The 67,418-nt window shown below is 35.2% G+C and overlaps 4 protein-coding genes and 2 pseudogenes across 4 annotated transcripts in view; 2 read left to right on the top strand and 4 right to left on the bottom strand.

Annotated features, from left to right (window-relative positions):
* The first annotated feature begins 7,414 nt into the window (after positions 1–7,414).
* LOC143567098 (transcription factor MYB41-like) lies at positions 7,415–8,929 on the top strand. Its single transcript, XM_077053603.1, has 3 exons — positions 7,415–7,670; positions 7,756–7,885; positions 8,225–8,929. Exons 1-3 carry the CDS (start codon positions 7,538–7,540, stop codon positions 8,877–8,879), a joined length of 918 nt encoding a protein of 305 aa, XP_076909718.1. The 5' UTR covers positions 7,415–7,537; the 3' UTR covers positions 8,880–8,929.
* A 1,261-nt stretch (positions 8,930–10,190) lies between these two features.
* LOC143567090 (G-type lectin S-receptor-like serine/threonine-protein kinase At2g19130 pseudogene) lies at positions 10,191–12,527 on the bottom strand (annotated as a pseudogene).
* Positions 12,528–14,124: 1,597 nt separating this feature from the next.
* LOC143567089 (G-type lectin S-receptor-like serine/threonine-protein kinase At2g19130 pseudogene) lies at positions 14,125–16,356 on the bottom strand (annotated as a pseudogene).
* Positions 16,357–16,988: 632 nt separating this feature from the next.
* Positions 16,989–20,167, bottom strand: LOC143567097 (uncharacterized). The gene is made up of 4 exons (XM_077053602.1): positions 19,897–20,167; positions 18,074–18,282; positions 17,879–17,986; positions 16,989–17,781 (listed from the first exon to the last, which is right to left on the bottom strand). Exons 1-4 carry the CDS (start codon positions 20,165–20,167, stop codon positions 17,077–17,079), a joined length of 1,293 nt encoding a protein of 430 aa, XP_076909717.1. The 3' UTR covers positions 16,989–17,076.
* Positions 20,168–21,097: 930 nt separating this feature from the next.
* Positions 21,098–23,830, bottom strand: LOC143567099 (uncharacterized). Its single transcript, XM_077053605.1, has 4 exons — positions 23,686–23,830; positions 22,135–23,257; positions 21,899–22,045; positions 21,098–21,819 (listed from the first exon to the last, which is right to left on the bottom strand). Exons 1-4 carry the CDS (start codon positions 23,734–23,736, stop codon positions 21,257–21,259), a joined length of 1,884 nt encoding a protein of 627 aa, XP_076909720.1. The 5' UTR covers positions 23,737–23,830; the 3' UTR covers positions 21,098–21,256.
* Positions 23,831–65,687: 41,857 nt separating this feature from the next.
* Positions 65,688–67,418, top strand: part of LOC143567088 (frataxin, mitochondrial-like) — a 3,873-nt gene continuing 2,142 nt past the window's right edge. The window contains exons 1-2 of the mRNA XM_077053600.1: positions 65,688–65,899; positions 67,225–67,297. Of these exons, the coding sequence (XP_076909715.1) occupies positions 65,688–65,899; positions 67,225–67,297 (285 nt within the window). The remainder of the gene's footprint in view (positions 65,900–67,224; positions 67,298–67,418) is intronic.

The following is a 67,418-nucleotide window of genomic DNA, read 5'->3' as shown; positions in this document are numbered from 1 at the left end:
GATCCGAGACCAACAAGGTGACTTGTTGTGATTTCTGCTAGCATCAAGTTTGGTTGATCCAAGAATAGTTGTTAGATCCACCCACGGTTTGGGACCTACACAACATAGACACAAAATCTAATACTCATATATACTTCAATATTATCCTCACCCGTGACTTAGTGGTAAGAGGTTTGGGTTCTTCAGTGGAGACTCAAGTTTGAATCCCACTTGTGTCACTTTTAGTTAGACATTGGTAATGAAATATTGAGCTAGGCTTTGTGCAAAGGTTGTCAGTTTAAAACCCTTAGCCCACCCGGGTTTTTGTCCTACGTCAGAGAGTTCTACTGTTGTGATGGATTGTCAAGTGACAATCAGCGGTATGGTTTCACGGGGGAATGCCCAATCCGAACTCTAACGCCAGCATTGGCCAAGTTAAGACAATATAGTCTGGCTAGAATGGGACATCAAGGCTCTCCAAATTTGTACTTGTTGTGATTTCTGCTAGCATCAAGTTTGGTTGATCCAAGAATAGTTGTTAGATCCACCCACTGTTTGGGACCTACACAACATAGACACAAAATCTAATACTCATATATACTTCAATATTATCCTCACCCGACTTAGTGGTAGGAGGTTTGAGTTCTTCAGTGGAGACTCAAGTTTGAATCCCACTTGTGTCACTTTTAGGTAGATATTGGTAATGAAATATTTAGCTAGGCTTTGTGCAAAGGTTGTCTACTTTGTCAATTTCTGGAAATCTTATTTTTACCTGTGGTCTCACCCAGGAATGATTTATATAAAAATAAACCAATTATCCAACCATTCCCTTGACTTTCTGGGTTATCGTTCAAGTGTGCGGCTAAAGCCTTCAATGGTACGCGGTCAAATGCTAGAAAATACATTTTTAATCGATAATGCTATTAAGAAGTTTGATAGTATTGTTCCAATTATGCCTCTGGTTGGATCATTGGCTAAATCGAAATTTTGTAACGCATTGGGGCATCCTATTGGTAAGGCGATTTGGGCCGATTTCTCATATTCTGATATTATTGCGCGCTTTGGCCGTATATACAAAAATCAGTTTGAACCCTTAGCCCACCCGGGTTTTTGTCCTACGTCAGAGAGTTCTGCTGTTGTGATGGATTGTCAAGTGACAATCGGCGGTATGGTTTCACGGGGGAATGCCCAAGCCGAACTCTAACGCCAGCATTGGCCAAGTTAAGACAATATAGTCTGGCTAGAATGGGACATCAAGGCTTTCCAAATTTGAAGTGTGCGATAGCCTATACAAGAAAGTCGTCGTTCTAATATATATATATATATATATATATATATATATATATATAAAGGAGGGTTCAAATGAAAACCACTCCATAAGTTAAAAACTTTGAAAACTACTTTTAACCAATCAAATTTTTTTATGTAATATTTTTTATTTTTTATTTAAAAGGTTAATAAGGTAATTTTAACACCCTTGTTTGTTTAAGTATTTTATATTGTTTAAAACCCTGGTTTCTCTCCCCTAGCTTTTAACTGTTTGACTGATTATCTCATCATATCTGTCCTCTCATTCTCTCTCTATACCCACAACCATGGATAAACCAGCCACCTCCTTACCACTACCAGCCCAACGACTCGAACGGAATCAGCAACCATCGAAAACAGCTACCACCATCCCGTTTTTGCATCCTGCACCGTCAAACACCATAACCCCCCTTTCCGATTTCTTTCTATTCATACAAAGAACATCACTATCGGCAATATGTTCCGTTCACACACTTAAATCAATATTGCGTATGGTTCACGAATCCAAGTTTGTAGATGGTTCAATTGAAATGAGAAATCGATTTTCATTTATTTTAGTTCGGGTTTTGATCTATTCTTCGATGAATTTTGAATCTGGATCCAACCTAAAAATCGTTCAAGAAATCCAACCATCCGATTCAGAGTCGAAGATTAGTAGAACCACAATTGTTGGCATGATCATTCGACTTCACAATTGAAATCTTTGTTCATTATTTGTTTAGTATTGTTTGTAAGTATCAATTTTCTATAATTAATCCAGAGGTTTTATAGAGTTCGGAATTCGAGAATGGCGAAGGGCTAGGTAAAAAAAAGCAATTACCATTCCTTCTTTCAATTAATTTATTTTGATTAGTTTGCAATACTATTCAATCGGATGCACAAGTGACTAGTTTCATGTTCCATCAATATTGCATTTCTCATTTCTCTGTTTCTTGGTTTATGTAACATGACAGTTACATATATGTAAATGATACATATATATATATATGTAGCATCTACAAGCTACATATATGTAGCATGTAAAGTTACATATGTGTATCATGATTCATGATCAGTTGATAGTGTAAGACACATGAAACATAAGGCAAAGAAGGTTGTTGTCAAGAGCATGAAGAAGGAAGACAGTAAACAAGATAAGATAGCTTAGCCATCATAACATGTTTTCTTTCAAATATAGATATGCTTAAAGCTAAATATTTGACCCCAACATTATCTAGTTAATTTGTTTTGTACATATATGTAATTTTCAACAAGGCTGTCGTATATGTAGTTTTACAATTTACATAAACGTAAATTCACAATCTACATATATGTAAGTTAACGCGCCAATTGAATTTACATATATGTATCCTTACACTTAAACATATTTAACTAAGCAAAATACATATATGTAACTAAACATATAATAATACATATATGGAAAAGCAACTTCTTTAATTATAAGGCATAATACAATAACATTCAATTAGAAAATATAAAACCAAGGTATGGAAACTAGTGCATATCACATAAAACCAAACGTTTTACTCAAACTTAAATTAAACTAAAAAAAATCAAATGGCGTCTACGTTTGTTTCAAAGCTACGATACTTCCTCAATAAAGTTCTTTACCCCTAAACAATTAAAATAAAAAAATTTATGTAAAGCATATAAAACCAAAGTGTTGGATATGGTGTTTCTACATTGTAAAGAATTCTAAAGAAATAATTACCAAAAAAAGTAAGTTTACCTACCACCTCATTGCAATCATTTGAATTTTTAATGATGTTTTAGTAAAAAAAAATGTTCTTCATAAAAAAAATAAAATGACCAAATAACTAAACCAGAGTTCAAAACAATTAATACAGTCTATCAACTACATATATGCACCTTTCAAACCCCTAATTACAAATTTCTTTCATTAAAAATAAAAAACTCCATATGACAAAAAAAAATTGACCCAGAAGGCTAGAAACATCAATACATGTGTACAAAGAGTAATTAAATTAACTGATTAAATAATTAGTCGTTCAAGAAAAATGAGAGATGAAATTGTAGAATGGAGATATTATGGGGATTTTGTTAAATTGTGATGACCGGTTTCCAATAATGAATTAACATATTCTACCGTTAATACCCTTATAGATATAAAATTTACCCTTTCCTTGCACAAGAATTACCATAATGCCATTTACTAAATGAACCATTGATGAGGTTTAATCAATGGCCAGGATTAAACTAATTGGTTTTTAAGAAAATCATGGTTCTTATTTGAACCCTCCTCTGTATATATATAATTCCATATTACAACTTTACAAGGCATAAGAAATAAATGTTTTTCTGTCTATAAATCTATGCAAAAGTTTTTTTTTTGGTTGTTACCCAATAATCTCCCTTATTTATTAATAGAGAAACAAAAGTACAGGCCGGCCACTGATTCCTTTTAAATTTTAGATTACAAATGAAGCAAATAATAACAAAGTTGAAAATGCATCTACATGGAGTCTTTTATTTAGCATTGTGTACGTACGTGTACTTAATTAGTTATGATCATGCATATACTCCTCTCCCAAGCCATGTGTTGTTTGTACCTACCTACGCACGCATGCTAAATCTGCATCGTACAATAACGTATATATCCTTGTATGTATGAAACAAAATGCATGGTATTTGTATGAACACATAATATATATTATATATTGTCATCATTGGGTCCAAAGGGAACTTTAAACAAAACGTAATACGTGGTTCAAGACAGACGTAGCTTGGTGGTCTATCTTTCATATGTCACCGGTTTGTAACAAACTTAAATGTTATTTACTGTCATATATCACGTTCGGTGTCAACGTTAAAAAAAACAGCATGACATTACAGTTCGTTATCGTCGTAGTTTGGTGTTTTAATCAAGTCATCAAATTAAATTACCATGATTGAATGTATACTTGTATAGGTATGCTACACGTAGAGACGTGAATAGAGTAAGTTTCCCTAAAGCTTCATATAATATAATATATTATATGGTATAGGCCGGTGATTTGGAAGGAAAGGGGCCTCCAGAAGATACCAATTGATCATGCATGTAAATGGTAGAAAAAAGGCAGGTGGTGAATAATAGCCATTTTAATTATAACATTATCCGTAGAAATGTGTATATATTAATTACTAGGTCAAAAGTAATTGATTGTCAAATGCTTACGCATCGTATCTGGTCAGCCGCCGGGAAATCTCACGTCTCATGACGGGCCACGTGCTTCTATGACGTCTCATATCTCATTTCTCCGACAGATCATTTTCTATTCTATTATATTAATTAATTAAAAATAAGGTTTCACTAGAAGATAAATGAAAGTGTGAACGTGTAAAAGGAAAACTCTACCATATCAATATCAGGCAGGGGCGGACCCACATAATGTGGATCGGGGTCCCGGGACACCAATGTTTTTTAAAAATTTATTAGAAGCGGTATATTAAATTTTTTGAGGACCCCATAAGATTTAATACTTGGAACCCATACTATTAATGTTGATGTGGTCTGGTGGAAAGTCCCTTGTTTTATCTTTGAAAGGTCATGGGTTCAAGTCTTACAAGGCTCAGCTTTTGGTTTTTTGTGTTAATTTTTAGTGTTAATCAATCATTTGATTGCTAATGTTGCAATGATAACTTTGGAAACATTCAAACACCTCTAAAATACATATCATTGTTTTCAACTTTATGCATGGTTTTCTTTAGAAACATTCAAACACTTTAAAATATCAGTTTTATTTTTCACTAGTTTAAGTTAATGGTGTTTCAACACATGCTTATGAAAGGGTGGATCTAGGTTCTATCTCAAAAATGTTTAAGAAAGGGAAAACAAAGTGTTTATGTGTCAACCCGACCCATTTTGACCCGTTCAGGTAGTGATGATTGAAAAGAAAGTTTTATTATGATATTGTTTTTTATTATGTTCTTCGCCTCGACCCGACCTGAACAACGACCGACCCGAAAAATTTGAACACCGAAAATATGGGACCCCATTGGCAAAAAATCCTGGGTCCGCCACTGATATCAGGGGTACGTTTTGCATGGATTTTTAGAAGTTTTTAGAGGTTTCAAGCTTCAAGCTTTTAAGAAAAAGCTCTTACCTAACAAAAAGGCTTGTTTGGTTCAATGGACTTGAAGCTTTTATATTAGGAGAAAAAGTTTTTTTTCTAAACGCTACTACTACTAGTGTTCGAGAAAAAGCTACAAGCTTTTACAATTGAATTTACAATTTTGGTACTTGAACTTTCATCAACTTTTGTTAATTTATATAATAGTTACATATTTTACCCTTATTCAAAACTAACTACCCTCATGACTCTTTAAAAGTCCATAACTTTTTCACACGTTAATATTTTTTTAAACACATTACATTATAAAAAAAGAGCATTTTATTCTCTTTAATTTGAGTATGATATTGATATACTTCTTTACCGGTTATGATTGGCAACAAGTCGAGTCAGACGAGCTCGGGTCATGTGTAAGACCAAATTAGGGTCGGAACGAGTCGATAAAAAAGGGTTAATTTAGTTCGGTTCGTGTCGGTATAGTTTTGGGTCGAAAGGGGCCAGGTCAGAATATGTTTCAGATTAAAACGGTGTCGGGTCGGAAAGGGTTTCAAATCAAAAGAGGTTGGTTTAAAATATTATCTATTTGAAATTACTGCATATTTTAGCTTTGTTTCTTGATTTTCGCCACGATTACACGCTTGCTGTCTTTGCACGAAGTGCACGTCTGCATTCAGGTTATGCGTGCACTAATATCAAGTGAATCACGTACCGACACTGATTATGCGGTTGATCTCAGGTTGCGCGCGCCCTCCGCCGCACCGCGCTGGCACCCAATTAGTTTTATTAAAAGCTCAAACTACTATGCCAAATACCTAAATATATATCTAAAAAGCTCCAGCTACTCTGCCAAACACCTAAATATATCTAAAAAGCTACAGCTACCAGCTACCATCTTTCAGCTAACAGCCACCAGCTAGTTATGCCAAACATACCATATACATCGTATTTTAGATTTCCATCATGCATCTAATAAGTTTGGAATATTTACCTGTATTGAAGGCAAAAACTTATTTTACTTCATTACCTAAATTTAATTTAGACAAAAACTTATTTCACTTTATTATTACGCACAAAATAAAATAATTACGCAACTTATAAGTAATCACGCATAATAGTTACGCAACATGTAAAATAATTACAGAACAAAAGGTTACGCAAATTATAAATATTTACGTAATCTAAGTTAATAGTTTACACAGCATAAATGCTAATTCCCTCCTTTTTGTTGTTGGCTAAAGCTTAGCCACCCCGCTTGTACCTGTCGGTTAAGGCTTAGCCTCACTTTTGCCGTCGGCTAAGGGTCAGTGCCTCACTTTTCCCATCCGGCTAAGACTTTGTCGTCAACCATACCACACCCCCCCCCCCCCACGCACACACTTTACACGTGTATTATTTTGATTGGTTGTTTTCATGGACAATATTGTACTTTCGAGTTCTTTTGTGCCGGCTAACTTTTAGCCTTCTTAGACACCACTTCTTATTTGTGGCATCTTCTGGTTGGCCATTTTGAACATGTCTATTATAGTGGAGGTAGAAATCAACGTTTATTTTACTAATTTTGTCAATATTCCTGCTATTTTCTCTCTATGACGTCTTTCTATAACTAACGGACCAATGTATATCGATGAACTACGAAGGTAAACCGCCGATGTAACTTTCAAGGTCGCTCTACACTTAGAAAAGAACACATTTTGATCCTTAACCATGTCAAAATGAATTGGAAGAAGGAAGAAGAATTAAGGAGCAATGCATGGAAACATTTTCTTGCAACTGGTAGAGGATCTAACAACCCTACCCACCATATTTTTGCGTTTTTCACAAGGACAAACATAACAAAAAGTCAGTCCCTTTAATCATCCAACATGTGTCAAAACAATCCAATGGCCTTCAGCTTTACGTGGCTAAAAAAAATAGCAAGAAAACATATATAAATAGAGGCCTATTTTCAACTTTTCACTTATGTACAAGAAAAGAAGAGGAAGAGAGACAACAAGAAGGTTGCCAAACCGAGTTGACTTAACTATCACAAACGTGGTTTAACTCAATTATATATGTGGAAGTAGTGATCTTCTCTTTTGGGCCTACAACTCAACACTTTTTCTAGCAAAAATCACATCTCAATCTTTGTATTTCTCTGGTATTCTTTAGACATCTTGTTACCTACAGTCATCTAAAAAATTATGGGTAGATCACCATCTAGTGATAAAACTGGACTCAAGAAAGGGCCATGGATGCAAGAAGAGGATCTTAAACTCACACAATACATCAGAATACATGGACCTGGCAACTGGCGAACCCTTCCCAAAAATGCTGGTACGTACTTTTCCTTCCCAACAACATTGTATTGTTTTGATTGTTTTTAAATTTCACCTAGCTAGTAATGGTTCTATTGAAATAGGACTTCAAAGATGTGGAAAAAGTTGTCGGCTAAGATGGACGAACTACCTAAGGCCTGATATTAAGAGAGGAAGGTTCTCAATCGAAGAAGAAGAGACTATTATCCAACTACATAGTGTTCTTGGGAATAAGTATGTTTTAACTCTCAAATAAGATTACAAATTCTTATAATTTGAATTGCTATAACTATATTTATATAAGTTGTTTAAACCAATTCGAATCATCTATTAATATTGGATTGGAGCAAGTGTTGACTAGCTAGTTAGATAGTATATATAAAAGAAATGCTTAGTGGTTTTTTTTTTTTAATTCTTTTGCTTCACGATCCTTGATTATATCTCATTTAAATTTCCTTTACAGGTTTTGACATTATAATTACAAAAACAATTATATACTTTAGCATTTGGCATTTGCATATGGCATAGTAGATTGAATCATTTCATGATACTAATTTGGCTAATTAAACATAGGTGGTCGGCTATTGCTACTCGCTTGCCTGGAAGAACCGACAATGAAATCAAGAACTATTGGAACACTCACATCCGAAAAAAGTTACTCCAGAATGGAATTGATCCCGTGACTCATGCTCCACGTCTCGACCTCTTAGATCTTTCAAATATACTCAACTCGGCTCAATTTAATCTCTCAAACCTTATTAGCCTCCAAACACTTGTAAACCCGGATGTTTTAAGGCTTGTTAGCCTCTTAGCCTCACCATTATCTAATCAAGATAACCAAGAGATGTTATTGAATAATAGCCTCATAAACACCATGAACCAAATCCCTAATCAACAAACTCAAAATTGCAATTCAATGGATTTAAGTCCTCAAAGAAGTCAACTTTTGGATAAAGCAAACCTCAATCATGAAAATGATGGGCTCTACTTTTCCAAACACTTGACAAACTTTAGTGATCAAACTATTCAAGAAAATGTGGTACATCCATTCTCAATTGGTGATCACAGTCAGCAACTGAGAGAGCAAGCTTCAGACAACATGAGCTTTCTACCATCCAACTTGGAAGATAAAGTCCTTGCTAGCCAGAATTTCGACTTTTATTCTATTTTATCATCACCAATGTCAAGCACTTCACACGTGAATTCATCGTCAAAGTTCTATCAATAGAAGTAGCTCTGAAGATGAGCCAGAAAGCTTGGTGATATAATGTAGACATCATTGTAATTAAAGTAAACTATTATCTTGTTGTCTAGCTTCTAGCATAACCTATTTCGGGCTTTCAGTCTTATTGGAAACATTTAGCATGTATACAACATACATGTGTGCATAATGCAACTTTGTATTATATGTTAGGTATAAACATTACTAGTAGATTTTTACCATCCATTTTGATATATTCTTTTTCTTCTCATGTGTGGCCTTTGAAAAGTTACGGGTTCAAGTAAGAAGGATCCTTTTAGCAAATGGGCATCCAGAATTCGACAAAAAGGGGTACGAGTCAAAAGGGGCCGTTTTAGAATCCCATAGTAGGTTCCAACAATTTGAATAAATATTATCTAAGCTATAATAATATCAATAACAAATTAACAAATACATATATGGGAATGGGAAAACATATGGTTGTGGGTTTAGAAAGCATCAATGAGAAGAAACTAAAAGGCATTAGCTCCATTAATTCCAGTCCATGGGTCAGTAAAGCCGAACACATGACAGACTTTGTAACTCTCGTTTGACCGTACCAACTGTGAAATTCACAGTAACCAGCTTGGAGACTTACTATCCCAGAGAAAAGTCAAAGCCGTACGCTTGACTCTATTAAAGTCAAACCATGCTGCTCATATTAAAGAAGGAAAAGGAAGGAGAAGAGTTGAATCTTTGTGGCCCAATGGCAACCAAAGTTCAAAGATTTGTTGTTTGCAACACAGCTTTTTGATGAAATGCCACAAAGAATTTGGAAGTTGAATCTTCAAATTATGGATGTCAAAATAATATAAGAATTAAAACCAAATGCAATAATCTAGTGATTGTATCAAGCCTTAGTACTTATACATGGTCACTGCTTGAACTTGGAGTTAATTTGAATTTGAAGATGCAAATTTTTATTGAATAAGGGACTCGCGCTTAGTTCTTGAATTCAACATGCTTTTGTAACTTTGTATGTTTGTGCTCAATGCTTATAGTTAATTAGATTTGCTTAGTTATACTAACAAGAACCATTTACTCTTCATTCACACACATGGATAATAAAATGAAAATGTTAAATTACCTGAGCAATAGGACTACATGCACCACAAATACACCTTACAATTGGAAACCTCAAGAAACCGTTAACATGCTATAATCACTATTACTGCACTTTACAGTCCATGTTGTAACAATAAGAAAAAAGAAGAAAAAAGTAAAGCCAAATCCTTTCAAGAAGATGCATCTTTGACTAGGAATCACCACTTAAATTGCTATGTACTTGTGAACTCCTGACTAGGAAGACTCGTTGAAGATTGAGGAAGACATGTTGAAGAATGGAACATCCTCCGTGCCAGAAACAAAAAACTTTAAAGATTGCGGGAATGGAGGCATGCTCACATCCACAACCCCTTCAAGAATATGTTCCACCTCACTCATTGATGGCCTACTTTCTTCTTCATCTTGAATACACCAATATGCAACCTAGCAAATTTTTGTGACTTCTTCAATATTAGCTTCCCTATTTAACCTGCCGTCTAGCAGGCTAAGGATATCGCCTCCCTCCATAACAACATTTGCAGCCAAACTAGGGAAGAATGTAAAACTCGAACCTTCACAAGATTGTTCCAAATTTCTTTTACCATGTACTAGTTCAAAAAGCAGCATTCCATAGCTATAAACATCGGCTTTGGGAGTGATAGGCACCCCGGATAACCATTCTGGAGCTAGATACCCCCGGGTCCCTCTCATAGTTGTCAAAACCCTACTAAAGTCTCGGCCCACAAGCTTAGCTAGACCAAAATCAGCAACTTTTGGGCAGAAATCAGCATCCAAAAGAATGTTTTCTGGCTTAATGTCACAGTGGATTATACAATCTCTGCACTTCTCATGAAGATAAACCAACCCTCTTGCGGTTCCAACTGCAATCTGATACCTAGTTTTCCAGTCTAAAACGTTATCTTGTTTTTCGTGGAAAATATGGAAATCTAGAGAACCATTTGGCATGTAATCGTACACCAACAATTTATGGTTTCCACCTCCACAAAACCCACGAAGACGTACTAGATTAACATGTTGGATGGCCCCAATTGTGCTGACTTCGCTTCTGAATTGCTTCTCTCCTTGGCTAACACTTTCAAGTTTTTTCACTGCCACAATAGACGAATCACGCAGTACCCCCTTGAAAACCGAACCAAAACCACCGCCCCCTAGTTTCTCTGTGAAGTTTTTGGTGGCTATTTGTAAATCTCTGTACACAAACGCTGCCAACGGTCCCTCCACTATTGTTTTCCTAACTAGTTTACTCTTATTTCTATAGATTATAGATATTATTAGACCCAACACAAAAACCACGCCTGCAATGAGCCCGATAGTAACACCAACCTTATTCTTTTTATGAAGCCTAGGTGGAAGATCTTTAGCAGCAACTTTGATGTAGATTGTTTTCCCATTAACATCGCCTTCCGAAAGATTCAACAGCTCTGCGTCCCAAACTGAGCACTTATTGTCTGAAAAAGAGTAAGCATCACACTGACAACTGTTTAAACACGTGGTACAACATTCTTCACCACTCCCAACAGCCACAGATAAAGAATTTGGAGGGATATTAGCGACTTTAACCGTCAAAAAGGAGGTTTTCTTGTTATTCTCACATTCCAAATCTGTTTTTCGCATACACCCACTAGAGAAATCACTCTGATTCCAGTCGTTTTCTGACTTGGGTTTGAAACCAGTCAAGCAGTTACAGAATGGCAATCCAGTCTGTCGGCAAGAACCAAAAGGCCCACACAAAACATATACCGTGCACTTGCTTCTAGGTTGAGCCCAAAACAAATTCAATTCTGTCGTTAGTTGCTGAACTTGACCAGAAACATCGATTGCAAATCCAGGTATAACGGAAGAATTATACACCGAATAAGTGAAGTAAGTCTCGTTTTCGTTTGAAAACAAGCTGAAGTCATAAATGTAGTTTATGTTATTTAACCGCATTTCAGGTACTGAGCTAAACATTTGTCCATTCCATGGCCCACTTGTCCAGTATTGTTGGGTCCCATTCCACTTGCTTACATATTCTTTACTAGTAGGGATAAGCTCAAAAGAGAAGAGTCCTACACCGGGATCTTCATTGCTTCTCCATGAAGTAAGAAGTTGACTTTTCTTTGTTCTTTTATCATAACCTAGTTTAGCCCCGGGTAACCAGGTATGAACCGGGTGGTCAAAACTTTGCCAAACAGGTTCAACTCCGTCTCTCAAAACTAAGTTACCATCGTCAAGAAGAACGGCAGTTACAGGATTCAAACCGGTGGTGACATTTGTGGACCAAATAGGTACCTTGGACTCATTTAAGAGCACTAAGTTACCGTTTACAATTTTTAATTCTGATATGAATCTATCAGAGATGGGTGTTTCTCTATTTGCTACCCAAACTATGGTAGATGGATTGGAAGATGCCTTTTTATACGATATGCCTATGTAATAGTTAGAAGAATCACCTGCTCTGAAGAACCCCAGCTCAAAGTTTCCACCCGTGGATATGATTGTTTGGTTCCCAGATAAAGACCGGTCTGCGGATATTGTGTCAGCTCCAGATGAGGGACAAATGATGCACAAAAAGAGCAAAAGCCTCATCATAGTACCTAGCTCTTGCCTTGCTGATTATTTTAAGCTCTTACTTTTTGTGACTGATACAAATATTGTATTACCTGCAGCAATGTGTTATATAGAATTGACATTTGCGAAATCCTATTGGAACAATAATTAATAAAGAAGTCAAGCCATGTACAAATTTATTTTCAACATGACGTCAGACAAGTCACATCCTTCTAGCAAAATTGGCATCAAACACATTCCTTGGCCCACTTTGAATATTTGAGTCTATGTATTAATTTTCAAGCAACCTGCCCTTTATTTCAACTGTCACAATAGATGTTTTTAGACTTGAAATTTTGTTAAAAAGAAACATACAATTAAATTTCATGAGCTTTCGACTCAGGTTTATACATCTCAGCTCTACTACAAACTCGAATTCCGGCCACTGTAAGAAACATTAAACAAAGTATGATTGGGAAACCATAAAAAATTTGATATATGCAAGTAGTGTGTAAAATCAGTTTTCTTGTTAATGAATGTTAGTAGCTAACCTCGTACACTCTTACTTGCCCTATTATTTCAAACTAGAAAAGGTAAGGAAACTCTCTATTTTCAGTTACAACAACCAAGTTAAAAGTGCATATCTTGTTAGGTTTCAAGACACAATCTTCTCTTAAACTTGATACAAACCCATAAACCGCATTTACAAACCCATAAACCACATTAAAGAGAGAAGTCTTCTTCATGGGAAAGCAGAACAAAGCAGTCAGGAAAATACAACCTTACGACTATAATATATGGACTTAAGACACGAAAACTTTTGGTACGACATTTAATCTCCGATGCTTATTAGAATTTGATGTTTATCGTTTAGTATTTATAGTGAATGTAAAATATATAAACTACCGTCCCAAAACAGTTATGAAACATTAGTCTGAAGAAACAACCACCAAAATTATAAGAGACTATCTAGAAAACTATAGTGTTGACGATCTAAAATGCATAAAATAATAATCGTGTCTCTTTTTTTTTTCAATTCAGAGACATCAACGATGTGATGAAGAGTATAAGAGTGAAATACTGAAATGTTTACTCTAGCAGCAAAAACACATGATGCATAGTTTTCAAAATTTGGTCTTATTTATACTAATTTTTGCATAGAGATAATGTTAAACATATTTTTCTAAATTTTCCTTTTTGCTAAAGAAAATAGAAATGCGGCCATAAAAACTTTGTTTCCATCTTAAAAAGAAAATTTAAACATGAAACAGAAAAAAAAATGCATAATCCAATCACAATCTCCTTTTTTTCTAATATCATATAAATAACTCACAAAATATTATATATAAAACACATCCTATAATATGTCTGAAGGAAGATTAAAACACATGACAACATAAGATTAACTGATTAAGAAAAGAAAGCGTATTCAGAGCATATATTAAACAGATTATCATCTCATGTTATATAACAACCTAATACTCGAAAACCCCAAGAGAAATCAACAATTATAATATTTGAGCATAAGCTTTAGCACCAAATGCTCTAACATAATCCAAATTATTCCTAATTGGATCTCAAATATCAAACACAAGTTAAACACATATATTTTACCAACATGGTTAATGCAGCTTTTATTCTAGACAGATACCTTGGTCCTCGAAGAAGATGCATTCTTAGACTGTGAATCATGACTCGATGAGTTGCTCGGTGCTTGTGAACTCCCATTTGATGATGGCTCAGTGAAGAAGACAATAGGCTCCGTATTATCAAGAAATAACTTGACAGACCGTGGGACTGGTGACGTGTTGACATCCGCAACTCCTTCAAGAATTTGTTCCACCAAACTCATTGAAGGCCTACTATCTTCCTCGTCTTGAATACACCAACATGCAAGTTTACCAATTTTAGTGGCTTGTTCAACACTCGCTTCCCTGTTTAACTTACTGTCTAGTAGGCTAAGGATATCACCTCCTGCCGTTAATACATTAGCAACCAAACTAGGAAAGAATATACTCCTTGAGTCATCAGATTGCTCGGCATTTCTTTTACCATAAGCTAATTCAAAAAGCATCATTCCATAGCTAAAAACATCTGCTTTTGTTGTTACGGGCACCCCCGATAACCATTCGGGTGCTAGATATCCTTTTGTCCCTCTTAAAAGTAGTCAAAACCCGACTAAACTCTCAACCCACAAGCTTTGCCAGACCAAAATCTGCTAATTTTGGGCAGAAATCAGCGTCTAAAAGAATGTTTTCTGGCTTTATGTCACATTGGATTATACAGTCTCTACACTTCTCATGAAGATAAACCAACCCTATTGCAATACCAAGTGCAATATCATACCTTGTTTTCCAGTCTAGAACATTATCTTGTTTCTCATGGAAAAGATGGGAATCAAGAGAACCATTTAGCATGTAATCATACACCAACAGCTTATTGCTACCTTGTGCACAAAACCCACGAAGACAAACAAGATTAACATGTTGGATGGTCCCAATTGTGCGGACTTCAGTCCTGAACTGTTTATCTTCTTGACTAATACTTTCAAGTTTTTTCACCGCCACAACCGATGCATCACACGGTACCCCCTTGAAACTGAATCAAACCCACCATCTCCTAATTTCTATGTGAAATTTGTGGTGGCTATTTGTAAATCTCGGTAAACAAACGACACCAAAGATCCCTCCATTGCTGTCTTCCCAACCGACATCCTCTTTTTTCTGTAGATTATAAACAAAATTAGACCCAAAACAAGAACCATGCCTGCCACAACGGACCCGACAGCAGCACCATGATTACTTTTGTTTGTGTAACCGGGGTGGAAGATCTTTAGAAGCGATTTTGACATTGATTGTTTTCCCACTAACATTGTCTTCTGAAAGATTCAAAATCTCCACCTCCTTAACCGAGCATTGATTATCTGAAAAAGAGTAAGCATTACACCGACAACTGTCTAAACACGTGGCACGACATTCTCCACCACTCCCAACCGCCACAGACAATGAATTTAGAGGGATATTAGCCACTTTAACAGTTATAAAGGAGGTTTTCTTGTTATCCCCACATTACAAATCTGTTTTTCTCACACACCCACTAGAGAAAGCACTCTGGCGGCGACGATGGCGGTGGTAACGCTGGTTGTAAGGTGGTGACAATGGCGGCGGTGGTAGCGCTGGTGGTAAGTTGGTGGCGGCGGCGGTGTTGGTGGTGGCGCTTAGGTGGTGGTGGTGGCGATGGTAGTGGTGGTGGTTGTTAAGTGGTGGTAGTGATTGTTGTTGTTAAGTGGTGTTGTTGTTGAGAAAGTAGGGTGAAGGAGGAATGGAATGAAAAAAAAGAAGGGGGTGGGAAGGAATGGTTTTGATGGAATGGGATTCCATGTGTAATGGATGATTCCATTCCATTGAGCAACCAAACATCATTTTTTTCATTCCCACACAATGAAGCATTCCATTACCCCTGTCATTGCTGCATACCAAACGCTACCTAAGTTACCATCATCAAAAAGAACGGCAGTGAAAGAATTAAAACGGGTGGTGGTGACGTTTGTGGACCAAATTAGTACCTTGGACTCATTTAAGAGCACTAAGTTACCAATTACAATTTTTAATTCTGATATGAATCTATCAGAGATGGGTGTTTCTCGGTTTGCTACCCAGGCTACTGTAGGAGGATTGGAAGATACCTTCTTATACCATATGCCTATATAATAGTTGGAAGAATTACCTGCTTTGAAGAAGCCCAGCTCAAAGTTTCCACCTTTTGATTTGATTGTTTGGTTTCCAGATAAAGACTGATTTGCAGATATGGTATCAGCTCCATATGAGAAAGAAATGACGAGAGGCAAACACAAAAGAAGCAAAAACTCCATTAGAATTCTTTTGTTTTGAATTAGGCTATAACACACAAACAAACACTACGTTTATATTCCACACTACGTCAGACAAGCATGTCCCTTTTTACTCCAACGCTGAACATTGAATGAGTGTTGTGGCCCACTGTATTAACAATGGAATAGTTTAAAAAACATTTATATTCTACAAAATTGTCATACGATAAGATAGATCACAGTAGAATTCTTTTGTTTTGAATTAGGCGATAACACATAAACACTCGGTTTTCAGAGATAACCGGTCTCAACTCTCTTATTAATCCATAAACTCGATACATCCAAAAGGTTTTTAGAATGATCTACCATTTAAAATAAGCAAATACTTATCCTAATATAACTATTAAATAAACTAACAAATCATACTTGATAAACCTAATCTATTTAATTCACACTTTAAACTAGTCTCTTTGGTTTATCCTTACCTTCTTACCAGCTTCTTCTTTAGTATTAGTCTCTTCATTTGATGATGTATTTTCTACTGGATTATCAACACTATCCAAAATAGCAAGTCAAAACCGTGAACTTGACTCAGTTAAAGTCAAACCAATGCTTCTGCAGGTCCAAGAACAAAAAACCAGGATGAAGGGACTGTATGCTCGGATGATCATGTGAACTTGCTTGGCTGCGTGTTATTTGATTCAAAAAACATACAAGTGACACCATCTTTATAGAATTCAAAGAATTTCATGCTTCTCTCATTCAAACTGGGGGATCCTTTTTCTCTTTAACTTCATCAATGCAATCTTCACTTGTTAGCTTCGCACCACGGTTAAACCTTCTTAACAAACTAGCCCTAGTTTTATGAGCATGCACTCTATACTGTTTGATCTTTTTTCTCTTTAACTTCACCTCAGTAAAACTATTACAAGCAAGAGTAGACTTACATTCACCTTCAACCGGTGCACTTTCTTCCATGATCACATGTTTTTGGCATAAGCTCGATGTTCCATAAATGTTGCGAAGATGGTAGCACGGATCAACATAAGACAATGATGAAGACACGATACCTTTGATGTTGTCCGGGCATAGAAACTTAACAAACTCCACTATCTCTGAAAAACAGGAGTGATCAGAATATGGAACCGTGTAGATATACTGATGATGTTTTTCTATGTTATTTGTATATCTGTTTCGCATATTCATATCAAAATCGTTATCCATCTCTTTCTTCAATGAAGAAACACCACACGATTTATCCTTGCATCCGACTTTCTTTAGCATCCACGGAAGTCCAGATGGCATGATCCCAATGGTGGGACGCATAGTATTTAATCCTTCCAGTGTTTCAACAGAAAAACTATAACGAGGAACGGCTCGGACTCTTGTCAAAGTGGTTTTGGTAGTGAAATTGTCATGTAGTCCAAGAAGATGCATGATTTGTAAGCGCTCTGGCCATACCCAAATCTGAAATAAAATTATTAACAGAAGAACCAAAATGCCCATGAAATCACCTACAAACATTATTACTAAAGTTACAAAAAACCCGTTGGTAGTGAATTACCTTTACTTTGAGCATCTTTGAGATGTAGAGTAACAAATCCTCTTTTCCCAACGTGTCTATGCCAATGATGACGTCATGTTCAGGATGGGAATTGATAATATTAACTACCTGAAGGTGGTTTATTAAGTAACAAAATAAGAATTCCCCTATTTTACATGGTTACAAGTTACATAATAAAACCTAAATAAATTTAACCTGTTGAGCAGCAACTTCTCTCGAAGGAAATGAGTAGGATGGGTTGCAGTAAGTGTTGTCAATGTAAAGGGTGTTGATTCTATCATTCCTGAGAGCATTAAGAAGCATGTTTTTGCCCATTTGTGTAATTTCACTTTCTACTTCCCAGCGGAAATCCCCTGTGTAAAGGGTGATGCCAAACGCACCCCGGAATAGATACATAACAGCCCCTGCCACGTGGCACAGAAATGACAGAAATTAACTAATGAATCTTTACTCGAAAAGATAAACTTTTGATTTCGCCAAAAACCAACTGTTGAAATGGGAAATACACACTGCAATGTTAACTTGTATACTACAAATACGTACAAGCGAACGGATTGAATTTCTAGCCAAGTTACTTAAGAATAAACTAAAAAACCTCAGAACAAGTTCTGCGGAGACATATATCAGTACTGAATGGTGATTACAAAAAACTTAAGCAGGGTGCGAGAACGGTCATTAGCGTAGAAATATCCCTTGAAATCTGTAAAAAAACTTTTGTACATGCTTAAGAAAGCAAAAGGTGTTTGCCATCACATTGAATGCAACACAACATACCCATAAACAGCATCTTAACCCCTATTGCAGTATCACTAAACAGAACGTTGTGTAATCTGTCACAGAAGCTTTAAATTAGGACCGTAAAGTGTAAACGAACCAAACGTTCAGTGAACAGTTCAGCGGGAATAGGGGTGGCAAATGTGGCCCATTGGGTCGAATGAGTTGTAATAAAATGTATATAATGGGTCAGAATGAGTCAAACTAAAAAAAGAAAAGGATTGAAACGGGTCAAAAAGGGTTGACATTTCTTAATTATTTTTTTTGAATATTTTAGTGAGGGTTTCTTAGCCCTGCTTGTGGTGCGCACATATGATGTATATATGTGTGAACCCTCTGGTGGGCAAAAGTGAAATTGCACTAATTTTGACGTTATTTTACTAATCTCGTGAAAATAACGTTAAAAGTGACGGACGGTTAATCAGGCATCATGTAGTGGCGTTGATAGCCGAAAGACAAGGGTACATGCACCGATCAGCCGGTGTCCCGATGATTGAGTGCTATGTGCCTTATGTCCAAGGCTTGATGCAAAACTACTATCGAGCCGGGGGTCTCTCCGAAAGCAGCCTCTCTATCCTTATAGGGTAGAGGTAAGGCTGTCTGCATCTTACCCTCCTCAGACCCTACCATAGCTTTGCTATTGGTGGGATATACTGAGTACGATGATGATGATGATGATGATGATGATGATGATGATGATGATGATGATTTTAGTGAGGGTTTCTGAAATCTCAACCCAATTTGACCCATTTCAAAAACCCCTCATTAAAAAATTCAAAAATAATAATTAAAAAATCATAACTCGACATATAAATCAAAAACTAAAAAAAGTAAGAAAACTAAAAAGTTTTCTCCGTTTTTCTCGTTCCATAAAAAAAAGAAAAAAAAACTCTAGAAACGTCAACCCGTTTTAATCTTTTTCTTTTTTTAGTTTGACCCATTCTGAACCATTATATACATTTTATTACAACTCATTCAACCCATGGGACATTTGCCACCCCTAAGCGGGAAGTTCGATTATTTAATCAATGAACAAAAGAATTGTGTTAAACGAACAAACATAAACACATGTCATTAATTTAAGTTTGGTCGTTAATATATTCATTGAAATTATTTGGGTCCATAGCAGAGTTTATTAAATTGTTGGGTTAAAGTTAGATGAAGTCTCTGTTCGTTTACTTAAAATGTAAATGAGTCAGGGAATAAACAAACAAACTAGTGATGAGCAATTATTGAAAAGTTACCGGGGCAATGATTGGCTTCAATGGGCATAACATGAAGCTCCTTAGTAGTAGATAAGCGGTGCCACTGGCCGATTCGGAGGGTGCGAATCAAGGAGGTGTCGAAACCGGGGAACTTGTGGTGGAAGAGCCTGGCGGTGAGGTGAGAGCAGAAGAGAGGGCCTCTGTTCCAACGAGGGGATAAACCAACGGTGTGGTCAGCGTGAAGATGAGTCAACAAGTAGACCTCACTCCCTGAACCCCATCGATCCACTGATATCATCCCGACCTCCATCTTTCAAACTGAATCAAGATAAGATTTGGGCATTTTTCAAGGCGGGTGGCTTTTCACTTTCAAAATTCCAACCAAATATTCATATATCTATGCTCCTTACACTAGAATTCTTCCTTTAATTTTGTTCAATTACTTAAACAAGCCAACACAAATTAGAAAACCATATAATCATATTGTTTTTGCAATGTTCACGTCGATCTCAATCTCTAGGCTCTCCTAATTTAGTATGTTTGTGAACAAATTCATTTCCTTAATGAACGAACTCGAACATAAAATCTCGTTCGGTAAGTGCTCATGGACACATTATTTCCTTAACAAACAAACATGAACAAAGTCTTATTCGTGTTCATTCGGTTCATTTACAGCCCTGTATAATGCTCCTCCAAATATATGTTTAATGTTGTGTTTTTTAAGAATTACTATTTTCTTAAAGGCATTTAAGAATTACTATTACTCAATTAGTTCAGATATCCTTTCATACTGTAATGAGCTTTAATACAACTGGTATTGAAGAAGAAATGAAGATTTGTGCCGGTTCAAATATTATTTTATACTGCAATGAGCTTTAACACAACTGGTATTGAAGGAGAAGTAAAGATTTGTACCGAATATCGCAAGATCTCAAGCTCGAATCGGATCTCAACCAGGCTTTAGTGGGCATTCATGCGACAGGTTTCGCCATAATAGAAGATGGTAGGCTTAGGCTTAGGCTACCCTGAACTATGTGCAATGGCAAGCATATTTTTGACATCGGGTTACCTATTCGTTGGTCCTTAAAAATGAGAGGAATACAAGAATGGCTTGGCACAAATCAACGTACAAATCATTTTAATAGTTTTAAATGGAAACAGGTAATTGCACATTGGCACTGCAAGAGCTAATACCACAAATGGGCATTTTCATTTTTCAACACACAAAGTTTCTTCATGGCCCAAGGATAACCAGCCATCATTGTCTCTTAAAACACACAGAAAGCTTAAAATCCCAAACAAGACTACAATGTCTTCCCAAACAAACACCAACGAAAGTCATCAATTCATAGCAAACACACACAATCCCAAATCACAAATAGAGTTTTCTTTATTCTTTTCAAACAGCTTTCAACAATCCTTCACTGTGAGTTCTTCGCATACCAAGATCCGGCCTGAAGCTCACAAGTTTGCTACTCACATCTTCAAACTGATGCTTGTCACCCATCACCTTAACCCCACTTGGTGGCAGCCTCACGTGCCGCCCACGACCACCCGTTCCTTGACTTTTCCTGCCGTGTGTTGACTTTTTCGATTCTGACCTTACCCCGCGGTCAATTTGATGTGCAGAGATCCCAAGGCGGGCAGCTCGGTCAGCCGAGTCTTTCATGCCACCAGATTTGATTGACTGTCGGTTGTAGTAAGCAAGATGTGGAAGAAGACCAAGAAGAAACTTCTTCAGTTGTTCATCTCCTATGTTCTTCTGTGCAGGGTTTCCCTCTAGACTGATGGCTTGTAACGAGTTGTAATTGGCCGCAAGCTGTCCCAGGTTCTTTGTGGTGGACAGCTTATTGAAACGCAGATCCAACACGTTCAGTTTTAGGAGACGGTGCAGACCCTCCACCTCACTTATTTTGTTTCCTGCTAGATACAGTTCTTTCAATGATGAACACGATGCCAGACCTTCAAAAACACACATTTGATTTCACAATTTAATTTTAAATTTAAAAAAAAAACTAGAAATGAAATATAAATCGCATACCATGCCCAATTCTGAGAATCCGATTGTAGCTAAGATCAAGTACACGCAACCTCGTGAGCTCTCGAAGTCCTTCAATGACGGAAATACTGTTCTTTGATAGATTCAAAATGTGGAGCCCTCGAGGAAGAGCACCCGCGGTGATTCTCACTGATAAAACAAATAAGATTATCAATAAAGAAAAGTTAGCAATACGATATAAAATCAAGAAACGAACTGAAGATAAAAAGATTTCAAACCTATTGAATTTCCCGACAAATTAAGCGCCCTGAGGCTCGAGAACGCACTCAGAAACGGGATCACAACTAGCCCATGGTTTGCAAGTTGAGCTGTGGTGGCTGAAGCATTCAAAGAAGAAATGTATTTTTTAGCAGCATCCATGCCGAGAATACTCTTTGCATTATTTTTGGAAGCAGCCGAGGGATCCAAAATCGTGCTTTTGTCGTTTTGCCCTTGGTGATCAAGGTCGGGAAGCATGTTGGTTTCTTCAAGTGAAGAAGTATGCTTGAGATCCATAACCCATTTCTCGATACGCTTTATCTTGAAATCCTCGTTAGGCAATTCCTCCCACTGACATATCGAATCATCTTCGAGGACACTTTTACCCTTGTCAACTTCTTCCACCGCAGGGACAATCCAGTCTTTTGACAAACCCACATAATCATATCCATCATCGCCATCGCCATCGCCATCACCATCATCACAATCACCATCAACTTTGTCAACATGACCTGCACTGTCATTTTCTAATTCATGTTCAGGTGAAGCTTCATCATCATCATTTTCATCACCTGATTTATTGTTCCATCTTGAGTCTAAACCCTTCAAATCCTCAGAAGATCGAGACTGATGAACCGCATCACCATGAGCCAGATGCAAATATGGCAAAGAGTTTGACTTCATAATGGTGTGTAAAGTTCTAGGTGCAGAAAACCGAGTCTCAGAATTATCACCAACTTCTTTGTCAGACTGTTGGTTATCGGGCGATATATCGGATGCAAGGTTGACCATATTGGAACTTATTTGAGGAGACATAGAAGCTTGGGCTTTTTGATACTCGTCTCCGCTATGAATACCAGAAGACAAATCTTCACCAGATGTCATGTCCTGATAGGCTGCGAGACCACTTCCTAAAGACACACTCTTCCTCATTCCCCTGACTTCATGGCCGCGTTCACTGTCTGTGTCATTCATGCTTTTAAGCCCTTCAGATTTCCAATCTTGACCCGTTAAAGACGGAGACTTGTTAGCCTTCTTGCCTTCGTTAACTTCTCTCAACAATTCGGGATTTTTCCTAGGTTTATTTGTGGCGTAATCCTCCAATGCTTTTTGCATTGCTTCGGTTGGTAAGTGGACGGTTTTCTGCTTTTCAAAAACTAAAATCATCAATGACAAGAGGAGTTGATATGTAAGTCAGCAGGCCAAAAAGTTAAAAGAGAGCTAAAAAGAACAGATTAAACGGATAAAACAGGGTATCAATAAAAAGTTAGAGAAAGCTCTAAAAAATAAAAGCAGTTTATTTTCTTATGCATACATCCTCCTCTAATATCGATTTAATAAAAAGGCATAAATTTTCACCATCATGTTTAAGCACACAAACCTTTCTTAAAAATATAAGAATTTGGGACGTAAAAAGTTCCATGTCAAATCAAACCGACTCGGCCCATATCAAAAGAGTTGCCAGTTTTCACTTAAAATCCAATTTGACAGTTACACAAGCAGCCCGACCCATCCAATTTGCTACCTCTGGTTTAAACTATAGAACCGCAAAATGAAATGGCATCGCTCACCTTGGGTTTCTGGGTATGCGTAGGAGAATGGAAGCAGGAGAACCTAAACATCTTGGTCAAACGGTTGTGTTTTACAGACTTTGAAATGTAACAAGAACAAACTCACTGATCAACTACATCTAGAAGATTGAAAATTTGAAAATACTTGAAGCAAACGTCTATAATCGCGATAATAAAACTTGAAGAACGAACACGGTGACGTTAGCCGTAGTCAAGCGACAAGCCGACAGACACACGGCGCAGTCTCCATATATGTGATGATCTTGATCTTCTCAAAACACAAAGTAGAATCACTCCTTCATTATTATCACCCACCACCGGTTTAGTGGAGCGATAGCCGTTTAGATTTGTTGTATCTGCCAGACTGAAACAACTCTTTCCGGTTCTATTGGATCCCAGTTTTTGACATGCATAAGAGACAAATGCCTGAAAAAGATTTATTAAAAAAGAAATCAATCAGATTGAATTTTTATGGTTCAAAAAAGATCATTTTAACTTACATTCAACATCAAAAACAGAAAATTCTCGATCGAAATTAGAACGATGAATGAATAATCCAACAAAAGAAACTAAATCTCCGTATAAAAGCATATTCGTGTATATGAGCATAGAATTATTTAATCATCAGCATCAAAAACATACAAGTCTCTATCAGAATTAGAACAATAAATTAACAAAAGAAACTAAATCTCTATATAAGATCATATTCATGTAATCTTTTCACAATTCTAATCATTCATCAAACCACCAAATTAAGCACAAATCAAACATAATTCACAGAATTCAAATCAATTACAACAAAATAAACCAAATAAAAGTCACATGAAATACAACAAATACAATAACAATTAACAAATTAATCAAAGCACACAGTTCATAAACAATAAGGTAATAATCAATCTGCAACTAATCAATTACAACAAAACCAACCAAAAAAGTCAAATTAATACCATGCCAGATCATGAATTCACCAATTTATAAATGTTTTCACAATTCTAATAATCAGGAGACAAAATTAAGCAGTTAAAAACTAAAAACCCACATAAAACCTAACCCTAATAAACGTATAACCACATAATTCAAATCAATTACAACAAAATCAGTCGAATAATAAGGAAGATCTAACCTCTTTATAGCCAGATTTGATGTATAAAGTCTTGGTCAAAAAGTAGGCTGGTGTGATTATATAATATTGGATGGAAAAATTGATTTGAGTTTGAATAGAATATATGAAATTAGGGTGTGAATGTGGGGGAGGCGAAAGAAAAGATAGATAGATATATAGCTGCTGCTTCACCGGTGATGATGATGATGAATATATATATAAGATTGAGTTTTGATAACGGAAGGAAAAGAAGAAAATAGGGTTTTGAAATAAATAAATAAATAAATAAATGGTCGGCTGAGACTCGCACAACATGTGAAGGGAGTTTCTTTGTTTATATTATTATGCAGATTCGTCGGTATGTGATTTCATCTAACTCAAAATTGGTGCTGTTTGGCAAATACTGAACCATTAAGTGTTAAATGATTAAAAGGTCTGAATGATAAAGAGGATCTAAGCCACTAAGTGCAGAATGAATAAGTGTTGTTTGGTTGGATATCTGAATGACTGTGCAGAATGACTATTTTACCCCTCTTAACCATTTAGTGTTGAATGAAATATATCTCTTTAGTAATAGCTCTTAATAACTATATTGAATGACCAAACTTTCATTATAACCGACCAATATATATCTTAATACAAACTTTCATTATAATCAATACCAAAATACATCTTAAAACACTTTCAAGTTGCTTGATGATTATTCGAACAAATCATGTCCTACATTGAAGCCACTAAAGGATATTAAATCAAAACAACACAGCGACAATATGAACCAAAACTTTTTAAAAATAAATAATGAAGAGTATGAACTATGGAATAAGTGTGAATTCGTAAAGAAGATAAGAGTTGAACGGGAGCTACTCGTCTTCAAAAGTTATGTACTTCTGTTGGATGATCTGTCAGTAGCTAGGACCTTTCCACTATGTTGTTGACTTCATGAAGTAAATACCCATTATGATGTTCAACTAAATTTCATGCCTGTCGTTACCTCAGCTTCATATAATATGTGATTTATAAGTCCTCTTGCAGCACTACAATGCAAATACATACAAATGAATCATTTCATAATTTGTTGCGGCCAAAAAAACAACTTAATCCTGACAGTTTTATCATAAACTTCATAATCCATGCTATATTGCTACAACTCCACTCTAGATGCTTAAAACTAAGATGTGTTTAATCATACGAAAAGTTGTGTTAAAAGATGAATTATGTATTTTCGGACTGTCTCTTTATTTTAAGCTTATGTGTTTAATCATACTCACGTTTTGGTTCACGGTTTTACCTAAAACCCGTCAAGACTATCCGTGATCACCCCTAGATGATGATTTAACTCCTCGAAACTTGCTCAAAAATGAAACTGTCAATCGAAAGGAATCGCCTAAAACGAAGAACTTATAGGAAGAGGTCGTTAACTAGAAAGAACAACCACACAGCGGTGGAGATGAATTGCAAGATTTCAAAGCACACAACACACAATCACACATGCTACATGATTAGGTTAACACAAAGAATTAGGAATAGAGTTTCCTAGCATAAGAAATTAGTAATCTAATTTCCATTCATACTTGTTAACTAAAAGAGTAACTGGTATACGAAATTGAATTGGGTTTTGGAACTGCAAATCGATGACAGGGTTTACAATTAGCAGTAGGCTCACTTGTATTAACATATATATGCCTAAAAATAATGAAAATCGATGGCTAGGGTTATTAAAAATCGATGAGAAGAACAATTAGAAGAGGACAAACCTTCCAACGATGGAGGAGATCTTGTAACATCTTCGAAGGAGACCTTGTCGCTTCAAAATCAGCGATGGTGATGAATGAAGGAGTTTATCAGAGAAATGGATAAAATTGTCTTGTTTTCCATTCAGCGATGTTTTCAAACTGACCGATTCAGACCTTGATTCAGCCATTAAGATGTTTCACACTAATGAACCAAACACCTCAAACACTGACCGAATCAGACATGGGATCTGAATGGTCTCATTCAGAGCTAAATCAAACAGCCCCTAGGTTGATCATTTATGCGAATTTCTTGCAAATTCTTTATTATTATTATTATTATTATTATTATCATCATTAGACTTACATGGGAATGAAAAAAAGCAGTGTTTGGTTGCTCAATAGAATGGAATCATCCATTACACATGGAATCTCATTCCATCAAAACCATTCCTTTCCACCCCATTTCTTTTTTTTCATTCCATTCCTCCTTCACCATACTTTCTCAACAATAACACCACCTAACAACCACCACCACCATCGGCACCACCACCAACTCCACCGACACCACCGCCGCCGCCACCATCGCCACCCGCCACCACCATTTTCATCGCCGGAGCTACCACCATCGCCATTGTAGGGGTTTTTTTTTGGTTAAAAAGTTTTTTGAGATAGAAGTGTTTTTATTATTTCTATTTCATTTCTACAATTTTTTTGGATCCAAACAATAAATATTAATAATTTATTTCATTCCTATATGTTAACCAAACAAGGAAAAGGAATGGTAATGATCCATTTTATTCCCTTGTCCATTCCATTCATTCTCCCATTCCATTCCCCCTTCATTCCATTACCTCCAACCAAACATACCCTTAGGTTCTGTTTGTTTTTCTTAAAACGTTTGCTAGGAGCTTACGTCTACGGACGCGCAATCATAAGCTTCTGAAGACCGCTTTTTTTTCTTTTAAAAAGATTTGAAAAGTGTTTTATGGTTTTAAAAATATATAATCATAGACGAGTCTAAATAATATCCTCAAGTATAGATTTTAATTAATATATAATTTTCAGAAATATATAATCATAGACAAGTCTAAATAATATCCTCAATTATATATTATAAATAATATATAATTTTCAGAAATATATAATTATAGATGAGTCTAAATAATATCTTCAAGTATAGATTATAATTAATATATAATTTTCAGAAATGTATAATCATAGACGAGTCTAAACAATATCCTCAAGTATAAATTTTAAATAATATATAATTTTCAGAAATATATAATAATAGACGAGTTTAAATAATATCCTCAAGTATAGATTATAAATAATATATAATTTTCAGAAATATATAATCATAGACGAGTCTAAATAATATCCTCAAGTATAGATTATAAATAATATATAATTTTCAGAAATATATAATTGTAAATGAATCTAATGACATCCTCTAGCATAGGTTATCAATAAATATAGTTTTTCAAAAATAAATATAACAATAAGCGAGTCTAATAATGCCCTCAAGCATGGACTATCAACAATATAAATCTTAGCCAATCGATCAACCAAACAACATCACCACATAAACTATAAATAATGAATAGTCCAGGAACTAGTACAAGGCATACTAATATCTTCTAGCCTAGACTATAAACAATATATATATTTTTCAGGAATATATGATTGTAAACTGGTTTAAAAATATCCCAAGACATAGGCTATAATTTATACATAATTCTAGAATATGCAATACCAGTAAAACTATGCAATATCATCCAAAACATGTAAACCATCCACCGTCTGCCACCACCGTCCACCACCAGCACCACCCATCGTCGGCCACGACCACCATCCACCACCACCACCATCACCCACCACCACCACCACCTTCCATCACCACCACCACCCACTGTCGTCCACAACCACCGTCCACCACCACCACCATCACCCACCACCACCACCTTCCATCACCACCACCACCACCACCCACTGTCTGCCACAACCACCGTCCATTACCACCACCCACCGTCCGCTACCAACACTGTCCACCACCCACCACCACCCACCGTCAACCACAACCATCATCCACTACCACCGCCACCACCACCGTTCACCGCCTACCACAATCATCTGCCACCAATCGTCCACCACCACCCACTTCCACAGTTCGTACACCACCACCAATTATTTTAGCAATCTACAGACGTTAAATGGCTTCTATCTACTGTGATATGTATGATAGGTAACTAATTTTCAGCTTATGCAGACGATATCCAGATTATAAAATAGACAGTATTATATTTTCAGATTGTAGACCTTCAGACCACATCTTCAGTTGCAGACATGAAATCAGATGAAATCAGATTGCAGACAGTTTTTGTCTTCAAAAACAAATAACACCTTAATTGCAGTTTTGGTTACTGTGAAATCTGAAACGCAGCTTCCAATCTCATGGTTGTGTTTTTTTCTGTTTATGTCCCCATGGTAGTCTCTTTTTTTTTCTTTTTTTCAATTGGCTTTACTGTTAGTTTGACTGCTTGTTTGGTCGTCCAAAAAAAGGGGCATAATGATCATTTCACGCATAAACCAAATGTCGGTTCAACACTCCCGCCATCGTATCATATAATAGTCGACATATCGCCTTGAAATCGTCCAATGGCATGATTAATTACGATTCACGCTAACACCCCACTATTCTCAGGTATGAATCGGGTTTCGATTTTGAGTTATAATGAGTTCGGGTGTGTTAGGAAATGTGAAATTGGCTTCGTTAGTCAACTTCGATTACTAATCAAGTTCAGGTTTGTTTATTGTAACTGCAGTGTTGGTCGATCTCTCGTGGACCCACCTGAGCATTGACATGGTCTTTTGATGAACATTTGGTCGAACGGAGTCTACACAATTAGCTTTAATGCAGCTGGACAAGATCATTTGAGTAGTTGTTCAGGTTTGTTGGTTATATTAGTACTTATAATCTATAATAAGTAGTAATTAGGTCTTTTGGTGAACTAAGAAATAATTCTTAGGTCTTTTGTAATATGTAATTAGTAGGTGCTTCTATAACTACTAGTGTGTAATATGTGTTAACTTATGTTAATGATAACTAATAATCATAACCTGCTAGTGATAACTTAATGTTAACTTATCTTTATAAGTGCAATGTCAATCTTCATATTTAAGGAACAATGTGTGTGTGTGTGTATCTACCTATGTTTTTATCTTTGTGTATATGTCTGTTGATGTATTTGGGTGTGTATATGTCTGTTTTTATGTGTTAAATAATCAATTGTTGGGCATAATGGTCTGTTATATATGTGTTTGTAAGGGCACAATTGCCTAATCATAGTCACATTTGACTGTATATATAGATATATGTGTGCGCGCGCGCATGTGTGTCTGCATATATGCATGAATCTGTGTATGCATATCTGCATATATGTATGCATATATATGTATATATTTATATATATGTGTATATATATGTGTGTGTGTGTCTGTATGTATCCGTGTATATATGTGTGTGTGTGCGTGCGTCTTTAGTGTGTGAATTTGAGTGTAATAAGCATGTTTAATTGAAAGTCTACAGGTTAAAAATGTCAAATGAGGAAAGTCAAACGTTAGTTGATGTTAGATTTGGAGGGAAAAAAATAAAACTAAAATAGGGTCCAAATTGCAAGCAATTTCAGACCACGGGGCTGTAAACTACAAGGGTACTAATGTCTTTTCATAACAAAACTAACTTTGGGACTAATAGTTGATCCCGATTGCAAAAAAAAAAAGAAAAAAGGAAAAAAACTGCCACGGGGACCTAAACATTGAAAAACCCACCACGAGGTTGAAAGTTGTGTTTTGGGTTACACCAAACTGTAATTAAGTCTTATTATTATTAAAGTAATCCACCACTTGCAGCATGGTGCCTAGTAGGCTAGGGTTCTCTAGTGGAGACCCAAATTCGATCCACACTTGTGTCACTTTTAGTATATTATGGCAATGAAGTGTTTGAGCCAGACTTTATGCAAGGTTGTCAGTTCGAACCCCGAGCTCACCTGGGTTTTCGTCCCACCGTGTGCCATGTGTTACGCCAGAGAGTTCTGTTCTTGTAGCGGCACAACGACTGTCAAGTGGCAGCTAGCGGTATGGTTTCCCAGGAGAACGCCCAAGCCAAACTCTAAAGCCAACGTGGGCCGGCTAAGACAACATAGTTTGGCCAGAGTGGGGCAGCAGGACTCTCCAAATTTGGAGAGTGATGTAACCTAAATACAAGAAAGTCATCGTTCTAAAATAAAATAGCCAGTCAATGAGTTTTGCTCAACTAGCTTTTGGGATGGAGAACGCAAGGCCTCAACTTCGGATCCGACTCTAACCGACTTTTACCTCACTAAGTGTTAGGTTTTCCCCAGAACAAAAGATGACTGACCTAGGCTACCCTATTTCCAATCGTAAGCATATGGAGTCGCCTTTTGCCATTGGGTTATCCTGGATAGTCGGACTTTATTCGTTGGTTGTTCAAAAAGAAATAGCATGGATATCTCTATGGTATGTTCATGTTGAAAGTTTGGTCTTTAACTTTCAGAAATTACATCTATGTTTAGTAATAGTTTGAAATTGTAACAATGGTTTAAAGGTTTTGTCTTTGACTCTTTGCCAATGGTTCTAATGGACCACCACCCCATTGATTAACTATTATTATTATTATTATCTATAATACGGGGTAATGCACGGGTGATTAAAAAGATACAACAAATGAAGAGTTATATTTGTAAATTTGTTAGTAATTCAACAAATAGTAATAGTAGGATATGGTTCGTGCAATACATAGGTGATTAAAAAGATAAAATAAAAAATTAAATTTAATAATCTAAATAATAACACATATATCTTATAGATTCATAAGATATAAATAATGATAAACAAAATTTTATAATTCATAAATATCTAAAAACCTCATTTAATACAACATTTAAAATTATATTTGTAACTTTATTAGTAACTAGGTTTTATCCCCCGTATTACGGAGGTTGTTTTACATTATTCGTTTTTAATATTTATATATATATATTTGGATTTTAATTTTATTTATTATAAGAAAGTTAATAATTAATATACTTGAGGTTTGATGATGAAATGGTTTCACAAATAAATGATATGTTATAATCCGGTTTAAAAGCTTTCTGGATTTGGTGATACCCATTACCCGTTTATTTTCTTTATTATAAAATTGTTTCTTAATTATAAATAATATCTTTTTTTAAAAATAAAATAGGATATTAATTTTTAGTATATTCCTATTTTATAAGATTTTCATATCAAATATTTGATGAGATTATTTTTTAATATAATGAGATGTTATAACCCGTTTAAGAGCTATCTGGGTTTGGTGAGACCTTTACTCGTGAATTCGGGTCAAATGCGCGAGAAGCCTTCATTTCCAAATAAAGTAATCTGATGGCTTGAGAGAATGGTTGTTTTACATTTTTCGTTTTTTAATATTTATTTTTTGGATTTTAATTTTCTTTATTGTAAAAAATTTAATAATATACTTAGGGTTTGATGATGAAAGGGTTTCATAAATAAATGATATGTTATAACCCGTTTAAAAGCTATCTGGATTTGGTGACCCATGACCCGCTTATGTTTTTACTATAAAATTGTTTATTAATTATAAATAATATCTTTTTCTTTTTAAATTGGATATTAAATTTTAGTATATTCCTATTTTGTAGGATTTTCATATTAAATAATTGGTAAGATTAATTTTTAATTTAATGAGATGTTATAACCCGCTATCTGGTTTTGGTAAGACCCATACCCATGAATTTAGGTTAAATCAATGAGATGCCTCCATTTAAAAATCAAGAAATCTGGTGGCTTTCATAAAAGGGGGTAGCGACCACATCGTGACATATAGGATTTTTGGGTTTTCGTTTATATATATTATAGATTTAACAAATGATAGTAGTATTGATTGACTATTTTAATTGAATAACACGTGAAAGAATAATTTTGTTTTAATAGTATAGGTTTATTATTATTATTATTATTAATGGTAACAATAAAAATTAAGAAGGGAATAATTTGCTTTAATTTCTTACCTTCCAAAACAGAGTGGTTTTTTATTGTGATATATCCCATGCGTCTTTTACTAGGGATATATTCGTATCTAATGTAAGATATATCTCAACCTTTGGAGCGTTTATCATGATCTTTATATTTAATTTAATAGACGTATAAATTCCTTCCTTAATCATAGTTATTTAATGGAAAAGTAACGAATTATCGAATGTTTCTCAGGCTTCAAAAGGAGTTTTGCTTTCCTTTAAAGCAAAACATGTAACCATAAAAAAGATACTAAAGATACAACATATTGTGGTTTGACAAGGTTTAGTGGAGCTGTTTGGTCAAAAACTTCACACGTGCTTTAAAAATGTTGAGTCTCGTGATCAAGCTATAATTATAGAGGAGACAACACATGTCGTAATGTGTTAAATAGATTATGTTTGAGATGACTACTGAAGCTGAATATGACACGTTTAATTAAACATGACATATTTCTTAAACACTACCATGAACATGTTTAATAAATTAGAAACATGACACTTATATATAATTAGTTCAGTATTATGAATAAAACAAAGTGTTTTACAATATTATAAATATGTCGCAACTTCGAATATGAAATTCAAAGGGATCAAATAAGAAAGGAGACTCTGAATCATAGAACTCTAATGAAATATACGATCAACCAACATTTATCGAATTTGAAAAAGAGTCAGAAGAGATGGTTCGATCCTCTTTTTTTTTTTCTCAAATCGAGAGATCCATGAATCGGGATCCTGATGCATATAGATACAAATGGCTCACTGGGAGCAATAATTTCCAGGAACATTTGGAACATTTCGTTTCTGAGCAGAAGAGCCGTTTTCAAGTAGTGTTCGATCGATTACAAGAGTTTTATAACATGAGTAGCACAACACAATTCACTAGCACACGGTTAGGAAATAATAAGACACAATTAACATGATAAAATAAAAATTACCGATAATCACAATCCATATTTATTTTTAGTGTATTATATTAAATACAAAACTATGTCATTTTCATGAACGCATCATAAACATTCCGAGTCCACTGTTGTCTATTAACCTATTTGACATGATAAGTAAAATGTGCTATGAGTGTCATAAACGAGTTAACGGCTGAACCCAAAAGACATGTTTTTAATGATGCCAGTAGCATGTTGACCCGCTTATGAACCAAACTTGTTTACGTCAAACACTAGCTCATTAAATTTATGTCAAATCAGGCTGTGTATTAGCCAAAGCTCTAATGTGAGGGGGTATATCATAAATTAGAGATTAGAGATATGAGTGATAGAAAGAATGTGATCTTCACGTTTATCCTTGGATGGTGTACTTATGGTGTCGAGGGCTTGACTTTTCTTTGGTGTTCTAACTCATTTGATGTGTATATTGTAATGTATAAGCATTATAGGGTGGAAGGGGTTCAATGTAGGGATGTGCACGGGTTAAAACATGAGACGAAGTGATGTAACCCATGCTGAACGAAAAACCACATAACCATATTTACATGAACCAAGAACCAGATCGTTATGAGCTAGTTAACGGGGTTGGTTTTGGTCGTAAAGTGTAACATCCTACTTTTGTTAAAAATAAATAAAGGAAATTTTATTAATTTAATGGTGCATTAGTGTTTGATTATGTGAGTGTGGATTTAGGAATGGGCTAGGGAATGGGTATGGGCCATAGACTAAGAGTACATAAACTCCAAAAAGCTTAGATACACCGTATTCTCACTCATTTCCATCACCTTCATTCCACATACACCCTCAAGAACACACACAAACACTATCTTTCAAACCCGGATCCAAATCCAAGTTAAAGGAAGGAAGATTTCGTGTTCAAGTATCCTCAAACAACAAGAATCATGCCAAGATCTACGGGTTGGTCCAGATCCGAGCCAACCCCTAAACTCGTGAGGTATGTTTTGACGAAAACGGCAAGCTTTAGACATCGGTTGGTCTTAAGATTTGATACGAAGGCAAATCGGACCTTGTAGTGGTAGAAAAACGTAAATTTTATAGTAAATGACTTAACGGGTGTGTTATGGGACGAACGAGTGATGTTCGGGCTATGTAAAAATCGAGTAGACAAAGTTGTTATGACCCAAAACTCATTAAAAGGGTAAAATCAGGTCATAAGGAAGGGTCACGGAAGATAATGGCTGAAAAATAGAAAAAATGAAGAAAGCGATGAATCGGATCGCACAGAGCAGGATCGCATTGCACATGCATGCGATGCGATTCGTTAAAGAATGCGATGCGATTCATTTGGTGTGCAATGCGATTGGATTTCATCCACGCGATGCGATTCATTTGGTTCATCCATGCGATGCGATTCATTTGGTTCCATGCGATGTGATTAGATTGCATCATGCGATGCGATTAGATTGCAACCATGAGATACGATTGGATTGATATGCGATTCTGATGAATTTTTAATTAAGGCTTACTAACGAAAATAAAATTTTTCCAAGCTGACCTGGCAGCTTGACCCCAGCCAAGGGCTCTGCCCCTTGGACCCTGCCAAGGGCGCTGCCCCCTAACCCCCGTTCGTTAGGGGCTTCACTACCTTATAATTATGATATGTTTGGGAGTAGTTTAGGTACGTGTAATTTGTACACAGTTAGCCGTGCCCGGCTGAAGAGAGGCATAACAATCAATTTCGAAAGAAACAGGATTCAGGTGAGTTTCTAGCCCCTTTTCTCTATTACGTTTTTCGGGGCTGCGTGCATACTCATGTGTGTTTAGTTAATACACTTACCTTAATTGGTAAGTGTATGTTATATGAATGTATTTGAACGATATACGAATGAATGTATAAGGGATTAGAAGCACACTAGTAAACATGTATGAATATATGTGTATCTATGGTATGGTTGTATGGTTATTCGATGCAAAAAGGAAACTAGACCCTAATAATATCCGAGGTATGAAGGGCACCGGACCCTAATAATATTCGAGGTATGTTGGGCACCAGACCCTTATAATATCCGAGCTATGCTGGGCAAGACGCTCTTTAAAACGTAGATATATTATGTATGAACTAAAGGTATGTAAGCATGGGAGTATAAAAAGAAAGAAAGCATGAAATATAAAAGAATGAATGAATGTATGTATGTAAGTATGTACGAATGAAAGATGAATAGGTTAAGTATATAATATGTATCCTCGGGTGCGTGTTTGTAAGTAAATGAATGTAATGTATGTTACCTGATTAACTAGAACTCACTCAGCGTAGCTGACTTTTAGTATGCACGTAGACAAATAGGTTAAAGCAGCTGGCTTGAGGGATACGCATGACATTAAACTGAAGAAGCTGACATCTTGAGAAGAATGTTATGATTCTATGTTTAGCTACGTTGTATTTTGCGAAGACAAATTTGAATGATGTTAAGACAAGATATTAAGTTTTATATAATAAATGTTTGATGTTTTATATTTCATGAAAAGTTTTAATTAACTTTAATATTTAGAACTGTGTTTATGAGTAAATCTAACACCCAATTTAAAGCACTGGGAACGGGGTCTTACATAAAGTGGTCATATGGCTACGTATCTAATGGCATATCAAAATAAGAATATCAATTTCAAGCCTTTTTTTAAAGCATGAGTCATCTTTCGGGATGTGTTATAAAGAATTAGAGCATTCCCAGCCTGTTCTCCATCCTTATCTTTATAATTACACTAAAAAACACTATATTTCTCTCTTCTATTTAATTAAATAATACTTTTTTATACATTTATCATTACAGTTTTCTCTCTCCACCCTATAATTTATAAAAAATCACTACATTTTCTCCAAATTTACAGAAAATCACTACATTTTCTCTCTTCACTCTATAATTTACACTCACAACCCCTCACAACCCCATCCTATAATTTACAAACCCTCCTCACATAATTTTAGGGGGTGGGTTGGGAATGCTCTTACATATCAACATATTGTAACGGGAGATTTCACATAAAATGTAAATTATTGTTGTAGGTCACTAGAATGCATGATTGAGGCATGCGATATTCTTTGCTTTTTAATGTTAATAAACTAAGCATCACGCGTATGGAACATCTTAGTGGTAATTACAATCTAATTTAGGGAATGGCCTTTGAAAATCTTTATATGATCCTTCGGATTTAAGGTTTGCGATTCCAAACATATTCACACGTAAATTGCAAATTATAGATAACTTGTGCAATACTTTTATGGTTTCTTAACGCCTGTTTTATGTCAAATGGCTTTCACAAGGATTATTTTAATTTAGCATTCATAAGTATGAAGCATGATGAGTGGTACCATTACATGGTGCGGTCAGAGTTCTTCATGATTCAGGCCTGAAGGTTTTACGCTAAACCGTAAGCCAAAACGTTAGTATTGGTTTTTGATAATTGTAATCCAAACATAAACCGGGAAATTTGAAACCAAAGCAAAGCAAACCATGAAATATGGTATAACATGATATGTGGTTTCTTGATGTTGAACTCAGGTCCGACTTAACGAATGTGGAGGCCTAAATCAAAATAAGATTTTGTGGCCTTTTCATGATAATTGTTAAGGGAAAAAAGTTCGCTTATTACAAGTTTTGAACTCATAACCTATACTTTATTAACAATCAAACCTACCTCACACCAATACATTACTTTGAGTTTACTTTACCCATTATAATATATCTGTATATTAAGTTTTTTGGACTGGAGGGCCTTAATTAAGTGTGGGTCTAAAGCCATAACTTGTTTTCACTGTCCCACGAGCCATCCCTGGTTGAACTGTTAAATATTATCCTTTGCATACATGACATCGATATGTTGCATACGTTCGTGCTTAGAATCTAGGACGGTTCTAAACATTAAGTTTCACTTTCATTAATTTCATATAAATAGTCGAGTTTCAATAAAGAGTTGTAAATGCTACACTAATGGGTCGGGTAAAATTGCATTTATTTTTTTATATATATAAAGGTCCATTTTTAGAACTAGAAACGACCCTGAATTTAGCCAATCATTAGAGGGGAAGGGACACTAGTGTGGGTAAGGTTTATGATTTGTTTACTTGTTTACCATATCGCAAACCCACCCCTAACTATGTGGGTAGTTTGCGAAATTACAATTTGTGGCAAAGGTTTACCATGTGTTTATGTGACCGTTGGAGATTTTTGAAGAAATCAAAACACCCATTAATAGTCAATTTATTACATATAAATACCACTAACTCTTCATCATTTTCATTCACTCAAACATTTCATGAATTTTTTACCAAAGTAGTGTTGATGGAAAAAGTATTTACCATTTTAGTGTTCAATGACCAAACTAGTGTTTTGTATTTATTTTATATTCATATTTATTTTTAAATTCTTTTATTGGAGTCTTTTAATTATTTTATTTAATTAATCGATTATTTATTTTTTATAACATAATGCTTATGTAATTTTTATCCATCAATTCAGTATCTTTTTTTTTTATATTTCTTATCAGCCAGGTTTTCTTTTCTTTCTTTTTTTTTTTTATTTTCACTAATTGTTATCTTTTCGTCTTATTTTATTTTTCATCTACTATTGTAGAATATAAAAACAAATAAATCATCTAAATAAATTCGAAATGAAATAAGAAACATAAAAAGATAACAAATATTAAAACTTAACCTGCTACGAGCCACGAGTCTCAATATCAAATATAAACGAAAATATGAAATTCAAAGAACACAAACAAAAAGACAAAAATGCCAAATGAAGTTGAGTCGCTACCGATCTCTACAACTATAAACAAATTTAAAAAAATGTGTAAAATAAACTGAATATGCTACATTGAACATATTTAAAACGAAAAGAATCCAGAACATCAGTACCATTTAGGTTCGTTACCGTACCGGAACTTAACCCAAAAATAAATTCGTAAATGAACATATTTAAAACAAAAAAATAACATAATTAGGTAAAACCCAGACGTTGCGGTGATTATTCGATGTGGATTTGATCGGTATCGGTTAGGTTCGTCAAGGTCTCGAAACTAAACCTAAAAAATACATAAAATTCGTAAAATGAATATATTTAAATAAAAGCAAAAAATAAATACATTTGAAAACAATTAAAAAAAAGAAATAAAAAGAATAGCAACGTGATAAAAAAAAAGATAAGAAAAGTTTTGTTGATAAAATATAAAAATGTTAACTAATATAAAAATAATAAAAAAGAAACTCTAATATGATGATTTAATAATAAAAGGTGAATAGAAAATAAAGAAAAACACTATTTTGGTAAATAATTTTCATGGAACACCAAAATGGTAAATACTTTTTCCACCAACACTAGTTTAGTAAAAAACACCCATTAATAATCAATTTATTACATATAAATACTACTAACTCTTCATCATTTTCATTCACTCAAACATTTCATCATTTTTATTCACTCAACCTTCACCATTTCTATTTACTCAAACCCCCAATGGCAAATTTCTCAAACGATGATCTCGGGTGACAAACTAAATGCGTACACGCTAAGAAACGAAGCAACGCTTCAAGATTTGGTGGATGCTAAAAAGTAGCAAGTGAGGATTCTAGAGCGTTGATTACGGAACAACACGAAAGTGTAGCCAAACAGATGTATGACAAAGACTTTAAGACATACTAGGTTATTAACCTGTGTACTACACGGGTGGAAACATAAAAATCATCAATTAAACATATATAATTTCAAACGATAATATTTTTTTACATGCTTGTTGAGACGGAAACATGATTTATAAATGCAAGTCATTGAAACAAAAACATAAAATTGAAAGATATAGACTTATAAAAGATTACATTACATAGTAGAATGCTTATAAAGAACTTTTAAAAGGCATTCAATATTCATTGCCGCTACTCACAAATCAAGTTTCAAGAAAAGTTTGAAACTAATATTTAGTGTTATAATAATGCAAAGTTTACTATAAAAAATAAGAAATGGAAAATAGTAAGTTATAATGTGGTTGAATAATTTTGAAAAGAAAAAAGATCAAAAGAAATATATATATGATGTATATAATCCAACCATCTTGTCTAGTTCCTCAACTTTTGAAATAATAAACTGAGATTTTAATTTTCGACTATGTCCTCATCTTCTCTTATGTTGCTTGATTGTTGGCATATTGGAAAACATTTAACCATATATTAATAATTAAAAAATTAATATTCTATGTAATAAAGTGTTGAATTTTACATAAAGTTTATATATAAAATTCCATTTAGATTGAAGAACATTAATTAATTAATGTTGAAAGATATCTTTATTGTTTTAAAAGCATATGCATACAAAGTTGAACTTTTAGCAGATAGTCATGATAGAAATATAAATGAAACAAAGTCAAAATAAAATAACAGAAGTTTGCATTGGTTTATATTGTTTATGAGAGGAAAGAAGACGTGTGGCTTTCTTAGTGGTTTATTCAATGCATTGAACCTGGTAAAAGAAAAAGATAGCAAATAATTTCTATGAGTTAAGTTAATGAAATTACACACACATAAAAAGAAATACCTACTTGTTGGGTTTAATTCGTTTGAAAATTTTCTATTGATTGAAGGATATTTAAAAATTAAAGTTCAACAGATAAAAATCCATGTTGTCCTTTCTTTTCATTTATACAAAATTACAAAGGAATATATGGTTAATAGACATAAATGCAAATTAGGTTTCCAAATGATATTGGTGATTTTTAATTTATTTATGAATTATTATATTACCAAAAATTCTAAGAATGCTTTGTATTTATGAAAATTAATCAAACGGGCAAGTAGAAAAGAGGCAAAACATCTTGTTTAATAGTAGATATAGATGCTTGGCTACACGATCATCTAGAAGACGAGGTGAAGAAAATCTCTATAACCAAACGAGAAATTGCGGAAAAATATAATGGACCGAAGAATCATCTAGTTTAGATGTTTGTGTTTTAATTTTTTTTTTGGTTATGATCGTCATATTTTATTTTTCTGGTTTTCAATTATGTAATATTTTTAATTTTAATGAAATTTTAATTTTATTTACATTTAATTGTTTTATTTATTTTTAAATTTTAACAAAAAACAAAAAAAAATTTTAAGGTACTTATGGGTAGGTGTTTTCAGTTATTTTCTAGTTTGTGGGTACTTAAGGGTAGAAATGAAATAACGGTGTATAATTGGTCGGTACATGGGTATTACCCATGAGTGCCCTTTCCTCTCTTGTTAAGGAGATTGCGGGTAGCTTAACGGTCATGTCTAAGTATATAATTGAAGGTCATGTAGAGAATTAGAGTGCAGCGTAGACAAATAACAGGATATGCATAGTAGCATAAACATATCATGTGGTATAATTTATTCTATAAACAGTGGCTGCTTCAAACACTAGCATAGTTGCATGTATATATTGTTTATGCAATTGTAGCTAGACTTATAGCCGGTCAAAACTTGACGAATATTAGATTAGGAAATAACGGTATTAGGAAATAACGGTATAAGAGCATTCTCAGCCCATTTCTTTAAAATATGTGAGGAGGATTTGTAAATTATATGGTATGGTTATGAGTGGTTGTGAGTAGATGAGAGAGAAAATGTTATATCAAAAAGTTAAATTTGAGGATTCATTATTCATACCCTATAATTTTTTAATATTTTTGAAAAGTGGATGTGAGTGAAGGAAAAAGAAAAAATAATGATAAAGGTATAAAAATTATTATTTAATTAAACATGAGAGAGAAAAAACAGTAATTTATAGTGTAATTATATGATATATATGGATATAGGGTAAGAAATGAGCTGAGAATGCTCTAAAATACAAATTTGTGGAGCTAATCAAATTTCTTCTGGAAGGACAAGCACTAATTCACAAAATCACCAAAAAAAAGGTGGTAGTTTAGTCTTGAAATGATTATGATGTAGCTTTCCTTATAAAAAGGCACATCTAAAGAAGATGAAATTTCATAACAAAATCAAGTCACTTCAATAAATGCTAAAGTATGACAATAAAACCTTCTTACACTTCTCATAGCAAATGTTGTTGCAATTTTATCAACTCAAATAAGAGTGCCCTTGTTGTAATGAGCTCTTAAAACAAATAAATGGGATAAGACTACGAGTTCTGCGTCTCAAACGAGTTTAACGAAGAAGCCGCGTTATTGAAAGAACGACGAGTACAAAAAATGCGCGAATTTTACAACCTAGGAAATTAGTTTTTAGTTTTACGGGTTTTTTTTGTTATATATTTTTTTATATTTCTTTTCTAATTTTAATGTATTTTATTTATTTATTTAATTTAATGAGTTTTTATTTGTTTGATTTAATTATAAAAAGAAAATAAAAAAAATGGCATGACGATGTGATGGGGCTACAAAACCATTACACCCCTAAACAAAAATTCTCCCTTTGCTAACTGGATGTCACATTTCACTTATTCGTCGATTTATAGACTCCACTGCACATCTACTTATATATTATTAAAACAATAGACTTTTTGAATAAATGTCATATTTCTATTGGTTCATTACTATAGTTACTATACATACTAAAGATTCTCAAATCTTCTTCGTAATTAAATAATTCAAAAGAAAATAATACTATTATATTGTCACCTTATTTAATTTATATATTAATGTTAATGATTGTGATATCTACCTATCACTAATTTTACGTTATTAGATGTAATGTTTTGCTTTAAAACATCATCAGTATTAAAATATCGGTTTGACTCCAAATGTTTTTTATATCTATTTAAGAAATACAATAATGTTTCAACCTTCAGTGAATATGGCTTGAATCTCAGATCAATTTCCTTTACAAATGATATATTTGCACATAATACAGCTACAATTTTTATGCATATAATGAAAAATGTTACCAATACCTTCCATATTAATCAAAATTTCGCAAAAAGTATAAGAATATATCAATATAATATAAGAATATCTCAGATCAATTTCTTTTACAATTTTTTTACCTCTTATATATGTTTGCAGTAACACACCACTCATTTTCAATCCAACTTTGAAGCTATTGTGAACGTGATTGTAAATGTCTTATATTCATCTAAATTACCAATAATATAAGAATATATCAATATAATATTAGTATGAATACATATGTTAGCATATGGCTTAGACATTGTGAGTTTAATCTCATTTTTACATACTATATGCTTACATTTGATGTATATATTTATGTATTTGTTTATGCTTAGATGTTTATGACAAGTTTGCTGATAGTGGGAGAAAAGCCTGGTTTCTTTCGGTTGTTGGCAACACAGACTCTTAGTGTTGTATGACATGTAAGATATTAGTAGATATGAGATGTACATAATATTGTGACTAGAAGGGTTGATCAGAACATAAACACCATATTTCCTGTAATAAAATATTGATTTTCGTTCAGCTAATTCAATAATATTAGTGTCTTTATGCAGCTTATTGTTGTTCAAATAATTGACTTCATCTCTCTAAATCTAATATTGCATTTAGGTAAACATCGAATTCGATCATCAATCATAATTTATTTCTTAATAATTGTTATGCTATTTTACATTTCTGGTTTTAAAGATAGAGCGGATTGATAAAATTACATTTAAAATGGTAGGAATATTAATCAACTGTACGTAGTTGATTTATGTTATTTAAAATTTGATCTTTTTCACCTTAAAAAGTTTATTCATCAGACATTTCTCCTAACACCAAGTTTGATTAAAAATATATTAGATTCCAATTTATTCCAATTTAAGTAATTTATTCTCATTTTTTGAAATTAAAGTCAAACAAATTGACTCTTAGAAAGTGAAGCTGTAATTCGAAGTTCAACATAGAGACATTTGCAAGACAATTTATTTCATGGAAACCTTGATTAGTTCCTATTATATTAACTTAGGCTAAAATATTTTGTTAATTACAAATCACAAAATTTCACCGTCAACCACTCTATGCACATAAGTTTGATCAAAATACATTATTTCTAATATTAGCTCATATTTCATATCGGCGGGAAAGATAAATTAACATTTATTTATTTATTGGATTCTTGAACATGTAGGGGTCTATTTGCTGGTGAATATATGCAAATATGTTTCCATCAACCTATATATACACAGATGTATATTTGAGTTATATGTTTAAGCAACAGACTACGAGAGTAATTTTCTGTAATACCATACTCATGTCTTAAATTTATTATTTAAAATTTCAATATTGAAATGAGCCTAAACGAGCTCAGACTTTAGCTTCAAATATCGAGCTTGACCAGGTTAGTGAATTTAGATGACTCTAACCGAGCTCAGTATTTATATACGTTTGATTTATTTTACATTTATATGATATTATAATTTATAAAGTTTTGATAAAAACTGTTTTTGCATTTGATTTTGACCAATAATTATATCTTAAATGAAACTTTAATTATATAGTATTTTTTTACCAGAAATTTGACTTTCTATATACGTGAATATGTAAATCCGTTAAATTTAAGTTTTGTCAAATCATTTTGAAACTATTAATATGTTTTTTCATACATATAGTTAACTTCATTTTCATATTGTTTTGTTTAGGATTATCATCATGTTCATGTTCTTAAATGTCAAAATGAAACATTCACCTCATGATGCAAAACCTAAAATTGATCGTTAATATTTCGAGTTTTGTATTCTCTATGGTTTAATAAGTAATGTGATGTTTACTAAAACAATTTAAAAATTGGTAACTTTATAGAATAGTAGCCAAGTTTAAAAATGTTTCAATTAGGCCACTTAAGTTTAAAAAGTATTTCGATCAAGTCATTCAACGTTCATATTTTATTAAATTAAAGGTTTTAACATGTTTTGTTTTGGTTTCAAGGAGTAAATCTTTTCATCTTTTTTTTTTATTATTGATGTGGAGTGGTGACATGGATTTTATTTTTTATTTTTAATATAATTAACATTTTATTTAATTTTTAAAATATAAGTACATATATTGCAAATCTCAACCCTCACACCTTCTCTTCCATTGCTTTCTTGACGTACAAAAAATCTGATGACGCTCGATTTAAAGGTTTAGTGACCCAATTTGAAAAAATATTGTATGAGTGACCTAATTAGAACACTTTTGAAACTTGGTTACTATTCTGTGGCATATTCCATTTTTTTAGAAATATTTTTTTTTTAAATTAGACGTTTTATCTTTCTATAATCATTCACACATAATTGTTTCAAACACTCTTTTTTTTAAATAATTTATATGTTTTACTTATTAAAATCAAATACTTATTTTGTATTAATTATATTTAATTAGGTTTTGACATTCCCTTAAAATAGTTATTCAAGCTGTTTTTATTTCACTTTTGTTTTAAGATAAGTAGTTAGTGAGTAACATTCATTCATTTTTATATTTCCTCTCTAAATAATTACTTTATAAAATCTGACATGTAAAGAATGTTTGTTTGCTTTATTTATTCTTGCCGGTTGCGGCACGAGTTACTGAGTATAGACTGTATGTTTTTTTTAATTCGATTTAGTATTGTATTTTAATATATGATGCTCAGCTGAATTTTAGTAACGATTTGGTAAACTATATATGTAACCAAATATAAATAATTACTTTGCAAATTTTAACATGTAAAGAATGTTTGTTTGCTTAGTTTGTTCTTACTCTTTAAGTTTATTGAGTGATCAACTAAAAACATAAAAATGATGGCTGGTCAGTTTTTTTTTTTATTTTTGTCGAGACATTGGTTCAATGTTTACTTTTGTTTAGCATGCTCCATGTTTGATATGCTTATGATTAGAGGTGGTAATATGAATGGGTTGGATTGAATATAGGGATGAGCTCGGTACCGTACCGGTACCGAAAATCCCGATCCCGAAAATCGCAAATTTTTTGTATCGGTACCGAAATGTTCGGTTCGGTACCGGTACGACACCGGTATTTAAGGTAAAATTCGGGAAATACCGGTACCGTACCGGTCCCAAAAACTCAAAACCTTAGTACCGATTCGGTGCCAACGGTACCAAATCGGTGCTATACCGATTTTTGCTCATCCCTAGTTGGATTTAGGTGATGGGTTAGAATGCGTTTGGGTCAGGATGGGTATGGGTCAGGATGGATTTTTAAAATAGAGGGTTAGGATGGGTATGGGTCAATATGGGTAAAGTTAATCCATCTTGACCCAAGTAAAAGTTAAAATGCAAAGGGTTTCAAAATCCCTCAAAAAAATATTCAAAAAATTTAATGAAAAATTAATAACTCAAAATATAAATTTAAAACGGAAAAACTAAAATAACTAAAATGTCTCCCCCGTCGTCCTCGTTCATAAATATAAAAAAAACTCGGTTTCGTCTCGGTTCAGGTTCGTTTTTTCGGTTCTTTTTTTTTGTTTCGGTATCTATTCGGTTTCAATGTTTTTGGTTTTTGTCCGGTTTCGATTTCTCGGTGTTTTATTCGGTAGGATGGGTATGGGTCAAGATGGGTAAAGTTAACCCATCTTGAACTAAGTAAAGGTTTAAAATACAAAGGGTTTCAAAAAACCCTAAAAAATATTTAAAAAAATTAATAAAAAAATAATAACTCAAAATATAAATCGAAAACACAAAATGTAAAATAACTAAAATTTTCCCCCCATCTTCCTCATTCATTAAAAAAAACTCGGTTTTATCTCTGTTCAGGTTATGTTTTTTCGTTTATTTTTCGCTTCGGTTTTGCTTTTTTTCATTTTGGTCGGTTTCGGTATATGTTCGGTTTCAATGATTTCGTTTTGATTTCTCGTTTCTATTTAGTCCATTCTAACCCATAAACAATCCCATTCTAACATGTAACCAAAAGTCACTAGCATTTTCCCAACCTATCTTGACTTTCTTGCAAAATTCTTTGAAATCCTGACCCATCTCAATTTTAAAAATTATCCAAATTGACCCAAAACACCTAAATGGGTTTGTTTTGCCACCCTTACTTATGATTTTATGAACACTTGAATTAATCATGTTTATGGTTAGGCTGCATCGCATGATTAATGACATAACTTTCATTTATGGTCAATTTTTTCATTTCGACAGATTTATGTAAAATAATCCGTTACATTTCTTTAAATATAAATGTACTAGCTTTAATTCCCTCGTATTATGGGGTTGTTTTATATTATCCGTTTATAATATTTATATATTTTTTGGAGTTTAATTTTATTGTAAGAAAGTTAATAATTTACTTAGAATTTGATGATTAAAGAGTTTCACAATAAATGAGATGCTATAACCCGGTTTAGAAGTTACATGGATTTGGTAAGACCTAGGACCTACTTAAATTTTTTACTATAAAACTTTTTATTAATTATAATTAACATATGCTTTTAAAAAATATTGGATATTAATTTTTAGTATATCCCTATTTTATAGGATTTTCATATAAAAAAATTTGGTGAGATTAATTTTTAATTTAATAAGATGTTGTAACCCGTTTAAGGGCTATCTAGGTTTAGTGAGACTTATACCCGTGAATTTAGGTAAAATGCAAGAGAAGTCTTCATTTACAAATAAAACAATATGATGTTTTGAAAGAATGTAAAAAACAACCAGAAAGCTTTTAAATGTTTCTTTATATATATATATATATATATATATATATATATATATATAAGACTAGGTTTTATCCCCCGTATTACGGGGTTGTTTTACATTTTTCATTTTTCATTTTTTAATATTTATTTTTTAGATTTTAATTTTCTTTATTGTAAGAAAGTTAATAATATACTTAGGGTTTGATGATGAAAGAATTTCACAAATAAATGATATGTTATAACTCATTTAAAAGCTATCTGGGTTTGGTGACCCATGACCTGTTTATTTTTTTACTATAAAATTAATATCTTTTTTTTTTAAAATAGGATATTGATTCCCTATTTTATGGTATTTTCATATCAAATATTTGGTAAAATTAATTTTTAATTTAATGAGATGTTATAACACGTTTAAGAGCTATTTAGGTTTGGTGAGACGTATACCTATGAATTCGGATCAAATGCATGAGAAGCCTCTATTTACAAATAAAGCAATTTAGTGGCTTAAGAAAATTTAGAAAGAAACCAGAGAAATTTTGAAGCTTTTATTTATATATATTATAAACTTGCTTTTAGCCCGATTACTTTTAGTTTTTTTTTATATTATTATGAAAATATATTATTCTTATATGATGTGGTAAAGTATTAGTTGTAGTTAAACTTTAATAATTTTTTTGTTTTATTTACACAAATTCATCGTAAAGTACATGCTACAACAATTATAAAATATATAGTTAAGAATGAAGCGAAAATACTATAAATACAATTATCATATATTGTTAATAGTATGAAAATTTACATTAACATTAGAGAAGATAACAAAATACAACACACTATTAAAATAAAATAATACCAAATATATATTCTTCATTATACAATGTTTATATTTGTTATATAAAACCAAATGTATATTCTACCAATAAAATGCTTAAATAAAACGCCTTCCTTTTGAGCATTTTATTCTCAGTATAAGAGAATGGAAATCAACTTGATTATTTTCGTTAACTTAGTGATCAATATATACACAAAGATAAATCAAAACTGCAGGATAAAATCCCAAGAAATAAGCTATCATCAAACCTAGTTAATACTATCTAAATATAAAATAAGAGTTACAATATTTGAATTTGAATTATTTCTTTGGAGGGAGATTATTATATCTAATATACTCACGTAAGATGGACGAGCTTGAAATAAGTCCAATCTTGGATAGGAGAATTCTGTAGCGGTCTTTCAGTAGAGGCTTGGTTAGTGCATCCGCTAGTTGATCATCACCTTTGATATGAGTAACCCGTATTAAGCCTTCCTGTACTTTTTCACGAACAAAGTGAAAATCTATTGCTAGATGTTTCATTCGTGAATGAAAAACTGGGTTTGCTGAGTAATGAGTAGCACTTAGATTATCACAATATATAGCAGGAGTGACCGCAGATTTAAACCCGAGTTCATACAATAGATTGATGATCCATTGAACTTCGGTGGTTGTTGATGCAACAGCTCTAAATTTGGCTTCGCTGGAGGAACGAGCTAAGGTGGGCTGCCGTTTTGAGCTCCAAGCTACCAGGTTTAATCTAAGATAAATGATATAACCAGTGGTACTCCTATAAGTTTGTTTGTCATCGCCCCAATCAGCGTCAGTGAAGGCGTGAAGCTGTAATGGGGAGTTACAACGGATTAGAAGGCCATGGTAGATTGTACCATGTAGATACCGTAGTAACCGTTTGAGGGCAGCCCAATGCATGTCGGTAGGGTTGTGCATAAATTGTGACAACTTGTTTATAGTGTAGGAAACATCTGGTCGGGTTAATGCCAAATATTGTAGTGCCCCCACAAATGACCTGTAATCAGTAGGTGTAGGTAGAGGGGTGCCGTCAGTGGTTGTTAGATGGACCAAGGTTGACATAGGTGTGGATGCCGGTTTACATTCACTCATGTTGGCCTTATTGAGAATATCTTGAATATATTTAGATGGTGAAAGGAATAAACCATTGGATTGGTGAATGACTTCAACACCAAGGAAGTAAGAGAGATTGCTCAAGTCCTTTAAGGAGAAACGATTAGCAAGAGTTGAGATAACGGAGTTAACGAGGGAAGAATTAGGACCTGTAATGATGATGTCATCGACATAAACTAGAATATAGATAGGATGAGTAGATGAATGATTGATAAATAGAGAAGAGTAGGAAATGGTAAGTTTAAATTTATTCGAGAGGAGAAAGGATTTGAGTTCGTCATACCAAGCACGGGAAGCTTGACGAAACAAATAAATGGCTTTATGTAATTTGCAAACGTGATTTGGAAAGGATGGATTAACAAATCCGGGAGGTTGGGACATGTAGACAGGTTGGGTGAGAGTGCTTTGTAAAAAGGCATTATTGATATCTAATTGGCATAGGCACCAATTATGCGAAGCGGCTAGGGCTAGGATAAGACGAAGAGAGGCCAGCTTGACCACCGGACTAAAGGTTTCTTTGTAGTCAAGAACGGGACGCTGATTGAAACCTTTTGCAACAAGACGTGCTTTAAGGCGATCAACAGACCCATTGGGTTTGGATTTAGTGCGGTAAACCCATTTGCAACCAATTATATAGGTGCGAAATTAGGAGGAACGAGGGATCAAGTATTGTTACGAAGCAGAGCATCATGTTCTTCTTCCATGGCTTTGCGCCATTGAGGCTGTTTTAGAGCTTGAGTGATGGTTGTTGGTTCAGGGAATGATTGAGCGGTAGAATAGAAAGAATATTTTGGATTTTGGTTTCGTGATTGCCTAATAGGTCGTGAGTTGGGCTGATCAGTGGTTTGAGAGGAAAGATTGGTGTTGTTAGGATTTATTGTTGTTGAGGACTGTTGTGGAGGTGGTGTAGGGGATGTTTGTTGTGTAGGTGTAGGGGAGGTATGCTGTGAGGGTGGTGTGGAGCTGTTAACGGTGGTGGTGTCCGAAATAGAGTTGGGATGGGCTGCGGCTTGGTATTTGGAAAGGGCTGGTTGGGTGCTATTTGGCTGGTGTGGTGCTCGTCTAGTGTAAGTGTGTATGGGAGGATCGGTTGGAGAAGTATTGGTGGCTGATTATGGAGTTTGGGTAAATGATTGAGGTGTGGGAATAAGTTGTATATGAAGCTAAGAATCAGGTGTTGGGAGTGGGTGTGTGTCGGTTTGGGATAATGTGGTGTAAGGGAATTCAGCTTCAACGAAATATACATGTCGTGAAGTGTAGATTTTGTTTGTTAGAGGATCAAGGAGATGGTAAGAGCTTTGAGAAGAGGAATATCCCACAAAGATACAAGGAGTAGATCTTGCGTGAAGTTTGTGTGGTGAGTATGGATGTAGCCATGGATAGGCTAGACAACCAAAATTTTTTAGTTTGTCATAATTGGGAATTTTTTTAAATAGACAAGAATATGGAGAATTATTTTTAAGTGTATTGGTGGGGAGACGATTTATGTAAGGCCCCGAACCCCGGGAACCCCACAGTTGGTATTCATCCGAAACACTTAAGAAAATAATTAAACTAGAAAACGATTTCTTCCATTAAAACAAACATCTCAGAGTATAATTCAGCGGAAAACATAAATAATAAAATAAGTTCCCAAAACCCGGGAATTTTGCCCAAAATCAACATAGTTATCTTTAAAAAAAAACTTTTAAGAATAAATGTTTAATAGTAAAACTTCGGTTCCCGTATGCCCTTCACCGTCCTAGTAGCTTCATGCACGTCCAAGCGATAAGGCATCCTCTTCCTAACCTGAAACTCACACTAACATGCACACAAAGTCAGCTTGAGCTGAATGAGTTCAAGTTTTAAGTAAATGACATCAGTAGTAATAGATAAGATAGTCAAACCAAAAGTTTTCAAAGTAAAAGGGGTACATCCATCAAGTCCTCATTACCGAGAACTAAACATCCTCATACATACATATGCAAAAGGCATACGTAAACATTCTTTCAATTACATCTCTATATATATATCACAGTATATATATATATATATAACATCCACGTATAACATCAGGGTCGAGCAAACGTACAACCCAAACACATAACATCAGTGCATGCAAACACAAAGTAGGCATGCACAACATCAGTAGTCGAAACGACTACAACATCGCCAGATATAGGCCAAGAAATAATGTATATACATATATATATATTTAACATCCTAAGGCCTACCATATACTAGCAAGCCTATATAAATTCGTTTAAAAACATTTCATCATGTAAGAAAACACTTAGGTGTGCATGCTAGCCCAAAAGTAAAAAGAGTAAAAAGGGCATCATGAACTCACCTGAAATCAATCGAACACCTGCAACGGGCTAGGAAATCCCTAAGTGCACAATCACAAGCAAGGGCCTGTAAATTATACACAACGCGTTACTAAACTAGGCCGTAAGAACACTCTTGCCTAATGGGCCGCCCAAGGCCCAACAACTTGGCCCAAGGCCCAACAACTTGGCCCTAGGCCCAACAACCTGGCCCAAGGCCCAACACTTGGCCCTAGGCCCAAAGATAGTCAAATCGGGTCGAATGCGCGTGCAGTAAACCTTAAAACCATTTATTAACGAACCAGCCCCGAATGGGCCAAATTTCATTTTAACTCCTTTTATTCATCAAGATTATGGCACCCGAGTTGATAGGGTTGACGTTTCCCTTTTAAAACTCTTAATTTAACGTTTAAACGAAATTTCGCGCACCGCCGACTCGATTGACGAAGCCCTAACCCCAACAGCCCCGAGCATCAAAAAAATAATTTTTCCACAGCCCTTAAACCCCCTTAGGGCTGTACAAACTGATTCGGTCGGTCACCCGATCAATTAACGCATCAAACTCAACAATTTGCAATTCCACACCCGATAAACCCTAGTTTTCGAACTAAAATCGATTGACCGACCTAAACACCTCCATTGGCCATGGAATTATAATATGATGTACATGTCATACCTAGTGGGATGTTGATGCAAAAACCTCACTCGAAACAGCCCCGGAAAAGCTCAATTGGGTAGCCACCCGGTTAGCCTACAACACGACGTTTTTCGATCAATACGCACAATATAAGGATCAATCAACGTGTAAAAGACTTGGGGAATTGTAGTACATACCTTGAATTGAAGTTCTAAGGCTTAGAATTGGCTGCAAAAAAGAAAATCATGGGTCTTGGGGCTGCTCCTACCTGCCGATCGCAGAAAGAGATGGGGGCTAGGGTTAGGTTGTGTTATAACATAATATTTTACACTCTAGCCCCTCCAGATTGAAGTGTAAGGAAAAATGGAAGGAATAGTTAGGTTCTTTAACGTACCGGGATAACGTAAAGGCTTCCGAGAAACGTCAGTTAAGTCCCGAGAGTTATACATACTCTACAAGCTTTAATTCTTGAAACTGGAATTAACGGGTGTTACAATTTATGAGATAAGTAGCGGTAGTGAAAGCAAAGGGCCAAAATTTCAATGGAATTTTGGCATGAGAGAGTAAAGAAAGACCCGTTTCGACTATATGACGATGTCGTCTTTCGGCATAGCCATTATGTTCGGGTGTGTGTGGTGGAGATGTTAAGTGAGAAATACCACAAGAAGCAAGATGGGGAGCGAGTTTAATGTATTCTCCTTCATTGTCGGAGAATAACTGTTTAATTTTTGATTGGAAATAGTTTTCAACAAGTCTTTGAAATCTAATGAAAGTGGTGAGGGAGTCGGATTTGTGTTGTAATGGATAAATCCAAATATATTTAGTAAAATGATCTACAAATATAATATAGTATTTAAAACCGTCAAAAGATGTTATGGGAGATGTCCAAACATCTGAAAAGATTAATTGTAATGGTGCGGTGGATGAAAGAGATGAAGTGTTTGTGACTTTTATTAATGGAACAATCATTGCAATTAGTTTTTGAGTTTTTAATAGAAGGAACAATAGATGCTAAAAATTGTAAAACTTGAGAGTGTGGATGCCCAAGACGATGATGCCATGAAGTGGACTTATTTTGGTGGATGTGAAAAGCATGAGGTTGAGATGTTGAACGAAGTTCATAGAGTCCTTTGCTAGCTGTTCCCCGGAGTAGAATTTGGTTGGAGTAAAGGTTTTTGATAATGAAGTTGAAAGAGAAAAATTGGATTATATACTATTATCAATACATAAGCGAGATATTGAAATAATATTTTTAGAAATTGAGGGGACGCAAAGAACGTTTTTGAGTGTGAAAGGAGTATTTTCAAAATAGATAATTGAAGAACCAAGATGAGTGATCATTAGAGATGAACCATCACTGATGACAAGTTCATCGGTACCATTGTAGGGTGCGTGTAGGGATAATGCTTTGGGGTCGTTTGTAAGGTGATGCGACGCTCCACTATCAAAAAGCCAATGAGAGTTTGAACTTTGTGTAGATGAAACACCCACCATGTGAGCTTGTGGGTTGTTGCTGTTGGTGCATAATATCAGTAGTTCATAGTCTAGTGTCTGCAATCGAGTCTGTAATGTTTAATTATGTTTTGTATGTTTAAGCGAAGTTACTGACAAGTTCGCTTAACAGGCGAACTTGTTAGTCAAGCGAAGTTATGGACAACTTCGCCTGAACATGTCAGGCGAAGTTGTCGTGTATATATAGTCCTAGGTTACGGGCTGTTTAGAATTAATCGTTTTGTGAATCAGTTGTTCGTGTTAGTTTGTTCGAGTTGTTACGAGAGCTGTAACGTGTGTCTGTAATAGTGATATCGTATCACGTGTTTGAGTTATTATATAACGTATGTTCGTTTCGTGTGTTCGTGTGATTCGTGTTCTATACTCGTAACGATCTACGCAGGGATTCCGCACCTGAGTAGATCGAGATATCTCGTGCGATCCGTCCAGGGAACCTACAGTTGCAGCCTTGTCGTGGGAGTGAGGGAAGGTTTATTTGGGGGTGTTGTTTCTTGAAAGCACGACAAGATGTGAGAGTGTGTCCTTGTTTGAAGCAAAACTGACATTTGCCTAAGAAGGAACGAGAGGTCAGTTGATTTGGTGTAGGGAGAATGTTGGAAGTGCGGTTGGTGGAATTGGTGCTTCTTACTGTTGCCATGATAAAGAGACTGGCTGTTTACAAGAAGAAAAAAAAACTGTGCAAACAACAACCTGTTGCAGCAGTGGTTCGTAAGCTGTTAAAACAGTGAAGTGTGAAAACAAAAGTGTGAAAACAGGCCTGCAATTAGCTGATGGTTTCTGGAAAATTTAGAGGGGGGGTATTATGGACCTGGCTTTGATACCATATAAGAGAATGGAAATCAACTTGATTATTTTCATTAACTTAGTGATCAATATATACACAAAAATAAATCAAAACTGCAGGATAAAATCTCAAGAAAAAAGCTATCATCAAACCTAGTTAAGACTATATAAATATAAAATAAGAGTTACAATATTTGAATTTGAATTATTTCTTTGGAGGGAGATTATTATCTCTAATACTCAGTACCATCATCATATTTAATTGTATGTGCACACCATAAAGTTGAACTTAGCAAAATCGTCAACTTTGTAAAAAATCAATTTTACTAAAGAGTCAATATCGGCTAAAAATATCATGTTTACCTTGACCATGACTAAAAAAGTCAACCTTGACAAAAATTCATTTTGAGAGATTTTAGGTCATACGTGAGCCAAAACGTTAGTAGTGGTTTTTGTTGGATGTAAACTAAAACTGAGCGGTTGGAAAAAAAAGTTGGTATGTTAATAAGAAAAAATAAATTCTTAAAAAAACATATTTCAAATACTAACCCGTTTTGGCCCGTTAACATACGAATTGTAATCGATGAATTAAACGAAAAGATGAACAAACCTTCCTAAATCGGCCTTCCAAGGAAGATTCTAAACAAATATGCAACGGGTTGAAGTGGATTATCAAGTGCAGCCAACGTAGGTTCAAGAATTTTGTCTGACCAAATCAAATGTCCATAATTTAAAGCTAATGCATTTTTCTTGATAATAAGCAAACAATAAATCAAGATACAATCTCTAAGTTTAAAACTTACAAAATGAAAATAAATATGATACCTACAGCATAAAGTACTACGCAAAACTTAAAAACCAATATATCGACTCGTTGTTCATGAAATCGAGTTTGTGTCAATATTATAGATATGCAAGGGTCCACCCTTGATATAAGGCTAAATATATATAAATCCCTTGTATATTTAATATAATATTTTGTTAGTTTTCGTTCGGTTTTTATTAGAATTTGTATATTACTAATTTATTTGAATATTTTAGGTTCCGGGTTTCAACCATGTCAAAAAGAGGGCGAAAACAAGCAAAATGGGAGAAGGCCCGTCGCGCGGCACTTTGGGCTCAGTTTTCTAGAATATTCTACAAATATTAAGTTTATGGGCTTAGATTCTGTAAACACATCAGATTGTGGAGTGCTGATCGGATTTTCGGTTTTGGTGTAACCAAAAATTGGAGTAGTAGTACTAGATGTAGAATCAGATCCAGATAACACCTTGCTGGAAAACCCCGATCCCGACGAAAATTCATCGTTTCTCTTCTCTTGTTGCTTCATCCAGTCGAGAAATACCTTTCGAAACTCCACCGATTCAGCCTGATCCTCCTCCAATAACTTCAAGGTGGATTTGATTTCAGTGACATCAGTCTGTAATTGCTTGATCTGAAGCTCATGGGCATCTAATCGATAACTCTGAGTTAGGGTTTCCATGATGGAATGGAATACGACAGGTCATAGGCAGGTCGGACCAATGATAGGTTTTGATAGATTATGATTGTGGTTAATTGAGATTAGAGAATAGAATAAGGCAAACAAGAACCGAACGATAGTATTAATGAAAATGTATAGAAAAGTTACAATAGATTCCAGAGCCGAGCCCTCTCTCACTGCATAAGAATGAGCCATGACAATCCCATCCTAAACATAAACCTCCTCTCCCCTCCCTATTAGTTATTAATCCCTATTTATAGAAATATTAGTTGCACTTAACCCCTCCCAAAATAGACAAATGTTATTTAGACTATAACACTAGTATGATTCCTATCAAAATCTGACTCAAAGTTGACTTTTGATGGTCGCACATTGACAAAACCATGTTAAAATTGACAGCTTGAACCCAAATTCAAATACCTTACGCCTCAAGAAGCCTGAATTTTTAATACACTTTGGGAAACTTTCAACCAGTTTGGCCAATTTAACAATTACCTTTCAACTACCTTTTTTATTTAACCTACCCGTTAAAGTTAAAACATAAACCCAATCCACTAATTCATAGAGTATGCAAATGAATTATGAAAATAAAAACATTGTTACAACAAGTATATATCACACGTTAAATGAATAATCGTTCTGTAGCAAAACACCAAAGGTTTGAAGTCATAATCACACATAAAAATGATCAATTGATTTTGTGGGCCAAAAAATAATTACAAATTGATTGACTTTGAGGGCCAAAAGATAATTACACAATAAATTCAACAGAAAGGCTTTGCGAGCCAAAAAAACAATGGCACAACACTAAGTGAATGGCCACAACAATGGAGCACTGTTGCAGTTTCAGCCGAGCTGCGCACCAGTAGGGTTTCAGTTAAAAAAAAATTTGAAAAGAGTTCAAAGTATATGGTTTCATTGAAGTCAAAACAAACATGTTGAAGCTGAGTACTTATGAAACCACTAATGTAGCAGTATGGGAACAAAATACTTTTAGCTTTTTTCAAATTCACTTTTGCGTTATTGTAAAGCCCAACAAACCTGAAAGACAAACCCGAAACTGAAACACTCAAGTCCAATAGTCTCTAAAAGTAAATGTATCACCAGTGGTATTGTATACATGATGGCATCACATTTCGTTTCAATCAACCTAACATTAAGATGATATAGTACTTTTTTTAGGTTTTAGAAGAGTACATGTCTATGTATTTCTTAGTGTTCTTCGAGAATCAAACAACTCAACTCAACTACCAGTCCACATGTTAACAAAACATAACAAAAGCTAATCATGTGAACTAAAATCATCAAAAAAGAACTTTAGTTAAAAATAATAAAAAAAAAATATATGATATGCCCATCATTAAAATTGGTTTTAAAGATTTTTAGTTACCATTATTATACTTTTTTAAAGTTAGATTGTAGTCAACCAAAAAAGTTTACCTTATAATGTTGCTTAACAGGCGTTTTTGAAATCTAGCGGCTTGTACAATCCACCGAACATGGCTACACAATAATGTAGTATAAGAAGATGAATCGATCATTGTCATATCTCTTATCACATAGACTGTACTACGAAATTCTAATAAGATGTGAATCTCTAATATGTCAACTATGCGCACTGAAGCATTTACCCGGGAACTAATTTCACAATCTAGCGGGTTGGAATAAGGTTCTATGTGTAACACTATCTTTATATATCCAACCAGAAACCGTTTGGTCAAAACGTCTTATTGAGATGGCTTGTAATGACCTGAAGTCTGAACAAAAATAACACCTTATTGAGATGGCTTGTAATGACCTGAAGTCTGAACTCCTTGTGACATCAGTTAAACACAATCCATAAACCACTTCAAATTTATTAACCAATCGCTTTCCTGTAATTTGGTTTGATTTATTTGGTTAAATTGTCGGTTTTCACTTCTAGTCATTTAATAACCAAAACCAAACTTAAGCTAAAATTTTTGTTTACAATTATATGAATAGTTCAGTTCGATTAGCAGAGGTTACAAAAAAAAAAAAAAACAATAACTGATTTTTGATTAATCAGTTTTAGTTTAATTTAAATTCGATTTTTGGTTAGTGGTGCAATTATTTATCACCCTTAATATTACAGTGTATGTGCAGTTAAAAGTAGTTTCTGTATTATGCAACAACTTTGATCTTCCATTAGATTGTACCAAAACAAACCTTATCCAAAAATTAGGCCTTCCCATAAATTCCGATTTTGAATTAAAAAAGTCGAAGTAGTCAAAAAGATTTGGTATTGCCAGTTCAAAGTTGCACAGAATGCATCTTTTATCAAAATTACCTAGAGCTTGGGTCTCAACTCTTTGAGCTTTGAGCCAATGCAAACCAATGTGACAGTTCGGCGAGAAGTTCGTTTATGTTCATTTATTTAATAAAAGAACGAATATAAACAATTGTTTTGTTTATTTAGTTAGAAAAACAAACATTTTTTTAGTAATAAATGATCAACAATAAAAGTATAGACAACATAAATTCACAACGAAAAAGTGATGAGTCTCAAAAAATTTCATTAGAAACACACTAAATAACCAACGAAGACTAATAATATGACAAGACAATATGAATATGATGATGTGTAACATAATAAAAAAAATAAAGCACTTTAAGAGGCCCTTTAAAATCAATATATGTGGCTACAGCTTAGCTTCATCACTGTCATGTAAACATAATTATCAGATAAAATACATGGTTAAAGTTAAATAATAAAAAAACTGGATAACCTTCTGTTGGTTTTGAATTTGACCTTGCAAATTGTCCGAGTTAACCTAACCTGACCTGCTTGGCCTGTTACAAAAAAAATGATGTTAAGAACATATATTTAAGTTCAACTATTTATAGATGAGCTAAAAACCAGTTCCAAAAAAATTAAAGCCAATTTATATTACTCGACCTTTCAGAAACATAATCCTACTTTTATGATCACATTAAATGCCCTATTTAAGATCTGACTCCAACATCATATATATAAAGTCATATATTTGATCATATAGGCAAGAACCAATTAAGATATTAATCATGATAAGCTTTTAAAACTTAAAAGTCTTAATATGAAAAACAATACTTTTACAGCTTGTAAAGTTTGATTGCAACTTATTGGCCCTTAAATTCTCTTTCCTTGAACTTGGTTAGGCTGTAATTCTTGAAGCTATTTTACATCTAGGATCCCTATCAAACGTGTATCAAAAATGATCAGTACAGATTGTTTTGACATTGCAAAACTCATCGACAATTCGTTATGCATTGAGTTTAGTTTCAAGATTCACACGCCACTTTATGTGTTAAGCTTTATTAGGTGATAAAACAACACAAAACTCGTCGCGATGGCATTAAAGTTCAAGATTCCCCCTCGCAATGTTGCACATTAAAGAGATTAGGGTAAAAGATTTCAGAATGAATTGATCAAAAACATATCATCCCTTATATAGGGAATTACAATAACAAACCTAGCACAATTCTAGGAAACAGAATATTCTAAATATATACATGATTATCTATTCAATGCATAATTATTGGCTAAGACACCCCCGCAGTTTGAGCGGGAGGAGGACACAAGCTCAAGCTGGACCGGAACGACTGAAAAAGCTGCTTTGACAAGCCCTTGGTGAAAATATCTGCGTACTGAAAAGCTGCTGGAACATGGAGTACTCGTATGTCACCAACCTGAACCTTGTCACGCACAAAGTGTATATCGATTTCGATATGTTTTGTCCTTTGGTGTTGTACCGGGTTGTTAGACAAGTATACAGCTGATATTTTATCACAATAGATCACCGAGGCTTGCCGAAGAGGAGTATGCGGTTCCAGTAACAGGTTGCGGATCCAAGTTGCTTCGGCCACAGCGTTAGCGACTCCTCTGTATTCAGCCTCAGCACTTGATCTTGAAACTGTAGGCTGCCGTTTAGAGGACCAGGATATCAAATTATCACTGAGGAAGACGCAATAGCCGGAAGTGGACCTTCGAGAGTTCGGGCACCCTCCCCAATCAGCGTCCGAATAAGCAGTCAAAAAATGTGTAGGTGACTAAACAATACGAATGCCATACTCAAGAGTTCCCTGTAGGTACCTGATAATCCGCTTGAGAAATGCAAAATGGGAATCCCGTGGTTCGTGCATGAATAAACAGATTTGTTGCACAGCATATGATATATCAGGGCGGGTAAACGTGAGATATTGTAAAGCACCTACCAAGCTATGATAAAGGGTTGGATCTCCAAATAAATCGCCATCAGTAGTACTCAGTTTGGTTGCCAAATCAACAGGTGTGGTACACGGTTTACAATCAGTCATGGAGGCCCGAGCAATAATATCCTTGGCATACTGAGATTGGGAGAGAAACATGCCATTTGGAATGCGAGATACCTTGATGCCTAAAAAATGATGAAGACGACCAAGATCAGTCATAGCAAACTCTCTCGAGAGTGTGTTGATGATGCTTGCCAGCAAAGTGTCATTTGAAGCTATCAAAACTATGTCATCCACATATAGAAGAAGGTAGGCGATATTGGAAGGCCCCTGATTATAAATAAATAAAGAACTGTCGCATTTGCTGCTGATAAAACCATGTGAGGTAATGTAATTTGCAAACCGAGTGTACCATGCTCTAGGTGCCTGTTTGAGGCCATAGAGTGATTTCTTTAAGTGACACACATGATGAGGAAATCTTTGATCCACAAATCCGGGTGGCTGGTGCATGAAAACTGTTTCATGTAAATCCCCGTGCAAGAATGCATTCTTAACATCTAACTGATGTATAGGCCATGACCTCGAAACGGCTAATGACAAAACTGTCCGAATAGTAGCCAGTTTAACAACCGGGCTGAACGTGTCATCACAATCAATCCCAACTGTCTGAGAATTCCCATTAACGACTAGACGAGCCTTGTACCGTTCTAGTGTCCCATCAGATTTAAATTTATGGCGAAAAAGCCACATGCAGCGAATAACTTGACGATCTGAGGGACGAGGAACCAGTTCCCATGTTTTATTAACCTGTAGTGCAGTAAATTCCGTTTGCATAGCTTTAGACCAATTTGGATCGGCAAGGGCCTTGGTATAGGAGGTAGGGATAGGGGAGATATGGGAGGTGGTAAAGGCCGAGTGGGTGGTGGTGGATTTTGATTTAGACCGTGTGGTCAGGGGTGGGAATTTACAGCCGTAGGCTGTGAGGACTGAGATGAGGGCTGAGTAGAAGCACCAGCCATTGGTGGATGGTAGGATGGTGCGGCAGAGGTGGGTGGTGGTATAGTGGGAGGTCGTGGGCGGCGAGATTAGGTGATCGGGTATGGAGCCGTGACTGACAGTTGTGGAATCGGAGTTCGAAAATTGAACCCTAATGGAACGGGATCATCAAGGAATGTGTAAGATGAAGAGTTTTGGGGAATGGTGTAGGGAAACGTGTTTTCATCAAATGTCACATGGCAAGAGACGTGAACCTTACCGGTGGTAGGGTCGAAGCACCTGTACCCACGGAAATCCGAGGGGTATCCGAGAAACATACATCGGACAGATCGTGGGTGTAATTTGTGGGGTTGGGTGACAGATTGGTTTAGGTAGCAGGCGCACCCGAACACACGGAGATGCTCATATTCGGGATGGCGGAGATAAAGGGCAAAAGTGGGAGTGTAAAAATTTAGGCGTTTTGTGGGCAAAATATTGTGAAGATACGTGGCTGTGTGAAGAGGAGTGTGCGAATGATGTCATTGAGTCGACGAATCATCCGTTCGGCCCGACCATTTTGAGGTGAGGTTTGGGGGTAGGAAAACCGAAATAAAAGGCCATGTTGATTTGCAAAAGATTTGAAGGCATGGTTATCAAATTCACCACCCAAATCACATTGGAAAGTCTTAATTTTTCGTTGAAATTGTGTTAGAATGAGTTGGTGAAATTTGGTAAATGTAGGGAAGGTTTCAGATTTGTATTTAAGGGGATAGACCCAAACAAAATTGGAAAAATTGTCTATAAGCACCATATAATATTTATACCCTGATTTGCTAGGTATAGGACTAGTCCAAAGATCACAGTGCACAATGTCAAATGGGGCAAAAGTAAAAGAATTTGATGAATAAAAAGGAAGACGTTTACTATTTGAAATTCGACACGAGTTGCAAACATTAGACATGTTGTCTTTATTACAAGAAATATGAAAATTACGACCTAACAAATCTAGAGTTGGAGCGCCGGGGTGACCGAGCCTATCATGCCAGGGAAGTGAAGCAGAAACAAGATAACAAGCTTGAGGAGGGAGTTGAGGCGGCGTGAATGGATAGAGATCCCTGGTGCTGTTATGTCTAGATAGAGTTTTCTTAGTTTTGAGATCCATCAAAGAAAAACCAAGAGGGTCAAATTCAATAGAAACATTGTTATTACGAGTAAAACGACGTACAAAAATAAGGTTTTTAATTATTTGACCTGCATGTTAGTGAAGGCAGCGCTTAAATCAGAGGGACAAAGTGCATTGTACCCAGATGCAGGTGGTTGAACAAAACCCGGTGTGAAGTCAGGCGGTCCGGTGAACTGTGACGGAGCAGCATAGTGTGCAGGCTGAGGAGAGGCTGATGGTTGGTTATGGTGGGGCCGCCATGGCTATTGGTCGGGTAAGGGCAGGGTGGAGGTGTCCACCAAGCCCAATTTGGATAACCTTGCTGCTGTCCGGCCCAAGAATATTGCTGATGTCGACCAGAACCGTGGCCCCTTCCGCCACATTTGTTCCAAGACCCCCGGCCCCTGCCCCGACCGCGAGAAGAAAAGGCGGCAGGGTCAGAAGCCTGAGGTTGCTGTTGTTGAACAGGGTTTTGTTGATGCTGTGTGGGAGCTGGAGGGGCTGCCAAGACTGTTGTGATGGAGCCCTTTCGTGCATCAAGCCGGATCATCTCGTCATTCAGCATAGTGATGGCCTGATCCCAATCGACTTCTTGTTGATTGATAAGAGAAGCAGTGGTGTTGTATTCTTCGGGAAGACCATGAACCAACTGAAGAACCAACCTGGATTAAGAAACAGGTTGGTCCACATCAGCAAGTTGGTTGGACAAGTCGGTGAGGCGCTAACAACAATCTTCTACGGATGAACAGGCTGCTAACGAGAGGTTACAGAATTTGATTTCGAGCGCTGCTGCGCGGGCCTTCTTGTTGCTTAAAAATATCTTTTCTAGTTTCGACCAAGCCGCATAGGCGGTGGTTTTGGTATCAAGAATCCGGATTAACAGATCGTCAGAAATGGTGCTGTAAATCCATTGCAAAACTAGAGCATCAAGCTCCTGCCATGATTCCACATCAGCAGCCGGAGAGACCAGAGCAGGGGTTCCATCGATGTGGTTGAGCGCCTTGTAGACGACAGCATGTAGACGAAAAAGTCTAACCCACGAAGAATAAGTTACCTTGTTTCCATCCAAAGTTCGAATCTTTGTTTGAATGTTGGAAACCGAGTAAGCAGGGTGCAAGGGGGAGGGTTTTGGTGTGGAGGATTCAGAGGTGGAATCGTCTTTAGCCATGGCAGGAATAAGGGAAGGCTGGTTGAGAAAGAAAAAAAAGGAAGAGATCGACAGAGGTAATCAGAGATTATGGCTCTGATACCATAAAAGAGATTAGGGTAAAAGATTTCTGAATGAATTGATCAAAAACATATCATTCCTTATATAGGGAGATTACAATAACAAACCTTTATTGGCTAAGAGCACAAACACTTTATTAGTGGTTTGACGATTCAAAACTCATCACCAAACGAATAGGCAATCAGTTTAACCTTGTACTGACCATTCTTGACACATGCATGATAGGGTTATGTGGGAATTGAATTGGCAGAAAGAAAAGTGCTTCAGCGGTTAACTTAGAATAGATTTGTAATACCTCACATTGAAAAATCATTTGTTTAGAAATTGATTTGAGTTAGTATTCATACATGTGAAAAGAGTTGCTAAATCTGTACAACTACTTTAAAGGATGCAATCATGGAATGAAGAGAGTTACCGAAACACACTCGAATTGGTATATATTCTTCAATTATCAATCAGTTGAGTCTAATATATGTAATGAAAATTTGTAAGACTAATAGGTTCATGGGATATTCATATTAATTAGTCGATGAAAAATAAGGAGCAAATACACTATGTTCAAATCTACTATTACAAATCAGACTATTTATATACACATGTGAGAAATAAGGAGCAAAAGTTGATTGCGGAAGCTAAAGTTGACCCTTGAGGCTTTGATAACGCCACGCGGGAACTTTGCTTGCGGAAGCAGAAGTTGACCCTTGAGGCTTTGATTGTGCCTTGCGGGAACTTTGCTTGCGGAAGCAGAAGTTGATTGCGGAAGCTAAAGTTGACCCTTAGCGTTCATAAAGCTTCATTCGCAACGTGGAAGCAAAAAATGATCCGCATGAGATTATAGTTGATCCGCGGGGAGCGATTTTGATCCGCGGTTGATTGAAGTTGACATGTGGGGGCTATGGCGGAGAGTAATCGCAGGGAGCGCGCATGCAACCCGCTATGGCGGAGAGTAATCGCCGGGAGCGCGCATGCAACCCGCTGTGGCGGAGAGTAATCGCCGGGAGCGCGCATGCAACCCGCTGTGGCGGAGAGTAATCGCCGGGAGCGCGCATGCAACCCGCTATGACGGAGGGTAATTGCCGGGAGCGCGCATGCAACCCGCTGTGGCGGAGAGTTGAGCGCGCATGCATGGCGGGAGTTGAGCGCGCATGCCTGGCGGAGAGTTGAGCGCGCATGCATGGCGAAGGGTATAATTTATTTGAAACCCCAAAATGGGATAATATTGATGGCTATTATTTTGAGGCTGTACATAGCCTGTCATTCTCCTAGAAGATGCCTTTCCACATGAGTCAAAGATATGCAAATATGATGGTACCCACTGCAAAAAGAGTTGTACCTGTGTATTCCTTTCTTACACCCAATTTTTGCTTTGTGACTATAGATCTAGAACTTATTCCAGCATTGAACACTGAAAAATCAGATCTGGATCCGGCACCCATTGCGTATGAACGCAGATCTAGAGAGACAAACAAGAATATCGAACGTAACTGTTGCTCAAACGGAATCAGATCTGAAGGAATTAGACCCAGATCTAACCTCCGTCACTCTAGAAACACAGATCTGGACATGAAACGGGGAAGATTGAGGTGTGGTTCGTTACCGTCCCACGGATGGCGCCAATGAAGAAACATGAAATGAATCTGACCTGATCCATGACGATGTTCCCCGGTCTTCGAGATGAACGAACCACGACTCGATCTTCTTCTCCGGTAGCTTGAGATCTAACCAAATCTCGGATCGTCTTCTCCGCTCAGATCTGCAATGGCTTTTGGGGGTGTGGAGGTGACTGCTAAGAAATCTCGATGATCTCTCGTTTACAGACACAAAAATGGTTATGGTGGTGGCTCTTATTGAGAACCACCTTTAATAAGGAGGTGGAGACCTCCTTATATAGGGAGCCTCATGGCCACCATCATGGTACCCTAATGGGCCTAGCCCAGTTAGGGTTACCTCCACAAAACCCCCTCAGCCCAATAATATAGGCCCATTAGGGTTACCTCCACAAAACCCCCTCAGCCCAATAATATTGTATTAGTCCATATAATAAAATAAGCGAGACATAATAAATTAAGGTCGTAACCCGCGAATGGTGAAGGATGGAGTGGGAGTAAGAAGATGCAGGCAGATAGATAAGAACGATTGAGTTTGTAGTTTCACAAATAAATAAAGGGTATTTGAAATATTCCATTCCATTCCCAGCCCAAATAAAAGCCCAGGCACTAGATTTCACCCCCAAATCATCCCCTTTTTTTTCCCAATCTATCTTCTTCTTCTTCTTCATCTCCTTTCCTTTGCTTCTGCATACTCACTGCTAAAACCCACATATAAAATTAAAAATGGCCAACATTCTGAGAAGGGTATCCAAATCTATCAACAATTGGCGACTGTTATCTTCTTCTAGGGTTCTTTTGGAACACCCACGTTCTACATATACATATTCTTCGTTCCTCTTTAGCAATAACAACCACCGCAGTAGTAAATGTTTCTCCTCTCAGACCTCTAATTTCGATGGCCTTACTTCTCAAGGACCTGCTGCCATTGATTACAGGTTAGGTTTTTGTTATATTCTAATGCAATTTTGCTTTAATTAACCCTTAGGAAGAAACTCAATACCATCACATTCATGATTCAATTTCTCTTCCAATTATTTCAATTTCATACCGTCAGTTATGGGATTAAGTTCAGTTTATTGTCCAGTGTATATTTTTTATACTTGTTCCAATTCAAATGGTTCGGTTATGGTGTTCGAAGCTAATTATGAAGAGTTTTGATTCTGAAATATGCCGGTTCCTAGCTTAATTATGGTGTTCCAAGCTACGTTGTTATAAACAGTTGCAGCATAAATTTAAATGCTCGAAGCTAAAATGGAGGTATAAAAGATGGAAATATAGGTATATATAATTTGGAAAAAAAAAAACAAACATACAAAGTTCTGTTCGGTTTTGGTTAAGAGCCGGTTAACAAAGAGATATTAACCATTACCATGAGCGAATGGTCGGTTAATCAGATTCAGTTAACCATGGCGGTCTATGGTTAATTTCGGTCAATATTTTTAGTTAACAGTTCGGTTTTGCTTACCGCTACCTGAAAGTTAGGATGATAATCATTACATCAGTTGGAAATAGTCCTTTTTTAGTTTGTATTTATAGCTCTCTTTTAGTTTATTTTAATTCAAAATGTATATGTACGTCTTGTTATTTGACTATTATCGCTATTAAACTTTGAAACCGGAATGCGCTCATTTAACATCAAGAGTTGAAAAGCATGTCACTTTTTCTTGTAGTTGGTGAACATACTACAAAAAGAAGGAAAAAGAAAACTAGTTTTTAGCTCAACTTATCAAACTATGTTGTTTAAATTGTAAAACTGTTTATTTGAATTTGGTTATTTGAGCATCTGGATACTAACTACGAGGGAAGTCCACCATCTATCACGTATTCGTGTCGTCCCTTGTGTATGTGTTTTGTTTGTTCTTTATGAATAACTAAAGATTCATAGAGTATAAATCTTGTAGCAAGATCGCTTGTGTTATGTATGCAAAGTGAACAAATTTCATTTTTGGAATGTAAGCTTATGTTATTAGGGATATTAAACTTGAGAACTAGATGGTTGGTTTCCACATACCTGATTTCAAGATATATGGTATATGCTAGAATTCAGGCAACTATCTTCTTTGTATATTCTTGCCCGTGTGTGTCATGTTTTGTTTTAAAAGTTGGTTGATTTGTATTAAAATAGAAATCATGTTCATACAAGTAGATCAATCTGCATCTCTTTGATCATGACAGACTGACAGTCATTATGTTAGTTTAGAGCTATCAGTTGTTTATAATATGAACAAATTGAAATTGCTAATAGTTAATTTGCATACAGTGCTTTGCTACAGGAGGATGAATTTCATAAACTGGCGGATTCAACAATTCATGATTTGTTGGAGAAGATAGAGGTAATCATCTTGGTGTAGAGTTTATAATTTTTTTAAGTTTGGTTGCTTATGCATTCCTTTAAATTTTAGTTTTTTAATTTGATGGTATAAACCACCTTCGTTACTCTTGTTTCCTTCCATA

This window comes from Bidens hawaiensis, unplaced genomic scaffold, assembly GCF_021521415.1.
Source record: "Bidens hawaiensis isolate Kalapana, Puna unplaced genomic scaffold, B.hawaiensis_p1.1 tig00023211_1, whole genome shotgun sequence".
NCBI classification, from domain to species: Eukaryota; Viridiplantae; Streptophyta; class Magnoliopsida; order Asterales; family Asteraceae; genus Bidens; species Bidens hawaiensis.
Note: the sequence above shows the minus strand (reverse complement) of the source record. Positions and strands in the feature narration are given on the sequence as shown.

What these genes read in the sequence shown, in the direction of transcription:
- LOC143567098 (XM_077053603.1), top strand. Translation starts at nt 7,538, where the DNA reads ATGGGTAGATCACCATCTAGTGATAAAACTGGACTCAAGAAAGGGCCA. An exon ending in AACCCTTCCCAAAAATGCTG is followed by an intron (nt 7,671 to 7,755) that starts GTACGTACTTTT and finishes CTATTGAAATAG; the next exon opens with GACTTCAAAGATGTGGAAAA. An exon ending in CATAGTGTTCTTGGGAATAA is followed by an intron (nt 7,886 to 8,224) that starts GTATGTTTTAAC and finishes AATTAAACATAG; the next exon opens with GTGGTCGGCTATTGCTACTC.
- LOC143567097 (XM_077053602.1), bottom strand. Translation starts at nt 20,167, where the DNA reads ATGGAGGTCGGGATGATATCAGTGGATCGATGGGGTTCAGGGAGTGAG. An exon ending in TGAAGCCAATCATTGCCCCG is followed by an intron (nt 18,283 to 19,896) that starts GTAACTTTTCAA and finishes GCCACGTGGCAG; the next exon opens with GGGCTGTTATGTATCTATTC. An exon ending in GAGAAGTTGCTGCTCAACAG is followed by an intron (nt 17,987 to 18,073) that starts GTTAAATTTATT and finishes AACCACCTTCAG; the next exon opens with GTAGTTAATATTATCAATTC.
- LOC143567099 (XM_077053605.1), bottom strand. Translation starts at nt 23,736, where the DNA reads ATGTTTAGGTTCTCCTGCTTCCATTCTCCTACGCATACCCAGAAACCC. An exon ending in CGCATACCCAGAAACCCAAG is followed by an intron (nt 23,258 to 23,685) that starts GTGAGCGATGCC and finishes TTTGAAAAGCAG; the next exon opens with AAAACCGTCCACTTACCAAC. An exon ending in GATTCTCAGAATTGGGCATG is followed by an intron (nt 21,820 to 21,898) that starts GTATGCGATTTA and finishes GTGTTTTTGAAG; the next exon opens with GTCTGGCATCGTGTTCATCA.